General features: G+C 35.7%; 2 long non-coding RNA genes across 2 annotated transcripts; both read left to right on the forward strand.

Moving 5' to 3' along the window:
- The first annotated feature begins 1,202 nt into the window (after positions 1-1,202).
- Positions 1,203-17,484, forward strand: LOC129228156 (uncharacterized). Its single transcript, XR_008580894.1, has 4 exons — positions 1,203-1,322; positions 3,347-3,454; positions 8,777-8,890; positions 17,385-17,484. It is a non-coding gene; the product is annotated as an uncharacterized LOC129228156 (long non-coding RNA).
- Positions 17,485-28,544: 11,060 nt separating this feature from the next.
- LOC129228155 (uncharacterized) lies at positions 28,545-37,396 on the forward strand. Its single transcript, XR_008580893.1, has 3 exons — positions 28,545-28,648; positions 31,491-31,601; positions 37,183-37,396. It is a non-coding gene; the product is annotated as an uncharacterized LOC129228155 (long non-coding RNA).
- The last annotated feature ends 33,895 nt before the right edge of the window (positions 37,397-71,291 follow it).

Raw genomic sequence — 71,291 nt, forward strand, 5'->3', positions numbered from 1 at the left:
GTCGAATTTGAGATTGCTGGAAAGTCTGCAAAAAATACCACCAAGATTTTCCTTACGCTCCAAAGCTCGAAGGGCCTGAATTGACTACAAAAAGTTATAACAATTTATACGTACGTTAAAATTAATTTTCAAAAGCTCACTATTGCGAGATAACTTGCGTAAAAAACTACCATCTTGTCATGAAGTTCATGTGGTAGTTTCTATTGAGGCCCATGGGCGCCCATATGCAATATTGTAAGAGGGGGGGGGGCTCAGATATTTTAGCCATGGTTTAGCAGGATATTTCGCCCATGGAAGCAGATTTCAGGACAGATTAGAGTCATTAAAATTTGACATTTTTAATAACTTATTCATTGATGGCTGGAGAAGAAATGTTTTTACATTTTTGCAAAGAAAAAAGTATTAAAAGCAAGGAAGTTCTCATTTCTAAGGGGGGGGGGGGGCTCGAGTCCCGCCCCCCCTTACCCCCCCCCTCCATATGGGCGCCCTTGTTGAGGCCTCATTTACGACCATTTCTGAATATTAGGATATTTTTTTTACTAGATATGACACTAGACCATAGAGATGGTAGTGATGATTTTTTATGTCTTAATTAGTATATCACTTACAGGGTGTCCTGAAATAGATTGACTGTTTTTTGAAATCTTTTACAGGAAAATGGTTAATAATAATTAAAAAAAAAAAAAATCCTGCAGAAAATTTATGCAATACTGTAAAAGTTTTCGTCCCAGAGTTGCAAATTTTAGTTAAAAGTTTTTACAATAGATGGCGCAGCAGATTTTAAGTCCGTAAATCAAAGAAAGACACGAGGTTTCATCATACATTTTCGTAAAATGTTTTAAATGAAAATTTTTTTTTACAAAATCTTCAAAATGTGTACCGTCGGCTGAAATCACACGTCACAGAGAAAAAATCAGTGAATTTCAATTCTTCCGTTTCTATTTATTAGCTTACGATCTGCAGCACCATCTTTTGAAAAAAAAATTTAACTAAAATTGGAAACTCACGGGAGGGGAAACAGGGGGGGGGGGGGCAAAAGTTTGATTTTTATCATTAACCGTTTTCCTGTTATAAATTTTTATAAACCACTAGTCTATTTCAGGACGCCATGTATATGTTACACTTCGATGATACGGTTTCTTTTAGATAAATTCAATATTTTTAAGAGCGTTCGCAAAAATTTTTTTTTTTAATCTGTTCCAATTTTTTAGCCTGTAATTGCGGGGAGCAGTTTAACTGCACATTCGAAAAACGATGGTTCGCTACTTACAAGACTTGTATATGTCCGAAAGGTTATGAAGAAGTAAATGGAAAATGTGTTGGTAAGAAATCTTTTATTCAGTAAGTTACCGCCCTATAGCCAGGGCTAAGTCAAAAATACATGAAATAATATACACTCGTCTGGTCAATGCTAATTCTGTACTACTGTCTAACCACGGATTGTATGGAAAAAGGCAAACATCCGGTTTACACGCGGAAATGGAAGCATCTATTAGTTTTCAGCTTTTGCAGATGTATGTTAGCCTCTAAATTAAGCAGAGTCTCATTCAAAAGAGCGGCATACGCGCATAAAATTTTTATTTTGCCCCTCATTCAGATGGAGTCGCCTTAACTGGATGTTTGCCAACTCCATACAATCCGTGGTCAAACAGTAGCTACCAGTTTGTTTAGCACTCTTGGCTTCCTTAAGAGGTTTTCCACCTCCAATTCTGTCACTCCTATGCCGGGCAAATATGTGATAATAAGCACGAAGCCGCAGTTTTCAGCTGGAATGACTGAGCTGGCTGTATATTTCAAACGTTTTATTTTTCTGAAATATAAAAAACTCTGCATCGCAGCTAAAAAATTCCGAAACGTTGTAGGTTAGTTCCAGGAAACATTTGGGGTTTCACGATTTTCAAACAGTTTCCTGCGAAAAGCAAGTATATTTGTGAAAATGTTTCTTGAATCGCTACAAGTTTTATAGATACAGACTTCTTATTACTGATGTGCAAAAGCATTTTTAACTACTAGTGTAAAAGCATATTGATCTTCTATATTTGGTGTTCCGCCTTCATTGCTCGCACAATCTAACCAGATCGATAGAGAGGGTGAACTCATTGAGAAGAAATAAAATGGGGGAGGAAAGACTTGATTTTGAAGCAAAGCGTAATTTTAAACAATGTACTTTTTTTCTTTTTTCAACCCCTTCCCTCTCACTCCCGTGATAATACCGTGCTGGGATTTCGACCTCCATTTCTTGCTCCCGTGATATTGCCGTGCTGGGGTGTGCAATATTAACGCGACGAAACTATTAAAACCAATTCATTAATTTTGGACGGAATACATTTTATTTATCTCTTTATACACTAGATGGCAGCACCAGTCCATTTTAAATGTAATTGCAGATTAAATGTAATTGCAGAGATGAAGAAAGGAAATTTGATACTAACTTACCAGAATGTGACGTTGGCATCTGTATCTTAAGCTTTGAAATTTACCACAGAAGAAAAATTAAATTATCTTTACTTATATTACACAAGATTAATAAAATTATTTTTTAATGTTTAAAAGACGTATTTCTTAAATTTTCAATGCTTGCTTTTGCTTGCTTGTTGACTTTTCATAAAATTTTAAATTTTTTAAAATTTCAATCTGAAAAACATTGAAAATGAAAAATTGAATGCACATGTTGTTCATCATACACTTATTTTTATATCATTTCTTGAAATAAAAAATAGACACTTTTATGACCGTTTTCTTGAAAATTATCCGATCGAAAAGGAATTAATGTAGAGGGTTATTACAAATGATGGACATAAGGTCAAAAGTTTGTATTTATTTAAGTGTCAATTCCAAATAAATAATACTTACAGCAAGGGCTAGAGGAAATGTCAAAGTTTTTTACATGCTTATAAATGTTCAATGTGTCCCCTTTGTGCTGCACGGGAAACATCTAAACAATAGCTAATCTCGTCCAACACACGTGCAAGCACATCTTCTGTTACAGAATGCACAGTAGCAGTGATGCAGTTCCACAGATCGGTGAGAGATGTTGGTAAAAGCGAGATGTAGACAACTTCCTTTACGTAACCCCACAAGAAAAAGCCTAATGGGGTGAGATCAGGAGCGGGGATCACAACTCTAGCAGCTGTTTCTTCAACTACCGCCACCCAATCCCGCGCATGTACAACGGGGTAAAACTTCAACATTTCCTCTATCCCCTTGCTGTAATTATTATTCATATAGAATCAATACTTAAATAAATACAAAATTTTTGAAATTGGGTCCATCATTTGTAATAACCCTGTATTATGACATTCAGCGACACACTTATTTTCAAGTCGTTTGACAACTCTTATTGCAGATGCTTGTTCATCCAGTCCTTGCGAGAATGGAGGGACCTGCAGACTTACCGAAGATTCGTATGTGTGTGACTGTCCCAAAGAATTTACTGGAAGGCGGTGCCAAACTGGTAATAATGTGATGAAAATATTTGCTTAAGTGAACATTTTATTATTTTTCATTTAATTTCTAAAATATTGTTACAAATTCTGCTAATAGTAATTATTATTTTTTTTGTGTGATAAATTTGTCGTAATCTAGCGACATTTGGCGTTTATTAAATTATCTTTCATCTAAAATTATTGTAGTTACGTAACATGTAAATAGTTTCTTGTAATGCATATACAGCCCCCGTACATTCGATTGAAGTATACGGTCCCCCTATTTTTCATTGATAAGATTCGTGAATGAAAAAAATGAAGATATGAGAAATGTGTAGAACTTAGTAGGATTTTCTAGAGATTTCTTCGCTCGGTATAAAGCGCCGGGCGGCGTCTTGTGAATGGACTCAGTTTCAGTTAGTTTTTGCTTGTGAATCGTTGCAGCAGTACGATGGAGAGCATTTATTGCTCTGTTTTGTGAAGCCTTTCGAGCTGTATTTTTGCGTATTTGAATGTAAATACGTGTGTAACCGTTGAGTTTACGGTGTTGATTGATATTTGCTTAATTGCTGATGATTAGTTTAGCTGTTGTCTACGATCTTTCCTGTACATAGTGTAAATAAATTTCCTGTGTTTTTCTCAAGAACTGTGTCGTCCTTTCAAGAAAGTTGAAGCTGCACCGGAACCCTTAACAATATATTTGTTCATTTTAATTATTTTTGTCAGAGGGGAGAAATAAAATCCGAGTTGCTTTCTTTCATCCGGAAGACTTCATTCGGATGTGCAACCGCCGCAGGCGGACATCGATGATGGTAGAGCTTTTGCTTTTTTGATCAGTCTCAATAGGATTATGCTTAACTAGCTGCGTTGCCCGGCTTTGCCCGGTCGACCTTGAAAAAAAAACCATTGCGTCAAGTGAAGTATCTTCAATAACCAGGATTAATTGAAAGAAAAAAAGCCATCATGCAAAATTTTCTCGCCAAACAATGACGACAGATACTAAAATACTTTTAAGGAATTAAAATAAAATGCGAAAGATGGATTTTAAAGGCGTAACCATGGAAACACAAAATAAAATAAGTTCAAGAATTGAAAATGAGAAAGATGAAAATAAACAATGGATTCAAAAAGCGGTACCGTGGAAACGCAAAATAAAATGGTTAAAAATTTGAATACAGAAAAGATTTTTGAACTTCATTTAATTCGCTTGTAACTTTTTTTCTAATGGAGATAGAGGGTTTAAACTTTCGACCTAAGGTCGAGTTAGATCTGGAGTAAAAAAATCAGCTCTTTCCAATGCTGTCAAAAAGAAAATTGTAGCACAATTCCTTCACTTTTTATTGATGGATTTAATGAAGAAAGTAGTGCCTAAATTTCAGCTAAGCCTAAAACAATTCGAGCTAAAAACGTAAAAAACTCCCGCCGCAATTAAGTTAGAGCATTGGAACAAATTGCGTAGAACGCGGAAAATTCTTCCCTTTCCAACGATATATAATATTACTATTTGCAAGTAATTTTTCACCCCCATATTCGGGAACTTATGTGAAAATTGGGCCTAAACTGGAATAAAAAAAGAACTATTCATAGAATTGTTTTCGAACCGGTCTGCAAACCTTCTCAGGACTTACAGGAACAAACTGTAAAAATTCCAGCGAAATCGGGCCGGGTAGTTCTCGAGTTTTGCGAGTTCAAACAAACAGACGCTTTTTGGAGACTTCATTTTATACTATGTAGAGATTATTAAATAGCCAGCTTTCCTAATGGCTGACTTCAGATAGCGGGTTAGGCCCACGTCATCTAAATAAAGGAATTTTAATAATTAATTTCCTTATTAAGAGGCAAAGTAAGTAAAAGTGACAATAATTAAGCAAGTGTGGAAGAACTTAAAGAATGGGGTTGTTTCCTTCAGTCAAAAATAGTACTTTTAGTCACTGAAATTGATAGAATAAGCAAAGAAAATAACATGGACCCAGAAAATTATTTTTTCCCAACAGTTATGTTTTAATTAAGTTTTCAAAATGTCCGATTTTGCAAACAAGGCGTGGTCTTGATGACGTCACAAATGATGCTTTTGGCGCATTCTGTACCGCGTTTCCACGTTATGATAATCAAGAAGCGAATTAAAATTGCGCTCTACGCTTGCTATCAACCATATCGTTGCCAATACACGTGAGTAAAGATGGGAATAAAATATTTTGCTCTGTGAGTGGCAACATAAAATGGCATTTCATCACTTGTGATGTCATCGACAAGAAATGTAAATGATAAAAACGCACCGATTTCAGAATAATGAAAATTTTTTGAAAAATATTAAACTTAAGCAAATTATTTAAAAAATGGTTAGATCCTATGTTTTTAAACATGTTCTTTCAGAAAAAATTACTTTTAAAATTTTAGAAACGACCCCATTGAGAGACAACTTCAGCTGTATCAGTGAGATTTCCAATTACGGAGTAGATGAGAGGCTAGAGGCGCGCTCATTGGACGAACATTCAATCCGCCGCTAAGCCACGCCTACTAGCGAGAACAATCAAAAAGAAACTGGTAGTAGAAGTTGAGAATGAAAAAATGAACCGAAATCAGTTGAAAATAAATTTCAAATAATTTCTAAGTTCTATCAGCAATGTAAAAACGAGTTGTTTTTTGTTTTCGAAATTTTGTATTTATTTTGATGAGTTTCTTCTTTTTTTTTTCTTTTCTAATTGAAAGAGATAATAGATTTTTTTTTTTGGAGTAAAGTATAGTATCCGTACTGTTTAAAAGGTGCCACTATTTTATTTTTTAGTTTATTATTCTTTTTACGTAACTATTTTTTACGTATTACAGATGAGCGAGGCATATTTTGCTTCTTGTAATCAGCCTCAACTATTTAAAAAAAAAAAATTGTTTGGCATTATTTGCAGTAATAAATCCTTCCAAGCAGTAACGAATCCAAAGTAGCAGTTAGTTGCAGTAACGAATCCAAATGCTTAAAAAAATTGTTTGACATAATTTGCAGTAACGAATCCAAAGTAGCAGTTAGTTACAGTAACGGATCCAAATGTTTAAAAAATTTGTTTGACATAATTTGCAGTAACGAATCCTTTGTGCTTGAAATAAACGAATGATGTACCAACGTTTCAATTAGCCGAGACTGCAAAATACTAAATGAAAAATGTACAATGTTTCGATGTGCAAAAATTGCAAATTACTACAGACACGTGTTTCGGTGTTACAAGGAACACTTTTCTCAGAGCAAAAAAGTGTGAGCTTTTGGATGAAGAGTCATCCGAGGAAAGCTTCTCGGATGACAAGTATCCTCGGAGGAAAAGTATTCTAGAATGACTCTTCATCTAAAAGCTCACACTTCTTTGCATTGGAAAAGATGTTCCTTGTAACACCGAAACACGTGTCTGCTGTAATTTGGAAAACGTTGGTACATCCTTTATTTTGCAGTCTTGCTAAATTACACTGTTAAAAATTCTGGAAACTTTTATGTAAATTTTACTGTAAAATGTAGCGTTTACAGTATAGAAAAAAATTACAGCAAATTGTACCGAAGAAAATAAACGATTGCAGTGCCAATTGATGCCCCACGTGACTTACGGTACAAAGCATATAACACCGTATTTCCCTTACTCGATGCGTCCCATCTCGTAAGGTGGGCAGCAAAGCAGCTTGCCGTTTCGAAGGTCTCGAGATCAAACCTGCAGTTCTTATTCTGAGTTTTTTAACTCTCGTTTATTCTACCTTAAAATTTTACAGTAAAATAGGATTTTAAGGTAACAGTTACTGGCAACATGGATGCCAGTAACTTTTACTGTAAAATTTCAGGAACTTTTTTAACAGTGTAGAGAACATTAATTAGATACTAGAAAGTCGATGTTGATACACGGGGAAAGTAGACTCGTTTAGTTCTTGTTTAAATTTCCATTCTAATTCCGATGAAACTCATGCTGAACGTCAATTTCGTGCCATGTATTAAAAATACAATATAAAATGTGAGTTGATTTAGCAAGTTAATCTATGTTGTTGATACAGTCGAACCTGTTTATCTCGAACCAGCCTATCTCGAAAACCTCTCTATGTCGAAGTTTTTCATTTTCCCTGCACATAAAGTGTTAATTCAATGTTTTCCCCCATGTTTGTCCCGAATGAAAATTTCTGAAAACCTGTATACTTCGAATTACGACTAAAGTGTCTTTTTTGAATTCGATCCCCAACGATCTTTATTTACTGGATTTTGGAGACAAAAAGTATTTTTCTTAATATTAGCAGTCACATAATCCTACAGAATTTAAAACTTTATGTACAAGAAGCAAATTTTCCAGCAATTATATCCATTAGGAAACTGAGAGGAAGGGGGACATTGTTGATTAGTAAAATTGCTTCCAAAGTTTCTTTCGAGTCATTGCTCCAATTACTTATTTTGAGAACTTTTTTCAAAACCTCTGTATCTCGAAACCTCTATATCTCGAATTTTTCTTTTTTCCCGTAAAATTCGAGATACACAGGTTCGACTGTATTACCTGTGAGTTTTTACAGACACCATATCGTCGACTCGGAGCTACAGTAAGATATCTTAGTATTATTTCTGGGATTAGATATTGTAACGGATTCGGTGCGACTTCCAACTTTCTTGAAAGGACAACACAGTTCTTGATTAAAAATACAGGAAATTTATTTACACTATGCACAAGAAAGAGCGTCAACAACTGCTAAATTAATCATCAGCAATTAAACAAGTATCACTCAACACCGCAAACTCAACGGTTACACACGTATTTACTTCCAAATACGAAAACAACTCAGCGAAATGCCTCGCTATAAACAGAGCTAATACACTCTCAGTACAAATTCTCAATCGAAACTCACTTTTTATCCAGCGTAACGGCTTATATACACACCGAAAAGAGAGCTCTCAAATATTCCAGAAAATGCTACACCGTTCTACACTTTCATTGATAAAATCAGTGAATGAAATAAGAAAAAAAAAAGAATAGGGGGTTCGTATACTTCGGCCGAATTTAAAGGGGCTGTATATTCATTACGGGAAACTATTTACAGGTTACGTTACTACAATAATTACTATTTACAGAATTTGTAACAATATCTTACTGTTGCTCTGAGGCGACGATATGGTAAAAGCATGAGTGGATCTTGTTTGATGTTAAACGAGTTTTTGGCAGCGGTTCTCGGCCTTATTGACAAGAATTCGCTCCAAATCGCGTTGTGGCGCGATAGTGTTAACAACAACAACTACAAAAAAAAAAAAAAAAAAGTAAAAGACTTTTTCTAAAGTCATTTGTTGTGTGCTGGTTTGCATGCTAAAACACGTCAGTTGTTAATTTCAAGTTTTGTTTCCTTTTCAGAGAAGTGCAGTTCTGCCAATTGCGAGAATGGAAAGTGCGTAGCAAGTGAAAAGGACAAGACTAAATGTGTGTGTAATCCTGGATTTGCAAAGCATCCTGATGGACATTGCCAGGGTTCGTATATATATATATCGGAAAACATTTTAGGAAGGCAAAATCACGAATTACTAGCCGTCTTCGGTGACTACAGTAATGAACTAGGATATAGGGCCAAGAATGAAACATAAGAAATATTGAAGTACACTTGCACTGTAAAAAAATTCTGAAACGTTACTGAGTGTTTCCGCGTAACGTTTCGGCATTTCAATGGTTTTTATCCACTTCCTGGAAATATCAAGTATCATTGTCAAAAAGTTTCCTGAATGGCTACAAGTTGTCCAAATGCAGACTTCAGTGTTGCAAAAAATATTTTTAGCTCCCAGCTTAAAGATTAACTAAGAGTATTTATAAAGTGTATCGGCTTCCACATTCGATTACGGCTCGTCCATGCAGTTAAAAACTCCCAAAGGGAGCAAATAAGTATGGACTACGTAGCTTTGCAAGAATTACAATCAAGGGAGATACTTGCAATTCTAGCTTAGCTTTGTCCATTTTTGCAATAATGCTTTTGCAAATGGTTTGATTAATCAGGAAGGTGCCAAGCTGTTATATTATCACTAGCTAAGATTACACTGAAGTTCCGGAGACACGACTGGATTTAAATGAGAAGATTTCGGGATTTTTCTGGAAGGTTACTGAATTTTATCGGAAAACGTTTCCTGGTATTTGCAAGATATGTTACTGGCAAAAATTGGGCACATCAGCTGCCTATTTTCCAGTTCCAGGAACGTTTCTGAATCGTTTTTATAGTGTGGTTGTGGAAAGAAAATATCTGGGCCGTGGTGGCCTGGTCGGTAAGGCATCGGACTTGTGATCGGAGGGTGTCATTGATTCGATTCTAGCCGGTCGAAAATCCACTCCACTGTAAAAAAATTCCGAAATGTTACTGAGTATTTCCGTGTAACGTTTTGGGTTTTAAGTGGTTTTTATCCACTTCCTGGAAAAATCAAGTATCATTGTCAAAAAGTTTCCTGAATTGCTACAAAATGTCCGAATGCAGACTACTCTCTTGTAAAAAAAAAGCTTTGGCTCCTAGTTTAAAGATTAACTGAGCGCATTTATAAAGTGCACCCGCTCTAGCTCCACTGCGGCCCGTCCAGACTGATAAGGCATCCAAAGGGTGCAAATCCGTCTATGGACAACGTAACTTTGCAAAGAATTGCAGGCGAGTAAAATTCTTGATACTTGCAATTCTGACTTCGCTTTGGCCATGTTTGTAATACTGCTTTTGGAGCTCTCCTTGAAACGCAGGCAGGTGCGAAACTAAAAGTTCACTCTAATCTTTCAGAGATACGAATGACTTCAAACCGGAAGCTTCCTGAATATTTTAGGAAGCTTCCAGGGTAATTTCAGGAAGGTAACTGAGGTCTAGCGGAAAACGTTCCTTGTTTTTTGTAAGATATGTTACTGGAAGAAATTGGGAACACATCAGCTGCCCATTACTTTCCAGGAACATTTCTGAATCATTTTTACAGTGTCTTTTTTATTAAGGGTGACTCGGGGAAGTTAAATATGCTTGTGGTCACAAAGTCCTCCAAGTGAAACGATACCTCTGGGGGTGCCAGGCCAGAAGTTATTCGACTTCTGGTTTGGTTCTAAACTCTCGAACTGTCCATAGATGGTTCTGCCATCTATCGTGTTGTCTGAGCCAAATCGGACTTCCACCTAGAAATAGGCACTCGATTAAAAACGGAAGCCGTAACCCCTCTGCTTTAAAAATCGAGTAGCATTGCTACTGGGGTTCGGGTTCCCGAGTGGCATAAATAACAACAACAAGAAAATATCTGAAGTCGAGGAGCATATTTAATAATTGAAAATGCAAAAGTACATTTAAACCGAAAGTATTATTTACCTAAACGATATGTCTGTGCGTTGAACATAAACAAGCTGTTGGACAAAATTATAAGGTCACATTAGCCTAGCGACAAAAATAAAGCTAGCTAATAGCTTTTCGCTCCACTCCAGTCAACACAGCATCGGTAGTATGCAAATTTTCCTTCTAGTATAAAATGCTCACAATTTTCTTATAATTTTGTCCTGTAACTGTCTTGCTTCAAAACAGAAGTCAGTTACATGTAACATACATTATTACAGTTATGCATTTGTATTAGTGACAGGGGATAGTTACATCAATAAATACACGTAATAAATACATTGAACAACGTTCTATCCTAAATCTACATGCTTTTGTCCACGTTTTTGTTCATGACTTTATATTTTTGTGTAGCAATGAAGATGCTTCGATGTTTTTGCCCAATTCACTTCTTACGCCAGGAAAGCTGCCTTCGTCTGTTTCTTTAAAAAAAAAAATTTGGACTGCGATATAAAAATTATCTTTCTATACCTACATTCCTGTTCATCTATATACGAGGGATTTTTTAAATAAAGTAAAAAAAAAGAAAAAAAATAAATAAATAAATAAAAAAGATTTAAAAAAAAATTAATTTGAATTTTTGGCATCTTGAATTTAAATTATGTTTTTCGCAATCACGAGCGTGTGTGTTTGTGTTGGCGCATGTGTGTGGGTGCGTGGGTGCGTAAGTGTATGTATGCATGTGTGTGAGTGATTGTTGTGTACGTGCGTGTGCGTGTAGGTGTTCGTGTGTGTGTGCGTGTGTGTGTAGGCGTTCGTGTGTGTGTGTGTGTAGGCGTTCGTGTGTGTGTGTATGTAGGCGTTCGTGTGTGTGTAGGCGTTCGTGTGTGTGTAGGCGTTCGTGTGTGTGTGTGTGTGTGTGTGTGTGTGTGTAGGCGTTCGTGTGTGTGGGACATGGACGCCACCGCCCAGCAAAAGTGGATTTCGGGGGACAGTGCTCAGGACCAGCAGCGCCGCCGCCGGTGGACGGTGTTGCTGCAGGCCTGGTCCAAGCTGTAAAAGGCACGGACGCCAAAAACGGTCAAGTGAGAACAATAAGCAATCGTGATTGCTCAAAAAAAAAAAGTATGTTTTGAAAAAAAAAAAAAGTACTACAGATATAGTAATGAAATTCACTGCACAAAAATCTACCTCCCTTACGCTATTTTTCGGCATTGCTCCCGTGATTTTCCAAGCATTTGTCATAACGTGGTATAAGTTTTTGTATACTTATTCGTAGAAAGTGTAGCCAGTGTAATTAACCATGAGGACTCTTACATGTCTTTGGCTAGGAAATTTTTGAACATTCTCCTGACTGCGCCAACCTTGCTCGCAGCAACTTTCATTTGTTTCGGCATCTAAAGTCTTTCTGTGGCGTTCAATGGCACAAAATCAATGATGAGATCATAAAGCATGTTACCCCATGGTTGACTATACAGGCAGCAACTTTCTACGAATAGGTAAACAAAATCCAGCACCACGCTATAACAAATGCTTGGAAATCACAGAGCAACGTCGAAAAATAGCGTAAGGCTGGTAAATGTGTGTGCCATAATTTTTTTTTTCTCTATTTATACTTGTTCTTTTTACTTCCTTTTACAAAAAAAAAGAAGTATTGTATTCGTGAAAAAATTTTCACTCAAAAATCGGCCTTAATTTCCGTTTTGCTCACCCCCGAATGAATGAATGTTCAGTTTTTTTTTTTTGACCCGACCACAGGGGAATATATACCTAAAAACGTATAAGCGCCCGAAATATCAATTTTGACGATTCCTGAGCTAATTATAACAAGTTTTCTCGTGACGCCTGTATGTCACTGTTAAAAATTCAGGAAGATTTTCTGGTAATTGTTACTGTAAAATTGCATCGCCGACGCATCGCTGATTTTTACGGTAATTTATACCGGAGAAATAAGCGATCCCAGCGCCAACTGGTTGCTGTGGCCTACCGAGGAAACCGTAAAATTTTACAGTAACATTTGATTTTTACGGTAATAGTTACTGGCAACATGGATGCCAGTAACAATTACCGTAAATTTTCCGGAAATTTTTTAACAGTACGTATGTATGTGTGTATGTGCGAATGTACGTATGTATCTCGCATAACTCAAAAACGGAAGTAAAAAAATTGAAATTTGGTACGTAGACTCCTAGTGGGGTCTAGTTGTGAACCTCCCCTTTTGGATGCTTTCGGATGTTTCAAAAAGGGTGTTTTACACCTTTTAGAAAGGAAATCATTGCTAATTTCGATGCAAACTCAAGTGGTGTTATAATTTGACGGACACTTGGCGATGTATATCGCCAGGCTTTTGGTCGCCAAGTTTTTTCACTAACTTGGTTACAAATTTGGCAATTTTTTTTTTGAGCAATCACGATTGCTTATTGTTCTCATTTGACTGTTTTTGGCGTTACGCTGATTTTTCCCACTGCCACCCTCCGCACCATCACCGTCGACCGGCTCCTCACGATGCTGCTCCTATAGCGAAAGCCGTCTCCAGGTTGCATCCATGTCCTACACACACGCGCATACATACACAACTACACACACACACAAACACATACACACACATACACACATGCAAACACTTACACACACGCATACATACAGACACCCACACATACACACACACACATACACAACTACCCACACATTCATGCATGCACACAGACACAAACACATATGCCTACACACACATACACATATCCCCCACACACATTCATACACACACATACACATAACCCGTACACACAAACACACACACACATACATACATACACACACAGACAGACAGACATTTTCCAAAAATAGTCGAAATGAACTCAGCACACCTCAAAACGTTCGAATCCGTCAAAATTCGAAATTCGAAAATTTGCACGAATCCAATACTTTCTTCTATATATTAGATATAGAAGAAAGTAAAAACATCCCTCGTATCTATTTAAATTAATCCTCGTATCTATCTATCTTCGTGTACTTAATTTCTTTATATTTATCAATTTCTATCTATTTTAGAGTCCATGTGCCTCTGTATTTCTAAGATATTTACCTCAAACTGTCTACATTTATTAATCTGCATATTTTTCCGCAGCGCTACATACATGTACACTGTTAAAAACGTTACTGGTTACTTCCGTGGAACGTCTCGGGATTTCACACGTTTTTACCTATTTCCCCGTAAAAACAAGTATCACCACAAAAAAGTTTCCTGAATCGCTACAAGTTGCACGCGTGCAGACTTTTCACTGTTGTGGAAAATATTTTTAGCAAGCAGTTTAAAGATTGAATGAGCGTGTTTATTAAGTGTATCGGCCTTAGGTTGCTTACGGCCTGTCTAGGTTGACTAACTCCCAATGAGAGCGAAAATGTCAATGGATAGCTCCAGCTTTGCAAAGCAGGAATTGCAGGCAAGAGATATGCTTGGTTCTCTCTTGGCATAGCTTTGGCCGCGGTCGCTCTGAATTTTTATGGAGCTTTCTTGGTAAACTAGGAAGGTTCTAATCAATTACACTAAACCTACTTAATTTTTTCTAGAAGGTTCTAGAGATGTGACTGGCTTTAACAGGGCAGATTTCGCACGTCTTCGTAAAGTTTCAAGGTTAATTTCAGAAAGGTTGCTGACTTTTAGCGGAAAGCGTTCCTGGTTTTTCCAAGATATGTTACGGAAAGAAATTGGGCACATCAGCTGCCTATTATTTTCCAGGAACGTTTCTGAATCGTTTTTACAGTGTATATCGCAGAAGTCACAACATTGTTCAGCTATTTTCATAACTTAAACTGAATTGGGATTTTTTTTTTTTTTTTTGTAGCAGCAGCAGTTGAATTAAGTATATAGAACAATCATAAATGAAACGAGTTCGACTGATCTAGAAAAAATTCCGAACTGAAAAGACAATATCGATGTAAGTTTCGCGTCTAGAATTGTGTAACGGAGAGACTGGCGCGTGTACTGTCTGTCTTTTATGAGAAAAGCTCCTGCCGTAAAGTCCGAGCTCGTCTACACCGGCGCAGACATTTCGGCGGGCGTTTTTCTCGTGATGGACAGACAGTACAAAGCAAATGCTATTAATCGTCTTGTAGCCGGGAGTGGGTATTTCTGATAACACCCGGTTCAACCAATTGTACAATACCACCTCTGCCTTATTCCACTTTACACCTGGAAAGAAGTTAGTTGAAAATGGTTTGGCCTCCTTCAATAGGAAAATTTTCCTCATGTGGTTTGAAAATATAGTAAACTCCCGATTTCCGCGGAATTGGGTGGCACAAGTGCGGCCGATAATAGAAATCGCGGATAAACCGTAAAAAAGACTAAAATGAGGGACAAATTAGGTAAAAATTGTCTTTCCTCAAAATCATAGCTGTATTGATGCATTTCTCTATAAACAATGAAAAAATATACCCCCCCCCCAGTACAGTAAAAACGTTTTTATTTTTAAGCAATAGAACTTAACGTCAGTATAGAACACATGTATGTACACTGTAAAAACGATTCAGAAACGTTCCTGGAAAATAACGGGCAGCTGATGTGCCCAATTGCTATCAGTAACATGTCTTGCAAAAACCAGGAACGTTTTCCGCTAATATTCAGTAACCTTCCTAAAATTATCTCGGAAACCTCCTTAAAAATTCAGAAATCTTCCCGTTTGAAACCAGTTGTGTCTCTGGAACTGTAGAGTAAACTTTAGAAGGTATAATATAATTGCTTGGCCCCTTCCTGATTTTTTAAGGAAGTTCCATAAGCAGTATTGCCAACATGGCCAAGGCTAAACCAGAATTGCAAGCAGATACCGGGAATTTTTCACGCCTGCAACTCTTGCAAAGCAGCGTAGTCCATATTTCTTCGCTCCCTTTGGGAGCTTTATCAGCATGGACGGCCGTAAGTAACCTGAAGCCGATTCACTTTATAAATACGCAAAGTTAAGCTTTTAACTGGGAGCTAAAAATATTTTTTACACCAGTGAGAAGTGTGCATTCGTGCAACTTGTAGCAATTCAGGAAACTTTTTGACGATAATACTTGATTTTTCCAGGAAGTGGATAAAAACCATTGAAATCCCGCCACGTTACACGGAAATACTCAGTAACGTTTCGGAATTTTTTTTAGTGTACTGTGAAGAAAGCACAAAAAATAAATAAACAAAACAAGAACCACTGCGTTTTAATTTGCATTTTTTCGACAAAAAATATTCAGTAGTATTTGCTTTTTGCTTCGAAAATACACGTTCCTGTTTTTGATTGACTCGCGGATACAGTGCTGGCCAAATTATTAAACTAAGACTGTTTTAAAAGCAAATTCTTTATCGATTACGTAACTATAGACACATTAACGAACAGTGAAATAATTATCTAATATTTAGTATGCATTCCCTTGTTCTTGATGAGCATTTTAAGTCTTTTTGGTATACTTTTCACAAGGTTTACACCATTTCTTAACTTTTTAAAAAAGGAGGTACAAAATTGTTTATACTCACTATTTTATATACTCACATACACATACTCACTAATTACCTAAAACTAACTTTAAATATAACAGAACACACTAATAAAAAAGAACTAGTGAACTGTTTAAGCTGAGTGAGGTTATGTTTCTGGTGAGTAGATAAACAAAGAACATAAACAAAGCAGACAGTGCTGCCACCTGCAAACATTAAATTATGCTTAAATAACGTAATAATCAGTGTACAGTATGTACTGTACTTTAACAGTAAAAAATAAATAGTATTTTAGTACAAATAGTGTACAAAGAAAAAAAAAAACTCTTTAGTCTAATAATTCTGCCAGCACTTAATCCGCTCCCGTATGATTGGGAATTTACTTTACCTACAATGAGTCGCTATTATTTCAATGAAAACTTGCCTTGCTACACTAAAAAAGATTCAGAAACGTTCCTGGAAACTAATGGGAGCTGATGTGCCCAATTTCTGTCAGCAACATATCTCGCAAAAACCAGGAACGTTTTCCGCTAAAATTCAGTAACTTTCCTGAAAAATAGAAAAATATTTCCGATTAAAGGAAGTCATGCCTCTGGAACTTCAGAGTAATCTTAGGTAGGGATAATACAACAGTTCGGCACCTTCCTGATTGATTGATTGATTAAGACAGTTCCTAAAGCCGTATCGCAAACATTGCCAAAGCTAAGCCAGAATTGCAACAAGTCCCTCACTTGATCGCAATTCTTGCAAAGCTACGTAGTCCATACTTATTCGCTCCCTTTGGGAGCTTAATCAGTCTGGACGAACCGTATTCAAGCGGAAGTCGATACACCTTATAAATACTCTGACTTAATATTTAAACTGGGAGCTAAAAATATTTTTTACAACAGAGAAAAGTCTGCATTCGAACAACTTATAGCAATTCAGGAAAATTTTTACAGTGATCTTTGATATTTCCAAGAAATGGATAAAAACCATTGAAATCCCGAAACGTTACACGGAAATACTCAGTAACGTTTCGGAATTTTATTACAGTGTATTAGAGTTGACTTGCAGGAGTAAGAATGTGTTAATGCAGTTTTGTGCTAGCTATTTACTGCTAATTTTGTTAAAAAGTATATTCTTGTCGCATAACAATTCCGGATCATCGTGTCAGAAATCTAAAGCTTTTCATTTTAAGCGAAAAATCTGTAATAAATTTTAAACTTACCTCAGTTATTTTTCTCTAGCTTGTAAGTGCGGTAAAGAATTCAACTGCACTTTCGAAAACCATTGGTTTGCAATAAACAAAAGATGCATTTGTCCTAAGAATTACGTAGAAGAAAGGGGGGAAAATGTCGAGGTAAGGAGCAAATACAATTATTTATTATCTGAAATTTGTGTGATCACTCTTGATTCAATATATAGATTAAGAAGTATTTTACTTATTAACAAATATGTTTAATCCATTCATTCCAGCAAGGGTTGCGTTTTACAAATATAAATATAAAAATTAAAAAAAAAATGTGCATCACGGGACGCTCGGCAGAAATGATAGCTTTCATAGGATTAAATTATTATCATTATTTAATCCTATGAAAGTATTGCGTCCTACGCTTGCTATCAACCCATATCGTTGCCAATACAAGTGAGTAAAGATGCGAATTAAATATTTTGCTCTGTGAATGGCAACACTGAATGGAATTTCATCATTTGCGATGTCATCGGCAGAAGCGTAAAGAGTGAAAGCGCACCGATTTAAGTAATTTTTTTAAAATATTAAATTTAAACAAATTATTTGAAAAATGATCAGTTCCTATGTTTTTAAGCATGCTCTTTCAGAAAAAAAATACTTTTAAAATTTTGGAAACGACGCCATTGACTTATGGTAACTATAAGAAGCAACGAAATTTTCGCATTGTATGTTATCTAAAAATCTTGCAAAGATTGCTTCAAGTATAGTTCCGTGACTTGTAGTGGTTTCTTCTGGCTTATTAATCATTTGTAATTGTAATTTGGATTGTAGAAACGATACTAAATTTTTAGCGCGATTAGAAGCAAAATTAACTTTAAAATCTCCGTTATGATTTTTTTAACCTTGTTTTCTCCGGCATGCCGGAAAGGACCAGGAAAGGGTTGTTGAAAATCTGGTGACCCTCATATTTTGCGGCATGCCGGCAAATGCGGGGGTAATACGGTAGTTTGTTCTAACTATGTACACCTTTTCACAGTTCAAAACCCTAAATGAAGCGAGATATTTTTAGTATAACTAATCGCAAAAATGTTTTTGTTTTGAAAATAAATTTAACGATTTAACACTGTTTTAAAATGTTAATTGTAAATAAATGTTATCACCATAAACAAACCACAAGGTTAAGCTTAAATCTGAAACGATAAAATTGGCGTATTATTACGACCAGGCTAGGATCTATATTTTAAACCCCCCCCCCCGCCGGCAAAAATCACTAGGGACCCTAACCGCACACTTTTATGGATCCCCCCCCCCCCCCCAAATAACTAACTTTTTAACGGGTGATTATTTTAAAGTTAAAGTCAATTTAGATTTTATTCTGTGATGCACAAATTAAACGTTTATTATTTTTTTAATTATCGGTCGTCCCCAATCCCCGCGTTGCGTAGTCTGCAAGGAAGAAGTTCGTTTAAAATATGTACACCTTATCACAGTTCAAAACCCTAAGTGAAGCGAGATATTTTTAGTATAACTAATCGCAAAAATGTTTCTGCTTTGAAAATAAATTTAAAGATTAAATGCTGTTTTGAATATATGGGGTGTTTGCAATGTTATTGGTATTATATTGTATTATTAAATTCACCTTTCGTTAGGAGATTGCGTTATGTTGCGACAATCATCCGTCTTCTGTTAGTTTCATTACTTTTTCTACTATCACTTATCGCTTAAAGCTGAACCAAAGAGTAAAGAAACAAAGTTTCCCCGACCATGCGTGCTTCTGTCGTATGCGCGAACGAAAGAAATGCCGGACGAGAGGTGCGTCGTCACGCGCGTTATGTCACAAATCGGTTTACCCTTCCATAAGAAGTTATCACTTAAAAAAAATGCTTAAAAATATTTTTAACTTAACTTTGAAAAAAAAAAAACCTTGATGCTGCTCTTATTTAAACTTTAGTATGTGTTAAACAGGACTGCAGAGTCGGAGCCAGAATGATTTTGGAGTGAAGGAGTTGGAGTCGGAGTCGGGGTCGATGGTTTGAAGTCTCAAGAATCGAATTTCAGAGTCGATCCTTTTCCCTTAGTCCGCAACTTTGCCAGTGCTTGAGGAGTCGGAGTCGGACTGAGTTGGGTAAAGGAATTGGAGTCAGAGCCGGAGTCGATCATTTTCCCCCCGACTCCGCAGCCCTGGATTTCAAAGTTATTAGCATACAAATCGCGAGGAGTAGATTAAATGTCTTGCAGATGAGTAGAGACATTCGACAAGAGATGACATAATCTATGAAAAAAAACCTTGGCTTAATTTATAACAAAAAAAAAAAAAAAAAGTCAGGAACCTATATTTTGCAAACTTATATTCTTGTGCAAAAGTTCTTTAGTTCAGTTTCTTATAGTAGAGCAGGGGTTCGCAAACTTTTAGACCCTGCGACCCCCTTTTTAGACTAAGTATTTTGGCGACCCCTCAAAGTTTTAACTCTGTCTAAACCCTAAAGCAATAACTAAAAACTACACAAATGGTTAAGTTTTATCCTTAGAAACACAAGTAACTAGTAAAATAAAAATGAATTTTTGTCTCTTGAATTATTTTATAACTAGCGGACCGTCCCGATCCGAAAAAAAAAATCTATTTCACAAAAATATTATGCTGTAACTTCTTAGATTAAAGTTAATAGAAAGCTTCATTTTTACTTTCTTCTATATCTAATACATAGAAGAAAGTATTGGATTCGTGCAAATTTTCGAATTTCGAATTTTGACGGATTCGAACGTTTTGAGGTGTGCTGAGTCCATTTCGACTATTTTTGGAAAATGTCTGTCTGTCTGTGTGTGTGTATGTATGTGTGTGTATGTATGTGTGTGTGTATGTGTGTGTGTGTCACGTCTGTGTGTGACCAGTTTTTTGTGGCCGCGCTACAGCAAAAACTACCGCATGAAATCGAACGAAAATTGGTACACATATGTGCCCCTATGTGAACTTGTGCCCATTGGGTTTTGGCGCGAATTCCTCCAAGGGGGGTGGAGCAATGGGACGTTTTTTGAGTTACGCGTGATTGCTATTCCTCAGGAAGTAACTGGCGGAATCAAACAAAATTTGGTCCATATGTTGCCATTAACAAGAACAGGTGCTGATTCAATTTTGGTGTCAATAACTCAAACGGGGGTTGAGCTATAGAACGTTTTTCGTCGTCAATTGTGCCTGCTGTATCTCAAGAAATAATGAACGGAATGAAAGAAAAATTTATCGGCAAGTAGCCCTTAGTGGGTATAAGAGCTGATTTTATTTTGGTGTCAACAGCTAAAAAGGGGGGTAGCGCAATCGCCCGTTCTTTTTTTCCATTGTGAGTGCCCTATCTCAAAAAGTAATGATACGTTCTGGTTGAAATTTGGAATATATGTGAATCCATATGTAAACAGGCCTTGGTTCAATTTTGGCGCCAATCGCGCCAAGAGGTGCTGATTTATTTTTTATTATCATTATTTTTTAGCGAATAAAAATAGCTTTATTAATGCAACAATGAGGAAAGATAAATCGTAATAAGATTGTCGTCTGCGTATTTCTCGTGATTTTAATTGTATGGAAATGATCGGAAATATTATCTTAATGATTTAAAATTTTTAACTGTTGCCATCTTATGTTTGTTAACAAATAAAATATTTGTAATTAATTCAAGCAAGGCTTTTAAAATAACTTTCAATTTTCGCTCTTTGCTTTGCTTTTGCAATAATTCAGACATTGGGATGGTCGTCAAGTTTTTGCATGTGTAATTTCGTTTTTGTTGGGAATATTGCTTCCTCGTCAAGCATGGGGAGGGATCAGAAAAAAAAAAGAAAAATATAGAAGAAAGTTTCGTGATGGCCACAACATACTAGTTTGTTTGGTTTTCATGAGATTTGAAACAAATTGATTCATTTCATTTCCTGATAAAGAGATACCAACATATAATTCCCACTAAACAATACAATCTTCGCGTATGTAACGTTGCACTGCGTATCGTATAGTTGCACGTGTGATGATGGTGATGGCATACGAAATTTTTATTGGAAATTGTAATCACTGAAATTTGAAAAGCAAATATGCAGGATCCATGGGAATGTAAGGAATATGAGCCAACTGATCTACTGCTGATGCTGTAAGAACAATACTCTAAATCATATTATTCCTTAGTAATTTTAATTGGGGTTCGATTATATAGCATAGATTAGACAAGTTAAAGTTCCACAAAAAATGTTGGGATTTCGCCTTTAATTTTAAAACCTTTAATTTCAAAAGCATGAATAGAAGTCCGGTGGAGATTAGGGAGTTAAGGAATACATGTGGATGATACACAGCGTTGTCGGAAAAAACTATTGCCATCTCTCACATTCACGTGTAATATTTTTGACGAAGAGTCTTGGTTACAGGATAAACATTGAGGATCAAATCATTTAGAGAGATTTTCTTAACTCATATACTTCGATAAGATATCATGTTCGAGATATTTTCCCGTTGATTACTTGTAATAAAAGACTCTAGTAATACTTACCACCATCTCTTAAACTAATTCTTATAGTTGTTCTTAAGATTCAGAGATTGTAAAGGGATTCTAAAAGGAGACGACTTTAATCAGGATTCAAGTATATCTGCCCGCGTTCCACTACAGGAAGAGTTTGATAAAAGTCACCGTTAAACATGAAGGTGACACCCATGGTTGCCAGATTAAAGAATAGTAAATACGGGACAGGCTTCTAGGACTGAAGGGGGGGGGGGAGGGAGGATCTTTTTGAGGTGAGAGTAATTACTGGATATGGTGTATTTTTAAGGGGTGCTTTCCGACGTAGAACATCTCTTCGTGATAAATCTGAAAAATTCAATCGTAACAAAACCTTAAACCTTGCAAAATGTCGCCGATCAAAGTATAAAAAAATAAAATAATAGTTTAAAAAACTAAAAAAACACGCTTTCGTAGCAAAATGAACTAAAAAGTGAAAAATAATCTTTGGATGATAGTAGTTGACCAATCACTTAATTTTAATGGAATACAAAAAAGCGTGGGGTGCTGTCTATTTACATTTTTGCTTGGACAACAAATGGAAGAAATTCAAAACAACTGATAAGAAACCCCCACGCTTTTTTGTATTACATTAAAATTAAGCGATTGGTCAACTACTATCATCCAAAGATTATTTTTCACTTTTTAGTTCATTTTGCTACGAAAGCGTGTTTTTTTAGTTTTTTAAACTATTATTTTATTTTTCTGCTTTTTAGTCTTATGTTGGAGAATTATCAGGTGACGAAATTATTTATAAAACGAGTGCGACGTAATATCTTAAAGTTAAGACAAGGGCACCCCGATGGGAAACTACTGTGAGTCAACGACGTATGTTTGCAGAAATCATATTTATATTAATTTGAAAATTTGAGATGCATTTGAATAAAAGTTTTGTTCAACAATGGTCTGATCAGCAATGAATTTCCAATTGAAGGCTCACCTAAATTTTGGCATGAAATCAGTTAAAAACAATTATATTTCATGTTCTAATTACCTTGGAACATTGGAACAAATTTTGTCTGATGCAGAAAAATTGAAGGTTTTTGCAGATATTTTTAAATAATTTTAGCGAGCATTTTTTGATGTATTTTTTTTAATTTATCCTTTTTCACACTGTTGGACTTATGCCAAAATATTGATCAAAATTGGAGGAAACTAACAATTAAAAGGGTTAATTAATTAATTTGATTCTAGAATATTGCATTGTCATCGGGTCTGAGATCGCGTGCCAAATTTCAAAAGAATCCGATCGCAGGAAGTGGGCGAAATTTGAGTTGCAAGATTCCGTTACAAGATACATACATACATACATACATACATACATACATACAGGTGAAGCTAATAAAAGCGTGTTAAAAATCGTTTTCATTGCGATTGACGATGCATCAGCAGAGATATATTTCTAACATTAGTCTATGAGCAAAGAGGAAGCAATCATTCAGCTTCTCATGGTTCTTCCAAAAAAAAAAAAACAAATTTCAACGATAATAATTTTTGCGTTTGCTGCCACATGATTTTTTTATTGCTCTTTATTTCACAATTTTTTGTTTTACTTTATTTTTTCCCCTTAAAAAAGTCTCGTTTTGTAAAATATTGTGATCCGTTAGAATACGGGACTTTAGCCGTCCCGTATGGAAGTTCCCCGGGACGCGGGACAATTTTTCAAAATACGGGACTGTCCTTTGAAATCCGGGACGTCTGGCAACCCTGGTGACACCTCTCATAATTTTGTTTGAACATTTTAGAGTTCTATCTGCGCCTTCCATAGCTAAACGGTGACTCTTCGAAAATTTGTCCTACATTATGAGACGTCCTCTTGAGGAAGTTCTCCCCATTGCTAGGTTTTTCTTTTGGAACATAAGGAGTCTTTCTGGAGGAGATATTCAAAGTATTTTAACTGTGGAATAGTCAGTTTTTGAACCACTAAGTAAAGTTCCGGCACTTCCGTAAAAAACCATCGCAAAAGCCAGTCTGCCTGTTGATCAATTTTTGCATAGTGTTGAATTAATTAAGTTTTCCAGTTCCACTTGGAATGCCAAAAAACATTAATTTGCATTCCTGGTTTTTATGGAATAATCTTGTTTTTATAGAATTGTTTTCGTTGATTTTCTGCGGCGGTGGTAAACTAAAGTCTCCTATTTAGTTTCCGCTTAGTTGACAAATTTTGCCTTTTTATAAAAAATTGCAATATGTTGTCACAGAGATCCTTTTTAAATGTTTGCTATAAATCAATACTATCTAAAAGTTGTCATTAAAGTTAAAATAATTATAAATCATTCTCTGAATTTAGGAGCGAGTCAGAAAGTTACTTGTGTGAAATAAGGTTAGTTTCCAAGGTTTGTCGTCCTCTATAAGACTGAGTTCTATGCACGCTAATTGATAGGTTGGCAGGACCTTTGACTGTGAAGAGACCGAGTTTTTGTCAGTTGGCGGGTGAATTTCAACCTCTTTTATTCGTTTTCTCCGGAAAACTTGCTTTTTTCACATGCCCTACTTTTTTTTTTGGCAATTTCTTTGTGATATTTTCTGTAATAGATTTGTGAGCTATATTATTTAATTATACCGTTTTAAATGTTCATAAATACGGTCATCATGAAGAATATTTCTCCAAATAATTTTTATTTATTTTTTCCTCTTTGTCAATTCCTTTCCTATCGTATGTTCTTTGTTCGTAATTGTTTTAACTCTCAACTTTGAATATACGTTACTTATTTGCAGTTACTCTTTCAGATGAGAATTTTCTAAACTAAATGTATTATATGACTTCCTTAGCAGATGTTTTTCATTTCGATTTTAATATTAATAAAAAAACAACCCTAAAGGATAGCCCGAAATGCATGCAAAATTACAACTTTTAGTAACACAGATTAATATCGTCTATCTGCACTATTTTAACTCAGAAACTAATTTGCCCAAAGCGAATCTCAGTTATAAATCATTCAAATAAATTTTGAAGCATAAACATTCGGTGACTCTAAAATATTTGCAATGTGCAAGGGTAATCGAATGCTATGCACTTCATTCTCAGCAGCTTCTAATGCATGCAAAACTATAGGCGTTTTTCCGTCCCTCAGCATTCAGCTCAAAGACAACCTTCAATCAGTAGGGTATTGCGAATGCAATACATTCCGCGAATGTTTTTACGTTTACAAGAATAAAACAGTACGAAACATAAACTGGTAGCGAAAACAAACTATTGGTTAAAGAAATTAGAATAAATACATATATGCATAATTTATAGTCTATGTCACTCAGTAAGAATGCACCTTTTATATAGTGAAAGATTTTTTCAAATAGTTGCTATGGTTCCGGAGATTAAAACGAACATATAAATATACAAAGATTCGCTCTCTCTTTATAATATTAGTATGGATGTAGATATAGATAAGAAACAGTATCAAACCTTGCTGATTTTATAATCTTGCTGTAGTTTTATGTCAGTTATTGACCTTGCGCTCCTTCATTGCGATGATTCTATTCATGAAAACATATTGTTTTTTAAACCCCTGCCCAATTTTTCAACAGGTGAAAGTCTTTACAGGGTGTTCGTTGAAGTAACTGAACCTTTTGAAATTTATTGGAAGAAGTGCGCTTAAACTTGTAGTGATGGAGCAAAGGCCCTTACGGGAAAGAATAGTGGCTTGATTACCAGCTTGAAATCATTTTTAATACCGAATGCAAGCTGGGTCTTTAAACCTTTCCTCCACATTAATTTTCCTTAAACTTTTCTTCCACATCCCGCGACGCACCGTTTGAGAAACCCTCACTGTAAAAAAAAAAAAAAAAATGTGTAACCTTACTTCGTAAAATCGGTGGCAGCTTACTGTCTGACCACGGATTGTATGGAAAGACAAACATCCGTTTTACAGCCGGAAATGGACGAATCTACAATTTTTTACCGATGTCAGCTTTTGCAGAAGCAGAGTCTCATTCAAATGAGCGGAATACACGCATCAAATTTTTACTTTTCCCCCTTATTCACTTAGATTTGTCTTATTTGAACGTTTGAAAATTCCATACAATCCGTAGTTGGACAGTAACTATAAATCTTACTCTTTTCTGTGGATAAAAGGATTACAGGAAAAACTAGTTACCTTTGAAGCCATTGGACAATGAATCAAGTAGAGGCCCTATCTGGACATTTGAAAATTCCATGCAATCCGTGGTTGGACAGTAGCTGCCTCCATAGCAGTGGAGTAACTTTACTGATAAAACTGATGCAAAATATGAGCGTTACATCCGTAACGTTGTTCAACAAACAGACGTTGTTTCATACCAGTGGTGCCCAAGCTCCGGCCCGCAGGTCATACGAGGCCCACGAAGCGGATTTGTGGGTCACGCGTAGGGCGTGATTTTGCAACAAAACCACTTTCTGCAACTGCCCAAAACAACTAATAAACCGTCTTCTATAGTCCCGGCAACAGCCTCCGCTGAGTCCCAGCCACGTCAAATCACTTCTAGATTTAATCGTCCCCAAACGTTTTACTTTTTCTTCCATTATTTTGCTTTCCTAGACACAGGCAACTTTTCAAATGTTACAAATTTGTATTACAAATATAAAGCCAAATATTCAGAAATTGGTTTCTTGAAAACAGATGCTATTTACTCAGTAATAAAATAACTGCCATCAAGTAATGATGGCGGGGTCGTGGTAGCCCGATCGGTAGAGTGTCAGATTCGGGGCCGGGGGGTCCTGGGTTCGAACCTCGATGGTCGAAGACCCACCGTCGTCATTAAAGGGGACTGGGCGACGTTAAATATGCTCGTGGTCTCAATGTCCTCCAAGTGAAACGATACCTCTGGGGGTGCTAGCACCAGGTAGCTATTAGCTCCTGAACTAGTTCTAAATTCTCATTAACTGTTCGATCCGGTGATGGTGCTGCCATCTATCGGTATATAAAATAATGGAGGCAAGGCACTTAGTATGCAGTCCTCGACATAAATACAGTTGTAGTCAGTTTGACTCTGAATAGGAATAGGAATAGGAAGTGATGATGGCAGTAATTCTCGTTTTAAATTCGTTAATTCGTGTTATTTTAATATACTGCAATGGTATAATACTGACAGTACCCATCCTTCTTCGAGCAAAGGACTCCAGTCGTAGTTGTATTATAACTACTGTTATTTCGTAAAGCAGTTTGTTAACAAAAACAGCCCTGTCTTCTACCATCGACATGCTTTATAACCCCCCAAACATTGCAATATGATACTGACTTGCATCGCTATACTCGTAGAACATATTCTGCCGCAGAAATTGCCGTAACTGAACTATATAAGCTAGGTGTCCTCAAACTGATTTCCGTGCACCTTGGGGGGGGGGGGGGGGGGGTACCGTGGGAAAACGCAAGGGGTACCGCGAAGGGTCCACGGTACCCATATGTATGTTAGGTGGGAGTGCCAAATAAGACGTAGAGCAAAAAAGCCATCCCCCTATTTTTTGATTTAGCGTAATAAAATTCGCTATATCGTGTCCTCATCGTTATCATAAAGCCTGACTGATGATTAAGCCTTTTCAACTAGCAGTTTTTTATTACCAGGCAACAATGTAGCAGCAAAAGTTATTACAGAAGAGAAATGTCAAAACTATCTTATCTTATTTTACGGTATTTTTTTTTTCTGCGTGGTTCACTGTGGTTTACTAGCATAGAAGTTATTTGTTGTTCTTGAAGCCTAATTTATGTAGTTGAATAATTTAAAGAGAAAAATGTTTTTGTGTACAGTCATTTTTCCCCTGTGATTTGATAACCTAGAAAAGTAGATTGTAGCATAATCTGATTAATACGTAAAAGCTGGTGCCAATTCAGTCATAAATAAGCGTGATATTTGGTTATGAACATTGGGACGGCCTTATTTATCGCATTTATCTTAAACTAAAGCCACTATATAAGGGGAGCTGACGTATCCGAAATTTTGGTTCCATAATTGCAGGGGCACAAAATTAGTTTTTATAAAAAAAGAAAAAAAACTTCGGTGCAGAAAACTGGTGTCCAACCTTTTGCTGAGTTGCCTGATTGATGTTTGATTATTTTATTCTATAAATGAAAAAGATTTAATTAATACAAGTTAGAAAACAAATTAGGTGTGGAAATGACATTCATTAAAGTAAACATTTTCCAAAACATTTTTGTTGAATTTAGGAAACAAGTTATCTTTCTAGATTGACCTTTAGTGACATTTGACTCAACTGAACATCAATTGTTTTGCGACATAGAAATCAGCGAATGTTAAAACGTATTTATAACTACTTTAAACAGGGTTGGATTCAAAACCGTCTTGGAAACAAAATGTCGGATAAGCCGACCTGTCCTTTTATAGGGGTTCTATCTTAAACAATGGAAATGGAATGGGGTGCACGAGAAAATTCTAATTCTTCAAAGGGTGCCGTGAGTCGAAAAAGTTTGAGAACCCATGATATAAAAGCCATAGTCCCTAACTTTTTCAATTCTCTGCACCCTTTGAAGATCGTGCATTTTGTCATTGCACCTTGGCCTATCGTTGCTATATATTATGTTAATTGATCCCATGGACATTTTTCAGCACCCTTCTGTGCACCTGTGGATCCCATTTAGGGAAACGTGGTATAAGCGAAAAAAGGAGGGAAAAAAAAATAATGTGGCATAAAATATTTACTGTGTTGTACAAGAATAATTGCAAAAAAAAAAAAAAAAACCTCAGCACTGGTTTTATATTTCAGAGAGATGCAACTGCGAAAATGGAAAATGTGTTAAGTCAGGAGAAGAATATAAATGTATATGCAACCCTGATCATGGAATGTACTCGACTGGAGTTTGCAAAGGTATTGTCTAAATGTGTATGAAATACATCAAAACCTTCAAAATATTTATCTGAACTTCCTGTTGAAATTATCAGGTTCTTTTATACGTATAAAACACAGTGTGGTTGAAATTTTTAAGTAAGGTAAGGTTGAACACATAATAAAAAATATCAAGATCACTGAAAAAATACTGTAGTACATTGATTGCAGTAACATTGACAGCATTACTTCAGAAATAGCTGTATCGTTATTGGAAACCATTAAGTCCAGTTTGCAATAGATTTTCCAGTAGTACTGCTTTTTTTTGTGTGTGTTCACGAAGTGTTTTAAACTGTTGTTTCGACGAAGAGCTACAAGTTTTGTAAATTATGAATAACTGTTTGGGTAAACTGAATAACCACTCGGTCGTGCGAAGGTAAAGTGCAGCAACTGGAAATTTTCGTTTTTTGAGCAATCACGATAGATTATTGTTCTTATTTAACTGTTTTGGCGTGCTATCATTTTATTTTCACGCCAGCACCACCGTCGCGTCGATCGGCCTCACGATGCTGCTCCTCTTGCGAAAACCGTCTCCAGGTTACGTCCATATCCTACACACACACGCATACACACACATACACACACTCATGCCTGCGCACAGACCCAAACACACGCTCCTACACACACACACACACTCATACCTGCACACAGACACAAACACATATGCCTACATACACACACACCACCGCCTACACACAAGCGTACGCACACAGCACTGCATACACAACACGCACACACACACACACACACACACACACGAACCCACACACACGCACATTCATACACACACACACGCTCGTGATTGCGAAAAACATAATTTGAATTCAAGATACCAAAAATTCAAATAAATATTTTTATATTTTTTTTCATTTTTTCATCTATTGTTTGTGAGCTCTAATATGCAAGCTTGCTTATTTGGTTCACGCTGAAAATAAAGTACGAAACATGGCCCCACTTAATTCTTATAGGCCGTGACAATTGCTGAAACTCATGGCATCAAAGAGGGCGCTACACGGAACCCATGTTTCCATTACGTTGCCATTGATTAGTGGATGCAGGGGTTTCGTTCAGCGGCTCTTGCGGTCAAAATGGGGAACGTCCAATCAAAAATAAACAAACTTTGAAATTTTGACAATGATTGGTGGACGCATGAGTTTATCATAGTTGCATCGGTTTAACACAGAAAAGTTATAAATTGTTATGGCCCGTTAGGCGTCAGCGCCATCAAGTGGGGCCATGCACGAAAATAGGCGTCAAATTCCAAAATTTCTCTATCGTGAGTATAGAATCCAAAACGCATTTCTTTAAATAGCTCAAAGACCTATTTCTGCAGACACAGCGCTTTACCTTTCCATGGCAGCACATCTTAATCAAATAATGCTTTCAAAACAATAAAATTGTAGTTGTTAGCATGTTTTAAACTTTACAATAGTGTTTATACTGACTCATGTTGTCTGACTTGTTGCTCAACCAGTAATACTCTAGTCAAAATAAATGAACGCACTGTAGTCAAAGTAAACGATTTTAAGTTCGAATCTCTGCGCTGCAGATGGCGCTTCTTTCACAGTAATTTCAAGCATTTCAATTACTGTCTGTCCTTTACGAGAAAAGCTCCCGCCGGAAAGTCTGAGAACGTGTACTGCCATAGAAACGGACTGCGTTCATTTTCAGCAAGGGTTATCAGGAGGGTTTTTTGGCGCCATCTCGCCACTTGTCTTCTCGCCTTTGTGCAGTCGTACGAATTTTTCCAAGATAAATTTTCCCTTGGAAAAATGAGACGCACCTCGTTGCTATAGCAATACACAGGTGCAGGCGGCGGGAGCTTCTCTCGTGATGGAAAACAGCAAGTGTTATTATTTTTTTTTAATCTGTTTAAGTTATACTTCCCTTTTAGTTATTCATCATTGAAATGAAAGAAAATCCGAAAGGTTTTAAAGATTGCTTAAGAGTTTCTCTGCGTAATAAACGGCTAATTAACGGTCTTAGTCAAGATTTATTTTATACAAACATAATCAATACATTTCCATTTTAAATGATCAACAAATCAGTAATCTAAATGATTTATCACTAATGAATTTATGCTCATTTTTCATTTTCGCGTTCTCCAAATCTTCTCTCATTACAATTAATTCGTTCAAGTTGAGCAGAGTAAATTTTGTAAATTTCATTCTTAGTTGCCTTATAAATATCAATGTACAATTACTGGTGAATCATCCAGTTACCATAATTGATTAGTATAAAATAATATAGCAATGACGAAACGATTACAAAGCTGTCTTTAAAACGGCAAGACAAAAGTTTCAATGACTAAAGTTTCGGGGTTTTTACAGCGGCGACCCAAAAAACAACTAATGACTTTTTTTTTTAAATTAATTTTAACTCAATGGTATTAGAGATATATTTAACAAACAAAGCACAATCCTGAATCGTTACAATCAGAGCAACATGAATAACGGTTCTGCACTGAAACAAGACATATTTATTTGACATCGAATAAAATAGCGGTTAACTCCTGATTTGGACAATGTATTACATTATAGGGAACGGAAGTTTTACCTGATAACTTAAAGTCTGAGATGATATTTCGACAGTTATTTGTATCAAAGAAATGCAGTAATTTTGTGCAAAAAATGCAATTAACCACCTAGTAATAATTTTCCGTATCATTTCGGTTTCTAGTTTCTTAATTTCATGAAGTATTAAAGTCTTTTAGTAAATATAATAGTCGTAAAATTAATGGAAAGTCGTAGGCAATATAAAGTCGTATTTTTTCTTCCGTTGTTATTTTAATATTGTAGGTATAATTTGATATTTTCGTTAATAGCTTGTAACTGCGGAAAAAACTTCACCTGCACTTTTGATAGAGGAATATTTTGGGATACAACATACTGCATGTGTCGTGAAGGCTACTCAATGGTCAATAAAGAATGCCTAAGTGAGTAATATGTTCTCTTTTTCTTCATATCTTATATCTTTAAACGAGCAATTCTTGTGGGTATATATATATATATATATATATATTTCTTATTTCAGAAACGGCTCTAACAATTTGGATGAAATTTTGGATTTAATTGTAGTTTTGCATTCTAAGTTCATCTACATCAGTGTTTTTTCTGTAAAAACGCGATTTTTTTACAAAAAAGTTTTTTAATATAAAGTCAAATTGAGTTAAGCCTTGAAGTAAACTGTGAGTTGACGCATCAGGCAGACGATTTGCAACCATAACAATGAAAATTTGTCTCTTCTCGCTTTAAAATTTTAAACTTGCTTAGGGTTGCCAGGCTTGGCTGATATTGGCCACTTTGGCTAATTTCAAACACACTTGGCTGAAAACAAATCCAAAAGCATTATGTAAGTCGATGTAAGGCTTTTTTTCTTTTTTAAGTGAAACTATTGCTTGACCATCCTATTTTATTTTATTTTATTTATTTATTTTCTTTTTACACTTCAAATAGTTTAATATGTTTTTTAAATCACGCAGCTAAATTTTATTGCGAAGAAGTGTATGTCTTGAGATTGTTTATGTTTTGTTAAGACAGTTGTTATCATTTATTGGAATGGTTTGTGGATCATCGGTTTTGATGGATATCATGCTGTATGTAGCATTTTCTGGCGTAAAAACTAAAAGTACTTATTCAAAAGGAAAATCTCGATTGGGATAAAATTGTGAAACGCATCATAGTATGAAAGGAAGTATTCGGTTAAAAACCGATTTCACCATAGCAAAACTAAGGTCAAAATATTTTAATTACTGACAAGAAAATTGTATAGTGGAAACAAACGTAACAGATAGTTTAAAGCAAAATGTTGATTTAATTACATTCAGAATCTTCTTTGTTTGGTACTTTAGTGTTATAAGAAGGTCGAGTACATAATATTTCGTTAACGTGAAGCTTTTCAAGTATATTTGGAAAAGTATTGATCCTTAAAAAAACACAATTTGACAAAAAATAATTCTTTTAAAGCCGAGCGAGGCTCGGTCGTCCAAGTACTAATTTATTTAAGTTCAAAATTAATATTTTGTAGCCTGTGCTGGTTTAAAGCATGTTAAGCTGTTTATTTATAGTTAAAAGTATAAGTTTAGTTTTCATGAAGAAATGGAAAGAAAACAAAATATCTACTCTGTTTTTCCTGCCATTTAAAAGCATTAAAAAGTAATTAAAACCTATTACTTTAGAGATAACAATGTTTAGGATGAAAAATTCGGGATGTAGAGCATATGTGTGGCATATGGAGCAATTTATTACCATTTTAATTCGTGCCACGCAAAAAACAAGTCACATATTCACTGTAAAAACATTCAGAAACGTTCCTGGAAAATAGAGGGCAGTTAATGTGCCCAATTTCTGCCAGTAACACATCTTGAAAAAAAAAAATCAGGAACGTTTTCCATGAAAAGTCAGTAGCCTCCCAGAAATTACCCTTTAATCTTTCTAAATAATTCAAAAATCTCCCCGGCTAAAGAGAGTTATATTTCTGTAACCTGCATTGAATTAAGTAGGTTTTAAGTAATAGCTTGGCGCTATTTTGATTTGCCAGGAAAGCTCCACTAGCATTCAGTCAAACATGACGAAAGCTAAGACTGAATTGCAAGTACATGCCAAACACATCACTTGCCTGCATTTCCTGCGAAGACCCAGAATCCAGGGAGTTATGCCCCCTCATTGGGAGCTTCGTCATCCTGGACGAACCACAAGCGAACTAAAGCCGGTAAAGTTAATAAAAAACACATAGTTCATCTTTAAACTGGCAGCTGGACAGGCCATAAGCAAACTGAAGCCGGTGAAATTGATAAAAACGCTTAGTTCATTTTATAACTGGCGGATAAAAATACTTTTTACAATCGTGAGAATTCTGCATTCGTGTAGAAATTCTGGAAACTCTGACAAAGTTACTGAATTTTCACAGGAAATTAGAGAAAACATATGCAATCTCAAAACCTTCTTCGGAATTATCCAGTGACTTTCGGAATGTTTTTACAGTGTTTAAATCTGCAAAATTTTTAAATCTTACTAAGTAAATCTTTAAATATATATGTATCACATTACCCTAATTTCATGCTTTTATTACAATATTTTGCTTCAAAAACCCATAGTTATTTTATGAACACTCTGCACTGTAATTTCTATATATAAATGCAACAAGGCTTGCGAACCACAAATTATTTCCACAGTTTGATAATACAGTCGAGAAGTACTGATGGATTTCTAATCCGTACTCAGCCCATGCCAAAAAAGATCACGTGGCCAGTATGCATCAAGGCTGCGCAGTCGGAGTCTTGAAGTTGGTGTGGAAATGATTTTAGGGTGAAAGAGTCGGATTCGGGAGTCGAATGCTTCACATTCCGAGAGTCGAAGTACACTGTAAAAACGATTCAGAAACGTTCCTGGAAAATAATGGGCAGCTGATGTGCCCAACTTCTTCCGGTAACATTTCTTACAAAAACCAGGAACGTTTTCCGCTAAAATTCAGTAACCGCACTGAAATTATCCTGGAAGCTTCCTAAAACATTCAGAACTCTTACCGCTTAAAGCCAGTCGTATCTCAGGAATCTTAGAGTAAACTTGGGTGGGCATACCATAATAGATTGGCACCATACTGCGTTTCGAAGAAAGCTCCAAAAGCAGTATTACAAACATGGCCACAACTAAGACAGAATTGCAAGTAAGTATCAAGAATTTTACTCGCCAGCAATTCTTGCAAAGCTGCGTTGTCCATAGAGTGATTTGCGCCCTTTGGCCGCCTTATCAGTCTGGACGGGCCGCAATTGAACTGTAGCGGATACACTTTATAAATACACTCAGTAAATCTTTGAACTGGGAGCGAAACATATTTTTTGCAACGGTGAGAAGTCTGCATTCGTGCGACTTGTAGCAATTCGGGAAACTTTTTGACAAGGATACTTGATTTTTCCAGGAAGTGGATAGAAACCATAGAAATTCCGCAACGTTACACGGAAATATTCAGTAACGTTTCAGAATTTTTTTACAGTGTAGGAGTCGGCCATTTTCTTTCAAAGTTTGCAATTGCAACTCTGCCAATGCTTGTGGAGTCATAGTCATAGTAGATTACTTTCAAAGTCCCGAAGTAGCAGTCGGAGTCGGGCGTATCCCTGATATTTCCAATAAGATTTGCATTTAATTTGCATGAAACTCTCTTTGAACATACCACTTCAGAAATTCAGATTTAAAGCAACTAATTTCTATAATATACGCTGTATGACCAAAGTAATTTCTCAAGAAATACGAGACAAATTGTTTTGCAACTCTGCCACATAAAAGGCATGCTTCAACTACCATTTTCCAGTTAAAAAAAAAAAAAAAAAAAAAAATCCTCCATGCACTTAGGGCACCAGCAACAAATTGGAGGAAAAAAAGTTTTTGAAAATCCTTCGTCGTAATCAACTGGGTACATGCTATTAATTTCAGAAAAACATTAACAAGCCATTTAGAATTTATATTTATATTTTCGTGGAAGTATCACGCATACTCACAAAAATGTAAGCATTTCTTGAAAAAATACAAATTTTTTTTAAATGTTTTTGGCTCATAAAATGCAACATTTTAAAAAATTTCAAAATACCTGACAACAAAACATAACAATAAAAAAATTTTAACTAAAATATTGAAAATTTGATAAAATAGGAACGTTTAAAGCAATTACTTTTTCACTGCGCATGCGCAAAAGATAGCATTTTTCAACCTTTATAATTTAAATCCCAAATAGATTCTTCAACTCATAACGAAATTCTAGTTCAGTATCTTAAATATTTAGAAAGATATCAACGATTAAAGAGCCAAATTTCAATCTTTCTTGGATAGGCGACGAATCGTAAGAGGTCGTTCACAAATTTGCAACACCTCGTTAAATGCGATTAGTGAAAAAAATGATATTTTGCGAATGATCCCTCACCATTTTTCGCTTCTCCAAGAGTTTTTGAAATTCGGCTCATCAGATCGCCGATATCTATCCCAATATTTAAGATATTGAACTGGAATTTTATTATGAGTTGGGAGCATACTTGGGCTTTAAACTATGAAGGTCATAAATCGCTATCTTTCGCGCATGCGCTGTGAAAAATTAATTGCTTCAGTCGTAGATCTTTAGTATTTCAGTTTTTTTAATGTTTCTTTTTTTATTATGTCAAATATTCCAAAAGTTTGGTAAGGAGTGATGGAAGACTCTGCTTCCACGGAAATATGAAAGTTTATTTTACATAGGTCGTTAGCCAATTTCTGAAATTTAACTTATTCCCAGCTATTTACTGAAAAAAAGATCAAAAGCCTTTTTTTTTTTTTGTTTCCTCAATTTGTTTCTGGTCCTCTAAATGCTTCTTCTTCTTCTTGCTTATCTCTCTGTTCTGAATCAGATCAGATCCATGAGGTTGTTCGCCTTAATCAACTTCAAGACAGTAGCAGGTCTCTTCAGTAGATCCTCGCGTACCAAACCAACACAAAAAATCAGATGTTGTGCAGTGGGCCTCTTCAGTATGACGTTTGGTGCAAATTGGAAAGTCCTATTACCATGGGAAAATCTGAGGGTTTTTAGATGACCTGTGCTCAGGCGAGCCAAAGCAGTTTGATCTCTCCTGTCACCCTCAAATCCAAGGGAAGCTTAAGGACCTTCGCAAAAATACCAAATACTCTAAATGCATGGGGGATTTACTTTTTATTGGAAAACGACATTTGGAGCATATTTTTTATGTGCCAAAAATTACAGACTAATTGTTGGTCTCTTATTTATCAAGAAATCCGTAAAAATGAGAATTTTTCAAAGTGTCCCATAGTGTTTTTTGAAGTGGACCATAGTTCACGTAAAAACGTACATTTTGTCCTGCACGTGATAGCTGATGTATTTCATTAAAAGTTAGAATTATTTTTGAATTAATTTATCAAAGTCTTTTGCTTAAAGAATCACAATCTATGTGAGACTTCTTCGGCAAGAAATTTGTTAACATATTTTGTTGTTATCTTTAAAATTATTATTTTTAAAGAAATAATATTAGCTGTCATGTATGGGACAAAATGGCAACGTTTCAGTGGATTGGTTCAATACTTTTGATGATTCTAGTGTACATCTTTCACATGCTTAAAACCATTAAAAGATGTACTTTGTCGAAAGTTACCGCCCTAAAGCAAGGGCTAAGGCAGAAATATGTACTTAAAATACACCGCCAACTCAGTTATTCCGTCCGAGGACTGCAGTTTCCTGCTGTTTAGCACTCATTAGCCCGGAATAGGAATTACATGAGCTGGAGGCGAAAAATATCTTAAGAGAGCCAAACAAACTGGTAGCTAATGCAGAATTAGCAAACCAGATGAGCGACCGCCAGCAATGGTGCAGTTCAACTCAAAGATTGATGGCTAAAAAGCACGACACTGCAGTCCTCGGATGGAATAACTGAGCTGGCGGTGTATTTTAAGCATTAAAAAAATGTATTAAAATCTGTTTATATTTATATAGTTTAGCTGTGTAGTATTTGTAAAAAGATGCTTCATTGAAACAAACTTTTGCAGGGAACAAGATACTGTGAAAAGAAGTTGAAAATGGAAGACGAAGTCATACGCGTTTTAAAAATTATCAATATTTTGAGAATATAAAATAGCGAAAACTCTGTAAAGTGTCCTAATGTTAAATCCATAAGTAAAACAATTATTCTTCGTCTTTACTTAAGACGGTAAATATAATAAAAGAAATTGCTGTGAAATTTCAGAAAATTTGGTGTGAAATAAATGCATTTAAATATTTTAAAAATAAAAATAAGTAACAACAAATTATTTTGTGTTTTAATACATTACCCACTTTAGTTCGAGCTTTGAGTATTTCCTTTCGTTTTTAAAGCAAGGGGTGCCCACCCACATGGGGGGGGGGGCATTTCACAGACTGTACCATTGAAATTTTTAGGAAGGAGGTGTTATGACAGGTATTCTTCTCATTTTAGGGGGGCTCTTGCTTTTGGGGTGGGGGTGTTTTCGCGATATTTAGGGGGGTGCGCCCTTGTTTGAAGCAATTTTAACACAATGTATCAAATTCAGATTATTTACGCATGAAAATGAGTTCATAAACATGTAAGGCTCTTGTACCTTTGTACCTTTTTTGTTTGAAACATACGCAAACAATTATAATGGAAGTATTAATCAATGTACCGTAATTGTACTTTTACATTCAGATTATTTTAAAGTTGATTATTTAATGTGCAAAAGTTACAATTGTAATATCGGAAAATCTTCCACACATTGTTTTTAAGGAAATTAGAAACATTTTAAATGAAAAAATATTTGTGAGAAATTCTCGTAGCTATTTAAGCAGCTTATGGCGTGTTACTTATCGGACGAGTTGGTTAAAAAGCATTTTAGTAACGTTTTCCTCTGCTAGAGAGCAGCACTAGTTTTTGGCATGGAACCCTCCCTGTCTTGAACAGTAGGGTGGGCGGAAAAAACTCATTTTTTTTTATTTCGAAGTCGTAATAGCGTGGGAAAATTGCTAGATATGAAGGCAAAAGTAGGAAAAAAAAAATTATGGAAATCGATTGACATCTTCCGATCGCACAAGGGCCCTAAATTTTGATAAAATTAAAAAAAAAAAAAACATCATTTTTGCGATTTTTAAAAAAAATATATTAATTAGATGTTTTCTTAATGTAATAGTTTGTGACGTCTTTAAACAGAACTTCAAAACATAGTGTTTAAATTTGGTTTCGACCAGTTAATATCTTTCGGTCGCGCATAAGCCCCAAAATTTCCAAAAATCATGAAAAAGTTACATTTTTATGGGTTTTTGGTATTTGATGAATTATCAGTATTTAAATGTAATAGGCGAAGTATTTTTTCAGTCGAACTGAAAATCAGATAGAAAAAAAATTGTCCGCTTCAGTCAACGTTTTCCAGTAGCGCAAAGCCTTAGATACTATCTCGGCTTACCGAACGACACCAAGACTTACGTAAAATGTAGAAATTGTCCTGATAAAGCACTTTCTCCTAAGAAGTATTTTCAACTGCCCAGCAATACTGGCACTTCTCCAGAACATTTGAGTTTACCCATTTGATGGAGACCTCTACACTGGGAATATCGTACCGCTGGTTAGAGCAATCGTCAAAACCTACGGATCCATATGACTTCTTGTCAGAGTTGCCAGATTGGGGGAAATTTCCTCATTTTGGGGAAATCTGGTGCTCTCTGGGGAAATTTTGGGGAAATGGGTTTTGAGGGGAATTCTTCGGCGAAAAATGTTTTCCTTGGAGAAAACTTGGGGGGAAAAAACCTTGGGAAAAAAGTTTTTTTTTCGTATTTAAATTCGCTTCAAGAAGTAGTGGGAACATTGTATCAAACAGCATTGGGTTAGCTTTGCTCAACTTTATGGAATTCGCATTTCGCATTATGTGAAATATTATGCTATGGAATTCGCATTGATGTTCTGCGTGAGTAACTAGTTGATACGTGAAACAGGTAAAAATTAGTGTGATGAAGAGTGTTCTTGGATAAATATATACAAAAATCATAGTTTAAATGTATACAGAAGCAGGTAGTGAATGGGAGTAGAAAAAAAATATTTGGTTGTTTCTTATCTCTCTATTTCTTTTCAAAAAATCACTAATTCTTTGCCAAATTTCATGAAAATCAGCCGAATGATCTTGGCGCTATATGCGCGTTAGAGATCCTGACAGACAGAAAGAGATCCGGACAGAAAGATATCCAGACACAGAGACTTTCAGCTTTATTCTTAGTAAAGATAAAGAAAGAGAAAGATAAAGATAAAGAACACACACACACAAAAAAAAGCGAAAATGTGAAGAAAAAAACAGTTGGGGAATTTTATAAGAAAATTTGGCTAATTGGGGAATAAAAAAAAAATTCAAGAGACAAAAATATAAGAGGAAGTTGATTCATTTTATGAAAATATTAGTGGGAAAATAATTTTTGCATCTGGGGAATTTCGGTAGAAAACATTGCTTTTTGGGGAAAAGTTGGAAGGGAATTGGGGAAATCTGGATTTGACCATCTGGCAACACTGCTTCTTGTTGGACAAGACACCAACACTTAAGTGTTTAAAGATTTTAATTAAAAAAAAAAAATTCCTTGGAGGTCACCAGAACCCTAACGTCACCAGTAGACAGCTTAAAATTTTAGGTCTTCAATTTCGATACATTTCCGGGGAAGAATCCCAGTCCCCGAACACATCTTCTCCATCTCCACACTTTAAAGATGGCATACATTTACCTTATAAGACTTCGGAATATTTTCTATGAATAGAAAAACCCTCTTACCGTAACATGGCTAAAGGTAGAGTAAAAATTCGTTATTATGCTAAATTTAAGACTTAATTTAGAAAAAAAATCCGAGGGCAGTCCCCCGAATTTTTCTCTGATGTCACCAAAGGAAGCTTAAAACTGAATTTTCACGTCTTCTTCAGTTCAAAAATATTTACGGAAAAAGAAATTTCGAAACCCCTTCATTCTTCGTGAGGTCATCCGAAGATACAGTAATTTATTAACGTTTTCAAAATTTCAACTTAGCAAAATTGTCCGGAGGGAGCTCCCAAACCCCTTGTTCTGAATTTGCATTTTTAAAGCTCCATTTTTGTCTTTTCTTTTTTTCGGAAAACTATAGAGTTTCGCTCTTTTCTTGTTAGAATGTAAGTACTTTCGCAGAAATAAAACAGTGAAGCCCTGCGTTTTTTTTTTTTTTTTTCATTCTTTGTACAACATTTCATTTAACAGCCAGACAGTTCAAAAACAAACAGGTTCGTGAAAAACGGTAAACAATTTCAGAAGTTATTTTATTTCAATAAAAAGTCTAAATAAAACAAGGGACAAATATTAATGGAAAAATATTTTCAACAGTAAAATTAAGTTCAATCCTCCAATATTGGAACTATCTCTTGTCTGCTATTAGATTGTATTTTTTTTTTGTTAAACATTGTTGTTATCATTATTACATAACTGATAATACCAAGATCTGAATTGCAAGGTCAAGTGGTAGCTTCTCCTTTGATATGAGTGATGCAGTAGATAACATAATTTTTTTTTTTTGTATTTTTATCGTTTTATAAATATAAAAACGAAAAAAAGAAATTTCTGAAATTTATCTTTTACCGCAATTAGCTTGTGAGCCGGTACTCTGTATGCACGTAATGTTAAATTGCTAAATTTTATGAACTTTTTGTCAAAAGGTTATAATAATAGAAACTTACAATTTTCGCAGTGATTTTCAGAACTATCTCAGAGTTTCCTGAAATTTTGAGGCAATTTTATTTATTTCAAAATTTATTAAATTTTGATTGAGAGTCATTCTCAAATGGAAAAAAATGGCCGTTTTTGACCATAAAAACATTTGTTTGGGAAAAAGTTTGAATCCTAAAGCAAAACTTTCAGTTTAGCATAATTACGAACACCTAAGTAAAATGTGGAAAACATTTAAAAGTAATATGTCAAGTAGTTTTCTATAAGAAGAAGCATAAGTTTTTTAAAACTTACGCTTTGAAAAAATCGCGTTTGAAACTAATATTGTAAGTACATTTTAATACATTCCAGCTATATTAATATTTGAATTAAATTGTTTTGCATCTGCATTGAAACATGAATTTGGTGCCGATTGATGCTTGGACGGATACAAGCGATGGGGGCCTTTGTCCCTCCCTTGAGAAACCCTGCACCAGCAATTTTTCCGAATTGAAGTCTTAAAACGAAATGGTGTGCCATTCTTAATGTGTCGTTAAGAAAAGGAATCGGGTTCGAATCTAGGACAGTTTTCAGAATTGAAGATTCAAAACATCAATTTTGAGCGATCTTTGGTGATTTTAGGAGGAGTTTGGAGGACTTCCCCCGGGCATTTTTCAAAATTTAAGTTTTAAAGACGAGATTTTAGACAGCTAGGGTTACGAGAAGGAATGGATTCAGACTTTCCTCTGGTAATTTTTTGGAATTGAAATACCAAAAAGCGCAATTTTAGACGTCCGTCAATAATAATAGGGAGAGTAGGTTTCGAAACATTTCTTTAGAATTATTACGAAATTGAATTTCTAAAACGCAATTTTAGAATGTCTCTATCATCAGAAAAGAAAAAGAATAGGTTGGAGGATCTCCATTGCGAAATCTCAATATTTTAGTTGCTTTAAATAAAAATGATATGGTAACTCCCCTCCTGCAAGCAGGTGTAAGTCAGATGTATCGCAAGGTTCAAGGTTTAAAAAAAATGAGCTGATGTGTGCATCACATGATTTCCTTTTACTCCAATTTAATGTCATTTCCCCATTATTGGCAATTTTAATGTGATTCAATTCTTTACTCTCTAAATATCACCAACAGTGGCCAAATTGAAACCAAATTTAAAATTTATAAAAAAAAGAAAAAACATCGCCAAATTTGTCGCCAAGTTGGTGACAAAACTTGACGACAGGTGATATATCGCCGAGTGTCCGACAAATTATAACACCACTTGAGTTTAAATCGGAATTAACAATGATTTCCCTCCAAAAAGGGGCAAAACACCCCCTTAGGAACATCCTAATGCAATCAAAAGGGAAGGTGCACAACTAGGCCCCACTAGGAGTCTTCGTACCAAATTTCAACTTTTTAGGACATTCTGTTTTTGATTTATGCGAGATACATACACACATACGCACATACATACGTACATACAGGCGTCGCGAGAAAATTCGTTGTAATTAACTCGGGGGTCGTCAAAATGGATATTTCGGGTGTCTGTAGGTTCCTAGGCATATATCCACGTGTGGTCGGGTCAAAAAAAAAACTCAACATTCGTTCGGTGTTAAGAAAAATGGAAATTAAGGCCGATTTTTTAGTGAAAATTTTTTTGCGAATACAATACTTCCTTTTTTGTAAAACGAAGTAAAAAAAAAAAGAACTATCGCCACTACCTTGAAAAATTTATGGATCCGCCCTTGACTAGAAGGCATTTGATTTTAATATTTGGAATACATAAAAACTGAAAAATAATTTTTTAAAGGTTTTAGGGTACCAACTCTCCTTAATATGATTAATTCTAATGCTTTGTCCTGTTTGCACTGTTACTTTGTACTGATTTCTCAACACTCCTCCTATTCAATATCTCAGCAAAAACTTGTGACAGAAAAAAAAACATTATATCAAGTATTTCCTCAATATCCTGCTGGTGACAATTAAACCGCTATTTTGTGCAATTCTGCTTTTTGAATCTCCGAATAAATCCTAACTGACCTAGCTCTGAGATCACAAGTGCCGTTTAAGTTGACTGATAAAAGAGCGATCTCTAGTCACGTGTTGTCACGAGACGTGATAAAAGCCAATAACATCCTCGAAAAAGGGATTGAAATAGCGGTGTTACTCACATTTTATCAATTTCTTAAAAGCTTCGAGACATAACCATCTCTAATAGTTTTCACCTATTTTTTTTTTTTTTTTTTTTGGTAGATATAATGTGAGTAGAATTTTCAAACTAAAGATTACGACTCAACGCTGACAATGGGGGAGGGAGTGACTTTTTATGTATTTATTTATTTATTTTTAGAGGTCACTATGTCACCGAATTGAGGATTTTTAAATCTCACATGAAAAATAATTTTGAAATTGTCTCCCTCTCTGGCGATGTATACATGTTATGAAATTTTAAACTAAGAGCATAGTTACAAAATGAAAAGCATTCAGATGAACCAGTGGCGCACACAGGAATTTTGCAACAGGAGGGTTCAGAGTTAAAACTCCCATTTTGATACCATATCCCAATATGCCGTCAAACATATTCACTTGATTTTATCGATTCTTCAGAACAAAAGACAGTAACAAATAAATTATTAAATAAATAATTAGCACTAATTAATAATAAAATATTAATAAAAGATAATTAAATTACCAGAAAGCAAAAGAAGTTTATGCATTTATTTTTCTCATTATTTTAAAATAAAAGCAGAGAAGCAAGTTCAAGTATAAGAAGCACCAAATCTGAAGACCAAGAAAAAATTTAATTTTAATCTGTAATTAAAAATCTAAAAACATGATTATTTCACTGTATTCACTTACGTTTACCAGTCTGCCTCTAAAGTCGTACAAAATATCTTTGGATAAAAGCTATGCTAGTTTTCTAGCTTATTTTTCAATTTTACTTGTATCTTCCTCAGTGTGAGATGGTGACACTGCTTGAATTCAACAGTGCAGGAACACACATTAAACGTTCATAATACATCCTTATATATTATTTCTGTAGCCTGTTTTTGGTTTCTACGCCAGATTTTCCTCAATTCTTGATCGATTTCTTTGATTTACACCTTATTTTAAAGCTTATGGTGCTGGCTACTGACGAAAAATAGACCCACGGTCTAAAAATTGTTTTTTTCAGCCGAAAAACCTGTTTTAAAGAACCAGAATGAGGTTTTCAGTTAAACTTATAACTTTAACTTGCACTATGACCGACAGAGCTGAATAGCTTGATCGGCAGAGCGTTCTCCTCGTAACCTGGAGAATGAGTGTTCGGGCCCACGTCCGGACAATCTGCAACAAAAAATTAGAGAAATATCGCGCATTGCATGAACACGTAATTAAGTGAATAACAAATATGGGGGGAATAGAATAAATGAGAAGGAAACGCTTCTTGCTGTTATGAAAACTTGATGTGACTTCGTGCTAAATTACTTCGGAGTTGTACGTTTTTTTTTTCTTTTTTAAAGCATTGGCTCTTGTAAGAAAATTAAAGCATAATTTAAGCGAATATATAAGTATCAGGTTTAAGATTTCAGACTACAATGGAATTGTTTTTTGTTCACAAAAAATTAATAAATCGTATATTGAAATATATATTCTTCTAATGAGTTTTTGACTCTTTGTACAAATAAAAAAATTACTACCTCAATTTGAAAGGTAAAATATATACTTTTTTTCTTTTTGCAAAAAAAAAAAAAATAGCTTATCACATTTTTAACTGACTTCAAAAAGGTGGCGGTTATCAGTTCATACCGTATGTATCTTTTTTTTTTTTTTTGTTTGCCCACTCACAGCGTCTCACCTAGTGAACCGATTTTAATGATTCTTTTTTTAATGGATAGGGGATGGCTCAACTTAGGTTCCATTACTTCGTTTGACCATATTTGTTCTTTAGAAAAAAAGTTATAAGCAAAAAACAGTAAATTTCCCGCATTTTCCCTATTAAATGATTAAATATAAAACCCATTGTTACAAAAGTTTGGTGCCATACAACAGTGATATTAATAGTAATTGTAATGATAATTTTGAGTAAAGGCTTCTCTGAAGTTTCTTCATCAAGTTTCTTCAGTGTCATTGCTCAATAGTGGGGGTAAACCTAACGTGGAAGCGAGGTAATACAGTGATTAGGATCTGCTTAGCCTTCACAATGCTACCAGGTTACGTGTGCCTCAACTATAGTAGTATTTTTATCGTTATCATCTATGTCAATAGCGGAAGATCGTGGCTAAGTAAGGAAATACAAGATTGCATTACAAGCATCTTGTATGCTGTGAAATGTAAATTCGTTTAGGAAAACGTATTATTTAAATGGTTATAATTAAATTAACACGCAAATGAATTCCAGAAAGGAGCAAAGATAAGTCTTTAGTGCCAATTGTTTAAAGTTTAAGACGTGTTTATAGTTTTTTTTTTTTTTTTTTAGTATGGGGCATTTTTATGAAAAAAATAAGGTGAAGTTTTGTGATGGTAACTTCTTACTATTTCTGAAATACATTTACACTAAAAAGAATAAAATAAAAAAATTTTGAAAAAAAAAAAAAAAAAAAAAATAGAACCGACTGTAAAAGTGCTCTAAAAAGTGAAAAATAATTTTATTCTTTAAACACTATCGATAATACTTTTAAACATAATTTTTGAAGTTGGCGCAAAAACGATGGATAAAATCATTCACAGCCATAATTCAACTACAACTATAAAAAATTAACCAGGCCCAGTATCTTCACTACCACTTACATTATGCATTGATGACAGCATATTTGAGTAACGATATGAATGTTTCGTTCCTAATTTTTGATTTTCTGAAAAAAAAATATGACCGAAGCATGTTACACTGGATTTTACTTTTTGTTTTTGCGCCAACTTCAAAAATTATGTTTAAAAGTATTATCGATGGTGTTTAAAGAATGAAATTATTTTTCACTTTTTAGAGCGCTTTTAAAGTTGGTTCTTTTTTTTTTCAAATTTTTTTTTACTACATTCGAAAAGCTACGCTTAAAATAGAGCATAGTTTAATTTATTTTGTATTTTAACCGTGCTGTTAAATGATGAACACGTGCTGCCATCTAAGTAATAACGGTTCAAGCAGCCTGCGGTAACAAATTGTAAAAATTTTCAAAAATAAAAACATTTCTCTTCAATATCTTATCTTATATATTATTTATTCCCTTCTCATTTTAAAACTTATCAGGCTGGCTAATGACGAAAAATAGACTTACGGTCGAAAAATCAAGTTTTCGAAAACGCACCTTGCTGTTTGAAAACCTTGATACAGCCTGTAGTTCTTATGCATTTTGTTTTTTTTTTTGCAAAGTTCTAATGAAATTTTCCAATTTTTTAATTTTTTACGTCGCTTTCGACAAAAAAAGGAAAAAAAAAAGCCTGTGTGTGTGTGTTCATATTTTAATAAAGCTTAAAAGCACTGGAATTAGTTGTTTGGTTAAATTGATAAGTTTTTTTTCGGTAGAGCGTTCGGCTATTAACTATTTGAACTTCGGGCAAGCTTGGGCTGTCCGACATAATATCAAATGTATATTAGTATCACGCATTACATGTACTCATAACATACACACGTAATAAAATAAATGCAGTGGGAATGCTACTTAGTGTTTCTACTCCTTTATGCAAGCTACAGTTATCATTCAGATAAGTTGACTGTTAATCGAAGGGTGTTCTTCCTTTTTTTTAAGCTCTGACTACATCCAGATCACTCAGCATAATATAAGCATAAACAAGTATTAGATTTACCTATAGGAAATCCTTATTGAGCAGAAAATTATTTTCATTGTATGCTGAAATGTAGATGTTTCTAATAGCAGTGTTCAACCTTTTGTACAAATGAAAAAATACTACGCCAAATGAAAACTACGAGTTTCACCCAGTAAACCATTAATTTTTTATTCGCGCAAATACGATATAAAGCATTAAAATTATTATCAACTTCATTAGCAAAAAGTCATTTTCTACTCCTCTGCTTTCTGCTGAAAAAAAAAATACATTTTGTGTACGTTCGAAAAATTACACTTAAAAAACGGACTCAGTTCAACTGGTTTTGGTTTTGAATTTTAAGTGTTCGATTAAAAGAGAAACATGTGCGGGCATTTAAGTCGTAACGGTTAAAGCAATCTTCTATGTGAAATAGTTCAATATTCAAAGATAAAAACACTTATTTTCAATCTAAATTATTACTTCTCTAGAATGCTTATTTCAATCGCTGCGTGAGATCTTCGTCATTCTTTAATCAAATTCCATGCTTTACGAATAATTTTAAATCGTATCATGCTGGTTAATGACAAAATATAGAAACATGATCGTATTATTATTTTTTTTTTTGGCAAAAAGCTTTTTGCTGTTTTTTACCACGCATTCCTTCAATGAATAGTTTTCGAAAAGGAAGGCGGAATTGCTAGGTTTGTTGGGGTGTCGGGCTGTTAATCAGAATGGCGCCAATTCGAATCCGTGCCAATAAATATCTCTTTAATGTTTCTTTTTTTTCCTGTCAGATGCTCACATGGGCAGGACTGTATTTGCCACAACCTGTTTTTTCACACGCACAAATATTGCTTTTTCACGAGTCACTACTCCGCCACTTTTAATGATAATGTTTGCATTGAAAATATGTACGGCCAAAGGGTGAGCGATGATCAAATTATCACAGCGTTGTATTTTACGAGGTTTTGTTACTGATGTCTTTAAATTACATGCCTTCTCTTCTGCGCTTACTTTTTTTCGGTTCTTCTTCATGATGTTCTTCCTTTGAAATTTTTAAAAAGCGAAATGCCTTATGAAACGATTCGAAGCATAGTGCGGAGTTCCGCACGGGTCGACTAGTAGTACTCCTTATTCAGTAAATTATATTCAGTAAATTACCGCCCATTAGCCAGGGCTAAAGCAGAAATACATGAAATACACCGCTTGCCCAGTCATTTCCAGCCGAATACTGCAGTTTCGTGCTTATCAGCACTTATCAGCCCGGCATGGGAAAGTGACTGAACTGGAGATGGAAAACCTCTTAAGGAAGCCAAGAGTGCGAAACAGGTATAGTACTCCTTAGTTGTTAAGTACGTTTTTAGCCTTCTCAAAGTCGAGAAAGATCTCTCGATTGTGCAATTCGTTACACAAAAAGTGCACATTTAAAAAAATCTTTTAAAAATAGCATTTTATTTTTTCATTTATTAGAACTGAAATTATTGTTATCTTTGTTTGGAAATATTTTGCGTAGAAAATAAATAGAATCAGAATTAATCGAAAAAAAAATTAAGAGCTATGGGAGGGGTCCGGACCCGCTGGACCCCTCCCTTGTGTGCGCCACTGAGATGAACCTATAAAGAACTTAAGAAGTAACTCAATGTGCCATCAGTAACTGAAGCTAACAGCAAATAATTGCAAACAAGTAAGTCTCATATGTACTGTTGGAAGCAATTTCCATTAGCAAATTTTTATTGCCTCTCAAAAAACTAAATATTGCTTGAAGTAATGCGAGAAGTTTAATTAGCCTCAAAGAAGATAATTTAGTATTAAATACGAATGCTATAAAAATATTGACTTTTTTTTTTTTTTTACACTCGATGTACAAACATTCCGAAACGTTCCTGAGTATTTCCGTGTAACGTTTCGGGATTTCAATGGTTTTTATTCATTTCCTGGAAATATCAAGTATCACTGTCAAAAAAGTTTCCTGAATTGCTACAAGTTGCACGAATGAAGACTTTTCTCAGTTGTAAAAAATATGTTTAGCTCCTAGTTTAAAGATTAACTGAGAGTATTTATAAAGTGCATCGGCTTCAGTTCGTTCACAGCTCGTCCAGTCTGATTAAGCTCCCGAAGGCATTGAGCAAGTCTTTGGACTATGTAGCTCTCCAAGGATTGCAATCAAGTGAGATGCTTGATACTTTCTTGCAATTCTGACTCAGCTATAGCCATGTTTTCAATACGTACTGCTTTTGGAACTGCCTTGATACATCAGGAAGGTGCCAAGCTGTTGTATTATCCCTACCTAAGATTACTCTGAAGTTAAAGAGATACGACTGGCATTAAACGGGAAGATTTCTGGATTTTTCAGGATAACTTCAGGAAGGTAAATTTTGGCGGAAAACGTTCCTGGTTTTTGTGAGATATGTTACTGGCAGAAATTGGGCACACATCAGCTGCCTATTATTTTCTGGGAACGGTTTTTAATCGGTTTTACGGTGTTTCCCTCATTTGTGGAACTTTAACAACAAAGCGGGACCTAAGCGGTACTTAGAAGGAAAAGCGGGACATTTTAGCAGGGCATTCGATCAGCGGGACTGTGAGAATAAAAAAAAAAAAAAAAAATAATAATTAATTTGAATTTTGTCATCTTGAATTCAAATTATGTTTTTCGCAATCATGAGTGTGTGCTTGTATGTGTGTGTGGGGGGGGGGATATGTGTATGTGTGTGTGTGTGTGTGTTTGTGTCTGTGTGCAGTCATGAGTGTGTGGGTAGTTGTGTGTATGAGTGTTTGTGTGCGTGGGGGTGGGGTATGTGTGTGTGTGTGTGTGTGTGTAAGCATATGTGTTTGTGTCTGTGTGCAGGCATGAATGTGTGGGCAGTTGTCTGTATGTGTAGGTGTCTGTATGCATGCGTGTGTGTATGTGTTTGTGTATGTGTGTAGGGGTATGTGTGTGTATGGTGGTGTTTGTGTATGTGTGTGTATGTGTTTGTGTGTAGGGGTATTTGTATGTGTGTGTAGGCATGTGTGTTTGTGTCTGTGTGCTGGCATAAGTGTGTGGGTAGTTGTGTGTATGAATGTGGGGGGGGGGGGGTATGTGTATGTGTGTGTGGCATATGTGTTTGTGCCTGTGTGCTGGCATAAGTGTGTGGGTAATTGTGTTTATGTGTGTGTGTATGTTTTCGTGTGTGTATGTGTAGGTGTCTGTATGTATGCGTGTGTGTATGTGTATGTGTGTGAAGGTGCATGTGTGAGTAGGTGTGTGTGTGTATGTGTTTGTGTGTGTGTAGGTGTGTGTGTATGTGTGCGTGTGTAGTTGTGTATGTATGCGCGTGTTTGTAGGACACAGATGCAACCTGGAGACGGCTTTCGCTATAGGAGCAGCATCTGAGGACCCGGTCGACGGTGATGCTGCAGAGGGTGGCGGTGGGAAAATAAAAACAAAGGACATCAAAACAGTCAAATGAAAGCAATAAGCAATCGTGATTGCTCAAAAAAAGCAGGACCCTCCCGCCAAAATTGAGACTTCTGGTCCCTTTATTTTAGCGATTTTCAACCTTTTTAGGGCTATTATCCATAAATTGAATAACATACACTGTAAAAAAAATTCCGAAACGTTACTGAGTATTTTAATGTAACGTTTCGGGATTTCAATGATTTTTATCCACTTCTTTAAAATATCAAGTATCATTGTCAAAAAGTTTCCTGAATTGCTACAATTTGTCCGAATACAGATACCTCTCTGTTGTAAAACATAATTTTAGCCTCCAGTTTAAAGATTAACTGAGAGTATTTACAAGGGTGTATCGGCTTCAGCTCAACTACGGTGCTCATGCTGATTAAAGTCCCAAAGGGAGCGAATAAGAATGGACCACGTAGCTTTGCAAGAATTGCAATCAAGTGAGATGCTTGACACTTACTTGCAATTCTGGCTAAGCTTTGGCCATGCTTGCAATACCGCTTTTGGAAAACGTCTTGATAAATCAGGAAGGTGCCAAGCTGTTATATTATCCCTACCTAAGATTACTCAAGTTCCAGAGTCACGACTGGCTTTAAACGGGAAGTTTTTAGAAATTTTCTGGAAGGTTACTGAATTTTAGCGGGAAACGTTCCTGGTTTTTGCGAGATATGTTACTGTTAGAAATTTGGCCCATCAGCTGATTATTATTTTCCAGGAACGTTTCTGAATCGTTTTTACAGTGTATTAACAATTACCTCCTAAACAGTTTTGTTTAAGAACGAAAATAGATATACTGCAACTTTTTCCTCTAAAACGCGTAACAAAATAAATGTTCTTATTGTTTTCAACTTTTTTAAAAAATTATTATTATTATTTCTTATGCATTTTTTACTTAAACCAAGAATTAGTTATTGAGACTGCTGATGATGCTTAATTATTTTAACTCGTTTTGTATTTGGAATAGTTTCTGCTAATGAACGTCATAGGTCGAGCTCTACGTCTGCTACTTTTTCTATCAATCGCTAATGATTACCGATCAGATAGTTAGATTTGATTTACATAATTATTTAATATTTTTGATTTGTGACCGATGAATGACCCACTATTTTATTGATGTTTAATGTTTACCCTTGGAAAATCACATTTTTACCCTTTGGGGGTAATTTCTACTTGCTTGCTGAACTACTGCTTTATGGAGATAACAATGAAATCAAAATATTTCCGTATTTATGCCATTCCACGGAAAAACTGAGATGTTCTCTCTCACACGACGGCTCATATATTTTATTCAAAATAATATATATATATATATATATATATATATATATATATATATATATATATATATATATATATATATTTAATAGCAATATAAAATTAAACAAGAAAGAACGAAAATTTGAAAAAAATCCCAAAATACCATGGGGCCTCATCAGGGGGTTAACCCTTGGGGAGTAACCCCCTGAAGTTGCTCCAGGGTATTTTGGGATTTTTTCAAATTTTCGTTCCTTCAAATTTTTTGTTCTCTCGTCTACCAGTATCATAGTTGCCGATAGCGCCTATTGAACTGGATTGTGATGTTCAATTTGAATGAATTGTCTAGTTTACAAATACAGTATACGATAGTGTTTCTTATATATATATATATATATATATATATATATATATATATATATATATATATATATATATATAAATTTGTTACAGCACATACAGCACAGACGTAAGTGCGATTTCTTAAGCAAAAAGTTTTCTTCAAAGCATCATTTTTTTATAAATTATATATATCATGTGCAGGACAAAATGGTGGTTTTTATTTATTTTATTATAATTATTTATTTATTTATTTATTTTTCGGGTTGACCGTTTGAAATTATTAACACGTACCCCGTCCTCGTATTGGATTAAATCTGTTGAAGTCATAGTCATGGGAACCGATTACTATGTCTACAGTTGAAGTAATACGTATGTATCATGCTATTACTGGACACTAACTGCTGAAAATGTTTTTCAAAACTGCATGAGAAATCCGCGTTCGTACAACTTGTAGCAATTCAGGAAACATTTTTGCAAAGATATTTAATCTATGATTTTTACAGGAAGCTGAGGGAAATCCGTCAAATCAAGGAACTATGACCGTAAGTTATTTGTGACGTTTTGGATTTTTATAAGAGTGGCATTGTGCTGTAAATGTGTGTGTAAGTGTGCATGTGGGGGGGGGGGGCACTGAAACGTGGGTGACTCATTCCCGAAATATTCGTTTTTTTTTTAAATTGTTTAAATAATACGAACGTAATGTAGATAGGTTTCAAACCACCTATTTTATTTGGTGAGTCGCACCAAATATTAATTTTTCAACTACAGCACTGTATAGGGAGCTTAAACGAAACTTGCTTCTTTGAACCCAAAGATAAGTTATGAGTTGTAAATTGTTTGACTCCAAGTATTGGTAGGAATTGATTATTGTTTGTAGTTAAAAAATTAAATGTTTTCCATATTTTCAAAAATCATAGTTAGGCAGTAGTTTAGGCTACGATTTGAGCTCCACTCTAAAGTACATTAAACCCTTTTTTTCATTTCCACGTTTTATTATTCATGAATCCAAAATGCTTTTCCTCCATTACGCCTAAAGAAATGTTGAGAAATGTAAATTGTTCGACTTTAGGAATTTTTAGGAGTAGTTTATTGTTTGACCTATTTTTGTTTTGTTATTAATCGTTTTGCATTAATTCATGGCTTTCTTTTCAACACAAGTAGTCTGATCATATTTTTGTATTAATTTATTCTACGATTTGAATTCCATTTTTAAGTACTTTAGGTGCTTTCATTTTTCATACCAGCTTTAATAGTTCGAAGGAAAAGTATTTGTTGTCTTTGTTCACAAGCAACGAAATGCGTTTAGAAAACCTTAAAAGAAGCATCGCTTCTTTAGAGCTCTTTTGTTATCGGTAGGGTTAAAGAAGTTGCAAAACATCGCTATATTTAGAACAAAAAGCCACAAAGGAATTCCCCAAAAAAACCTAAAAATCGCTGCAGGCAATTCCTCTAATTTGTCACTTATCTTGAAAACTTTTAGCCAATCAAGAAGAATAAGTGGGTCACCAAAATATCGCCACCGGACCCGACCACCAATAACCGGTAGATATCTGATAGATAACCCCAAAATTGTCTCCACTTTCAACTTGAGAAAACATTTTTCAAAATGCTCCAATGACCTACACATTTCTTCAACAATCGGTCCTCCCTTGTTAGAGCCTCAGTAGAGGGGAGGGGGTACAAGCAACTTTACGCACGTTCAGCCGACGAACTACCCCAACGGCTGAGACGGGAGGGAAGAAGAAACTAAAGAAAAAAAAAGAAAGAAAACATAATAACAGAGCGGCTAGCGAACGCAACCTCCAGCCGAGCAGCGGGCAGGGAAGCAACAAGCGAGAATAAATCAAAGGGGAAAGTTTCGCCAAAGCGAACGGAACCATTTCTTATCATCTTGAACCATTTCATTAGAACTGTTTATATATATATACCTTTATCTTAGCCTTCTATAATTTTCGTGTTTTCGAGTTATATTCTTCGTGTTCTAATAAAGGAAACGTGTTATTGTTGTCAAATATTCTCAACATACACATACCTGGAGCTGCTGTGGCCACTATTTTGAACTCAAGTGAGTTTCGAATATTTTTGTTTTTAAAAATAATAAGTGCAAAAAATATTTGTTTGAACTTGAGAAAATTGTGATACATTTTGTATGTTTTAACAGCATGAAAATTCTAATATTTTCATGAATTGCTTTTTGCTTTAAAACAATATTTTTATTACCTTGAAAATAATATATTACTTAAAATGTCTTGTATTTGTTACCCTGAAACAGATTTTGAGCGCTCAGAAAGTAAAAATAATGATAGATTATTTTGAAGTAAATCTGTTTTTTTCAACTAGAGACTTATTGGTTAACTTTATGTGAACATTCGTTCGTATTGAGAATGTGATCTCCATTTTGTGTGCCGATAGAAATTTTCTTATATTAATTTGTTTAGAAGTTGCTACACACCTAACGTCAGTAACATAGGCCTTTCCTTTTAATACACTAAAAAAAAATCCAAAACGTTACTGATTGTTTCCGTGTAACGTTTCGGGATTTCGCTGTTTTTTATTCACTTCCTGTGAAGCTCAAGTATCATTGTCAAAAATTTTCCCGAATCGCTGGAATTTGCTCAAATGCAGACTTCTCACTGTCGTGAAAAATATTTTTATCTCCCAGTTTAAAAATTGACTGGTCGTATTTATTAGATGCATCGGCTTGGCATCGTTAGTGGCCAGTTCTGACTGATGAAGCTCCTAATGGGAGCGTATAAGTAAGTGTCTGGAATCCCTAGCCTTAGAAGAATAACCGACAGGGCATCTCATGGTCAATCTCGGATTTTTAGCAATTCCTCCTACCATCTGCTATTTCATTCAAATTTAGGGTACTTGAAGACTTTTAGATGCTGATTATGAAAAAGTAAATGATATTGGGAATGATGAAGGTACTGGAAAGTTACATACCTTTTTTTTTTTTTTTTTGCGAAGATGATTTTTCTGCCGCCATTTCAGCTGGCACAAAGACAGGTTTAAATGGCTATAAATCATTAACAAATTATCACGGAACTTCATTTTTAAATAGCTTTGCTCAGCATGATGTAAACTTGAATTTAAACTAGGTTTAACTTGTATAACTCTTTTACATTTTCTTTGCGGGGGTTTGCTTTCAATATTTTGTCTCAAGAACGGAGTCATTAGTACGGCTATAGAAGTCGTAAATCGAGCCGTAAAAGGTCAAAAAGGTTCAGACAAAATTATGAGAACTGTAAAATAACTTTCGTATTTGACTTTGACACTTTCTGTGATATCCTAGAGGAACGCGTGCAGATATACTTCAACAGGGACTGATTCAGGGGAGGGTCAAAGGGTCAGCTGACCTAACGTGGCATAAATTTTATTATGATTGTTACTAAACTTCAATTTTCAGATCTGAAAAAATAGTACATGAAATCAATGTTAACCTTTTTTTGCTTGGTTTTATCTGCAAGGTATTTTTCCTCAGCATGTCATATTTCAAAGGATTTGACTGAGTTCGGTTACTGGACTATTGCTCTTTCGAGATTTTCGTTCATTTTTAAAAGAAAAATACATTCAAAGTTAACGAAAATGTGTCCAGCATGTTTACCTAAAGAAGTATGACTTATTGAAAATTTAAGGCAACTTGCGCCAAGATTTATGTCGCAAGTTGCACAAAATTTAAGGAAGGAGTGGAAAGCAATTTGAAATGATAAGAAATTTGATCTCATTTGGAGGGGGGAGGGGGCTCCATAGTATATGAAGAGGTCTGCCATCCTCCTTGCCCCCCCCCCCCCCAACTGATACTTTTTTATGTTGGAAGTAAAACGCTGGCCATTGAAACTTGACCCACCTTACAAAAATTTCTGGATCCACCCCTGTACTTCAAGTCGGTTTCATGTAGTCTTCTTTTAAGAGCCCTTTACTATCTCTGTATCTTAAGAGCAACTACAAAAGCCCGTTTAGGAGATGGCACTGTAAAAACGATTCAGAAACGGGGGGTTCCTGGCAAATAATGGGCAGCTGATGTGCTCAATTTCTTCCAGTAACATATCTTGGAAAAATCAGGAACGTTTTCCGCTAAAAGTCAGTAACCTTTCTGAAATTACCCTTGAAACTTTATGAAGACGTGCGAAATCTGCACTGTCAAAGACAGTCATGTCTCTAGAACCTTCTAGAAAAATTAAGTACGTTTAGTGTAATTGATTAGGACCTTCCAAATTTACCAAGTAGGCTCCATAAGAATCAGAGCGACCACGGCCAAAGCTATGCAAGAAGGAACCAAGCATATTGCTTGCCTGCAATGCCTGCCTTGCGAAGCTGTAGCTATCCATTGACATTTTCCCTCTCATTAGGAGCTTAGTCAATTTGGACAGGCCGATATACTTAATAAACACGCTCATTCAATCTTTAAACTGGTTGCTAAAAATATTTTCCACAACAGTGAAAAGTCGGCACGTGTGTAACTTGCAGCGATTCAGAAAACTTTTTTGCGATGATACTTGTTTTTACGGGGAAATAGGTGAAAACGTGTGAAATCCCGAGACGTTCCACGGAAATAACCAGTAACGTTTCGGAATTTTTTTACAGTTTAATATCAGGAAGTTTACTGAGTTTTAGCAAAAAAAAAAGTTCCTGGTTTTTGCAAGATATGTTGCTGGTAGAAATCAGTGGGTGTTAAGCATTTTAAGAGTCGTTTATTGCGCGTAAGTAACGGGAAAATGTCTGGAAAAGGATATCTTATCAAAATAGATGAATTGCAAAATTATCTCTAAATGGTTTGATCATCAATGTTTATCCTGAAACCGAGAGAGAGAGGGCTATAGTTTTTGCCAACAACGCTGTGCATCCTCTGAGTGAATTCCTTGATTCCCTTAACTCCCCGGGACTTATCTTCATCTTTTCGAGGTCGCTCATATAGGAGGCAAGGGGGGGGGGGGGCTCAAGTCCCCTTAGAATTTAGAACTTCTTTGCTTTTAATGCATATTTCTTTGCAAAGATGTAGAAACATTTCTTCTTCTGCGTTAATGAACAAATTATTAAAAATGTCGAATTTTAATAACTCTCATCTGCACTGAAATCAGTTTCCTTGGTGAAAATATCCTGCCAAACCATGGAGAAAATATTTGAGAGCCCCCCTTACAGTTTTGCATATGGGCGTCCTTGCATCTTATTAAAATTAAGGCGATAGTCCTGCAGTTTTATTGTGCTACTTTAAATTGCTTAATCTATGCAATGGAATTGGAGCCCAATTAAATTAAATAGAGAATAATATGAGTCAGACTGCTGTTCTTACAGCACCTGCAGCGGATCAGCTCATATTTATTGCATCCCCCAAGTCCATGTATATTTCCTTTTCCAATTTAAGTGATTACAAAATCCAATGAAAATTTCTTACCCCATCACCATCATCAAATTAATCTGAAGCTCAAACGTACAACTATTCGATTCGTAGTACAACGTTACATACGGGCAGATTGTATTGTTCAGTGGGAATTATGTGTTGGTCTCTCTTGATCAGGAAATGAGGTAAATCAATTTTTCTCAAACATCATAAAAACGAAACAAAAAATGTTGCTTACTATGAAATTACATTTTAAAAAGTACTTGCATAATATTTATTAGAGACGTACCGAGTAGCACTTTGGCCGAGTATCCGAGTACCGAGTACTCGGCCTTTCACTACTCGGCCGAGTACCGAGTTACCGAGAAGTGAGTTACCGAGTACCAATTATGTTTTAAGAAGAACCACCAACACATACGTAGTACATTTTGAACTTATTGGAATAGTAGTATAGACCTTCATGTCCATATAATAGTTTTTAAAACAAAATTCCAGCTGAAATTTAATTATGCATTATTTTAAAAATATTTGTGTCAAAAATATTAGAAAAAAGTTTGTTTTAAAATTAAAAGTAAACAAATAGATAAAAGGTATGATTAATCAAGTTGGAATTTAAACAAATTATACCAATCTGTTCTAGTTCTAGTCCGCCTAACATAAATAATTTTAAAAAGCAAATACAGGAACACTGCAGACACGTGCTTCTGCGTTACAAGGAACATCTTTTTCAGGGCATAAAACGTCAGTTAATGAACGTTAAGACACTCGACAAAAAAAAAATCCAACTTTTGTCGGATGTCTTTAAATCCATGAGCTCACATTTTATGCATTGAAAAAGGCGTTCCTCGTAATGCCAAAATACGTGTCTGCAGTGTTTGCTGCACATTTGTGCTTTTGACGTTGTTTTGTTTGCTTTTATTTTTATATTCCTTATAAATCATTTTTGTTTGTAGCAAATATCCATTTAATGATATAAAAATTCCATATTTTCTATATTTACATTTTTTGCCCAATTTTTTATAAATGATATTTATTAACTTCGGGGATATTAAAATATAGATATATTCCATTGAAGCAATATAAACTTCATTATTCTCAAAATTTAACCTTGGCTTGTAAATTTAAATTGTTATTGATTGCAGTATATTATATACCTGTGTTTATTATTAATTGTAATATCTGACTTGAACAATATTCAATTTTTTGCAACTACTCGGTATTGGCCGAGTATCTGATCAAAATTTGGCCGAGTACCGAGTACTCAGTAAATTGGCCGAGTACCGAATAGTTACCGAGTACTCGTACGTCTCTAATATTTATTTAAGATAGATAGTAGGGATGTGTCGTTCATTAACGAACGGGTCAAAAAGAACGTATACTTAAAATGAACAGATCCGTTTGTTCATTTAAAAAATGAACGACCGTTCTTTGAACGGTGAGCAGTTTCTTTGGAACATTACATTGACAAGGCCGTATCCAGAAATTCTTTTCGGGAGGGGCCCAGATTAGTACATTGCCCTAACACACACACATATAGTATATATAGACACACCAAACGCATACAAATGTTAACATAGAAGACTTTTTGTCTCGATTTTTAATGATTCCACTGTTTAGACTGTTGTTATTTTAATTTCTTATTCACCTTGTAGTGGTAAGGATAACAGGAGAGTGTCCCTTTAAGTCGGATGTAGAACATCCATAATTTCAGGGGGTCCGGGGGTCTTCCCCCGAGAAATTTTTGAAAAAAAAAAAAAAATCTGTATTTTAAGGCCTTACATTAGGTAATTGAGACTACAAAAATATGAAAAAAAATATGCAAACAAAGTCTTTTAAAAGTTATACATTCTTTTGCAAATCAGTCAAACAAAATAAAAATTGCTTGCTCAACAAATCGTGGAACTAAATGGACAGAGAGGAAAAACGACAGAGGAGAAAAGAGAAGCACCCCGCCATCTGCTCATATCGGCTTTTAGTGAAGTTTGTTTTTGATCACTCCCCCTACCCCCATTTTTTTTTTTCGTAAATGCCCTACAGTATGAACATTGTACAAAACAGTTTAAAAGAAATGGTGTAGACATTCAGAAAATAAGAACGGAAGAGTAATATTCTAGCCATTTGGACAATTCATACTTTATTTTCTTGATAAGCTCCAAAATTGAAGAACTTTTCAAGGAATTTCAAAAACTTAAATAATTTTCAAAGACTCTCGAACAGTTGAAATTGAAGCTCTTTATTTACACTTTTCAGCAGTTGATTGCAAAGTCTTACAAAATGATTATAACTTTGTAGGACACACCCGTTTTAAGTTAAAAATAAATGCAGCGAAATATTTCTCGAAACAAACTTTTTTCAATCACAAGTAGTGCAGAAAATGAAAGAGAGTAGACTAAGTGTTATTTTTTTCTTATACTTAAGGTATTAACAGTATGCAGTAGAAGTAAGAAAAAAAACACAAGCAATAACAAAAAACTTCCATGATACTGAATTCGGCATTAAATAAATGCAAGACAAGAAACATATCAGTCACAAAAATGATCTTGAAAATTATGCTACAAAAACGCGCGAATCGTGATTTTTGCATTTTTTACTCAGGATGTATCGAGGAGCTGAATTTGGCACATCTTGGTAACAAGATACTCGCATAATCGGAAACTAGGGGCCCAGCCTTTGGGGAGTCCCCGGCTCGAAATCAGTATTGTGTACGTTTTATAAGAGTTTTAGGGGGAGGTGGGCAGGGTCGTTCACAGAGGGGAGAAGGGACACCTGTTGGCACGGACCCGAGCTTAAATGGGGCCCAATATTTTTTAACCTAGGGTTGAAAATATGGGTAAACAATATGGAGGGGGCCCAAAAAACGCATTTGTGACAGCCCCAAAATTTCTGTGCACGCCCCTGGAGGAGGAAGTGCACAGAAGTCAGTTCGGTAGACTGAAAAGTCTACCGAACTGACAAAGGGCCTACCTTGACCCTGGACTGCCCTGAATTGAATTGGGAAAGAGAGCAGGAAGTCCTAATTAAAGGTCTAAATTTCTAGTATGCCTTGCAGCTAATGAGAACTAGAACTTCTTTTTCTGTATTTCTTCAAAATATTATAAATTTTGAATAGTAGCAAAATTAAGAATAAAAAAAAATTGTTATTTTCCTTTTCTGACATTAGGAATTTAAAAAAAAGAAAAAAAAACCCTTCTTCTGTTTTACGGTACAAAACATTTCGGGTTTCGGGGGGGGGGGGGGCGGGCCCGTCAGGCCTTCCCTCTAGATACGGCCTTGTACATTGATGCACACTTGTGATAAAATCGCTTTTTTGTTTTTTAAATTACATTAATCTTCAAATTTTTAACTATGAATCAATCTCAAATTTCTTTTTTCTCAGTGCAGTACAATATATTCATTCGAATCTTTTTACCTTCTGCTTTATTCAAAAATTTTCTTTGATCTATGTGTTCGAGTTTAATCTTCCAATGTATTCATTAGTAATGTTTACTGTACTTTGTTTGGGCTACTAACTAAAATGTTTGTACAGTACAGTCCAATACCTGTCCCACGCATCTGTTAAAATCTTTCTCACGCTTACAGTCGTCAAAATTATTTAAAAAAAATATCTTTTATCACTTTTCGGGCAATCCTTTGGTCTTCTATAATATCCCTATCAACTACCATTTATATTGATTTGGCTTTATTTTTAACTTGTCTGGTGGCTTCTAAGTCGTTTATTTTACATTCAATATCCAGAGATTTTTAATAAGGATTATTACTTTAATTTTTTCCCTTTTAAAAAGTGTTGCGTTTTTCTATTATTATCGGTAATGTGGAATAATTTCGAAGTTCCCTAGCATTTAAGCTGAGACTTTTTTTTTTATTTTTTATAATTAAGCTATCCGGTGCTCCGACTGAGCTACCGATATATTTGTTGTTATTTTATTGTTATTATTATTATTTTTTTTTTTCGTTTTACATGGTCTACTGTATAATGAAAGGATAATGATATTATTATATGTATATTAGGGTGTCCGAAAAAAAAAGGTAGGTTTTTCAAGTCACACACACTCTAATATTTTTCCGTTTAGGTCAAAACAATTGCAAAAAAAGTTTCATTCAATTCGAACGGCAACCCGTTCCGACTTGCACCTAAAAGTGTAAACCAGTCCTATGTACTTTTCTCCGCACACACCCCACCTCTTAGCCGTAGGCCTTAGGTTCCACCGCCCGGGGGGTCCGCGTAGCGGGCCCCCCGCACGGCTGGGTGCGGCGGTCGATAGTCGTATCATGCTACGGACGTGCTTGATGCTTATTGCGCCGGGGAAGGTCTCCGTGCTGGGCGTCAGCCCAGCTGGGAGTTTACCCCTTGATGTGTAGGTCTTGCTCACCGTGAGATCCAGTCCTATGTACTAGGTACTAGGCCGCATTAAAAAAAAAAAAAAAAAAAAAAATGAAAGTTCGAAATTTTATGCTGATAAAACGTTGCTCCTATAGCCCCACACCTACCACAATAATATTTTTTCAAACTAAGAAGTATTTAAGTGTCCAGCAGGAGGCTTAAAATTTTTATTTGTCTTTAAAAAATGATTTTTTTAAATTATCTTTCAAAAAATTCATATATACATTTAAGTAAAATATGAAGTTCAAAAATTATTAGTGGACACATTTTCAAATCAACATTTGCAAATGAATAATAAAAAAAAATATGTTTAAAATGAAAAAAAAAAAAAACTTAAAATTGAAAAAACCCATATTTTGAGTACCGCGTGGAAGACAAATAATGCAAGATAGCAAAAATTTCTATTTAACGCTAATTATTGACCTTACTGTTTATATCTTTCAGCTTGATAACTTCTTAAAATCTACCCCACATTTTTTAAAAAAATACATAGAAAAAATCAATTTTTTGAAGAAAATTACAAATTTTAGGCCTACTGCTAAACATCTCAATATTTTTTTTATTTGGATAAATATTTTGTGGTACACGTGGGACTATCGGGGAAACGTTTTATCAACATGAAGTTTCGAATTTCGAAAAATTTGTTTTTCGATTCGTTCTGTTACACTATGCTGGTTTACACTTTTAGGAATAAGTCGGCACGGGTTGCCGTTGTTCAAATTATATGAAACTTTTTTTTGCAATTATTTCGGCCTAAAAGGACAAATGTAAGAGAGTGTGCGACTTGAAAAATCGACTTTCTTTTTTTTTTTTTTTTTGACACCAAATATATATATATATATATACCGTGCTGTAGCTGGTAAAAATTAACAACTTAATTTTTTGACATGCTGAAATGCAACCTGCTATTTTTGGAATGGAAGACATATCTTACCATTCGGTAACTGAGAAATATCTAGCAAAATTAACTATACATGAAATACACCGGCAGCTCAGTCATTTCCAGCCGAGGACTGCCCTATGCCGGGCAGATAAGTGCTAATAAGCACGAAACTGTAGTCCTCGGTTGGAAATGACTGAGCTGGCGGTGTATTTCATGTATTTCTGCTTTAGCCCTGGCTAACGGGCGGTAATTTACTGAAAATGAACTATAATTGCTTTATGTATGTACCCGAATAAAGTTTTATTGATTCATTTTTCATAGGCACATTTTCTTACTTTTAGTTAATTTTCCTTCAAAGAATATTATTGATATAATAAAACATTTCAAATATACGTGAGTATGTTGTGCAGAGAGATCACCTACAACTTTTTTAAATGTACGAAGTCGTTCAAATAAAGGAGTTTAATGAACGGATCAAAAGAATGAACGATCTTCTGATGATCGGATCGTAAAAAAGAATGACACTGCCCACCTTCAATTGATGCTTTTTTAACCAGAACAAGGTCGGGACGGATTGTTATTTTTCTTTATACAAATGTGTACAAGAAGTTACAACTGCTTATTATTCATCTGAGAAAAATGTTTTTAAATTTTATTTAAAAACCGAAAGCGAATACTAATTCCCTCACTGGTTTGTCTACCTCATATGAGTAAGAATCTGAAAAGATAGGCTAAAAATTACGGGAGATTTTAATTTTTAAAAACACGGATTAATCATCTGGCTACAATAGGTGATGGCGAGAATTGTGGACTACTTCTGAATGAAGTTGTAATTTTATCGCTTACCGCTTGAACCCCTAGGCAACCCACTCGAAACGGGAGCCGACTCATTCGCCATTTTGGTTCCAAATTAGTTCGTCTTGCGCTCTGCAAGGTATTAGGAGCAAACAGAGGGAAAGAGGGAGAAAGCATTATTATATGTACAGTAACCACGTTGCAGAAAACTGTTTGCTAAGCTATAGATGCGTTTTTTGAGCAATCACGATTGCTTATTGTTCTCAATTGACTGTTTTTGGCGTTCCTATGATTTTATTTTCCCACCAGCACCCTCCGCAGCATCACCGTGGACCGGCTCCTCACGATGCTGCACCTCTAGCGAAAACCGTCTCCAGGTTTCGTCAATATCCTACACTTACACGCATACATACACGCACCTACACATATACATATATACACCTACACACATGCATACACCTACACGCATACACACACAAACACACACACCTACACACTCATATACACACAACTACCCACACACTCATGCCCGCACACAGACACAAATACATTTGCCTACACATACATACACATACTCCCCCCCCCCACACACACCTACACACATTCACACAACTACCCACACACTCATGCCTGCACACAGACACAAACACACATGCCTACACACATACACATACCCCCTACACACAAACACACATACCCCCCACACACAAACACACATGCCTACTAATACACACACACACTCGTGATTACGAAAAACATAATTTAATTCAAGATGACGAAATTCAAATTAATTTTATTTTATTTATTTATTTATTTATTTATTTTATTTTTTTTATTTTTTGACTATTTTACTGTTTTAATGAGGAAGATATGGAAACATCTCCCGATAAACTGTTATTGAATTTGAGAAAAAGTGTTCCTTCTAGATTTACTTAAAGGGACGTTTTACTCAACTTATCATCCATTATTTTACGACATTGCAACTATTGTAATTTCCAAATACTTGAAACAAGACTGCTTCCAAAACTGTTTTGGGACCAAAATGTTGGATAGGTCGGCTTGCTCTCTAAAGGGGTTCTACGCTTAACTCTAACCATATTCAAGAGCGGTTACCGGAAGCTGTTAATACGTTCTAAAAGCGAAGAGCCTCGAGATAACGAAAATAATTGTAACAATTATAAACAGTGGTGGCTCGTGCCTTGAAAAAGTGAGGGGGCCAGATCATAAGTGCACAAGCTCTCCCTCCCCCGGTTTTTGAATTTTTTTTAAAATATTTTTTTTAATATTTAAACTTTCTTGAAACAATTATGTGTTAAATAAATAAAATTAAATTAATTTTAAACACAGGACAAGCTATAAAGTACTTAAACTACTATCTAAATTACGAAAGATATTAATCTCATGTTTCTGTCCATGATTGTCGGCAGGATGGTGCTCTTTCACCCCCGGACTTTCAAACACAAAATGTGATTAATCAGATAGGGAAAAGCTACAAAATACACCACGAAAATTTTTATCCTCACGTTTCTATCCAGTATGCTTTCCTGAGCTGCAGTACGCCTCGGTCTAGAGAAAAAGGGAAAACAGGCAGGCCCCGGGACAAATGTCCCCCTTCCCCTCCCACAGGATCCATTTTTTTTTAAATGTCAAGCACATACGCACTAAAGGGGGGGGGATAAATAAATATAAATTATTGTCTGAAAAAGTGAGCGGGCCCGGGCCCCCTCCCACGAGTCGCCACTGATTTTAAAGCTAGTAATTGAAGGGAATGCTCAACAAAAACTGTTTCACATAAAATACACCGCCAGCTCAGTTATTCCATCCGAGGACTGCAGTTTCGTGCTTTTTAGCACCGAACTCGGAATAGGAATTACATGAGATGGAGACGAAAAATCTCTTAAGGGAACCAAGACAGCCAAACAAACTGGTAGCTAATGCAGAATTATTAAACCAGATGAGCGACCGCAGCAATGGTACGGTTCAACTCAAAGATTGATGGCAAAGCTAAGGTATTTTGTAGTAAGTTACCGCCCTAAAGCCAGGGCCCTAAGGCAGAAATACATAAAATACACCGCCAGCTCAGTTATTCCATCCGAGGACTGCAGTTTCGTGCTTTTTAGCACTGAACTCGGAATAGGAATTACATGAGATGGAGACGAAAAATCTCTTAAGGGAACCAAGAGAGCCAAACAAACTGGTAGCTAATGCAGAATTAGCAAACCAGATGAGCGACCGCGGCAATGGTACGGTTCAACTCAAAGATTGATGGCAAAGCTAAGGGTATTTTGTATTAAGTTACCGCCCTAAAGCCAGGGCCCTAAGGCAGAAATACATAAAATACTCCGCCAGCTCAGTTATTCCATCCGAGGACTGCAGTTTCGTGCTTTTTAGCACTGAACTCGGAATAGGAATTACATGAGATGGAGACGAAAAATCTCTTAAGGGAACCAAGAGAGCAAAACAAACTGGTAGCTAATGCAGAATTAGCAAACCAGATGAGCGACCGCAGCAATGGTACGGTTCAACTCAAAGATTGATGGCAAAGCTAAGGTATTTTGTAGTAAGTTACCGCCCTAAAGCCAGGGCCCTAAGGCAGAAATACATAAAATACACCGCCAGCTCAGTTATTCCATCCGAGGACTGCAGTTTCGTGCTTTTTAGCACTGAACTCGGAATAGGAATTACATGAGATGGAGACGAAAAATCTCTTAAGGGAACCAAGAGAGCCAAACAAACTGGTAGCTAATGCAGAATTAGCAAACCAGATGAGCGACCGCAGCAATGGTACGGTTCAACTCAAAGATTGATGGCAAAGCTAAGGTATTTTGTAGTAAGTTACCGCCCTAAAGCCAGGGCCCTAAGGCAGAAATACATAAAATACACTAAAATACACCGCCAGCTCAGTTATTCCATCCGAGGACTGCAGTTTCGTGCTTTTTAGCACTGAACTCGGAATAGGAATTACATGAGATGGAGACGAAAAATCTCTTAAGAGAACCAAGAGAGCCAAACAAACTGGTAGCTAATGCAGAATTAGCAAACCAGATGAGCGACCGCAGCAATGGTACGGTTCAACTCAAAGATTGATGGCAAAGATAAGGTATTTTGTAGTAAGTTACTGCCCTAAAGCCAGGGCCCTAAGGCAGAAATACATAAAATACACCGCCAGCTTAGTTATTCCATCCGAGGACTGCAGTTTCGCGCTTTTTAGCACTGAACTCGGAATAGGAATTACATGAGATGGAGACGAAAAATCTCTTAAGGGAACCAAGAGAGCCAAACAAACTGGTAGCTAATGCAGAATTAGCAAACCAGATGAGCGACCGCAGCAATGGTGCGGTTCAACTCAAAGATTGATGGTAAAGCTAAGGTATTTTGTAGTAAGTTACCGCCCTAAAGCCAGGGCCCTAACGCAGAAATACATAAAATACACCGCCAGCTCAGTTATTCCATCCGAGGACTGCAGTTTCGTGCTTTTTAGCACTGAACTCGGAATAGGAATTACATGAGATGGAGACGAAAAATCTCTTAAGGGAACCAAGAGAGCCAAACAAACTGGTAGCTAATGCAGAATTAGCAAACCAGATGAGCGACCGCAGCAATGGTACGGTTCAACTCAAAGATTGATGGCAAAGCTAAGGTATTTTGTAGTAAGTTACCGCCCTAAAGCCAGGGCCCGAAGGCAGAAATACATAAAATACACTAAAATACACCGCCAGCTCAGTTATTCCATCCGAGGACTGCAGTTTCGTGCTTTTTAGCACTGAACTCGGAATAGGAATTACATGAGATGGAGACGAAAAATCTCTTAAGAGAACCAAGAGAGCCAAACAAACTGGTAGCTAATGCAGAATTAGCAAACCAGATGAGCGACCGCAGCAATGGTACGGTTCAACTCAAAGATTGATGGCAAAGATAAGGTATTTTGTAGTAAGTTACTGCCCTAAAGCCAGGGCCCTAAGGCAGAAATACATAAAATACACCGCCAGCTTAGTTATTCCATCCGAGGACTGCAGTTTCGCGCTTTTTAGCACTGAACTCGGAATAGGAATTACATGAGATGGAGACGAAAAATCTCTTAAGGGAACCAAGAGAGCCAAACAAACTGGTAGCTAATGCAGAATTAGCAAACCAGATGAGCGACCGCAGCAATGGTACGGTTCAACTCAAAGATTGATGGCAAAGCTAAGGTATTTTGTAGTAAGTTACCGCCCTAAAGCCAGGGCCCTAAGGCAGAAATACATAAAATACACCGCCAGCTCAGTTATTCCATCCGAGGACTGCAGTTTCGTGCTTTTTAGCACTGAACTCGGAATAGGAATTACATGAGATGGAGACGAAAAATCTCTTAAGGGAACCAAGAGAGCCAAACAAACTGGTAGCTAATGCAGAATTAGCAAACCAGATGAGCGACCGCGGCAATGGTACGGTTCAACTCAAAGATTGATGGCAAAGCTAAGGGTATTTTGTATTAAGTTACCGCCCTAAAGCCAGGGCCCTAAGGCAGAAATACATAAAATACTCCGCCAGCTCAGTTATTCCATCCGAGGACTGCAGTTTCGTGCTTTTTAGCACTAAACTCGGAATAGGAATTACATGAGATGGAGACGAAAAATCTCTTAACACTAGAAAGACGGAAGCGGTCATTTTGACCGCAAACAATTTTCAAATGCTCCTATTTGCTGCGTTTAATTTTCAAACTCTTTTTCCTTCATTGACTTTTCCTAATTATTTATTAAGATCTTACAACAGTAGTTTTTTCTTCTTTAGGATTATTATTATAGTCGCCATAAATGTTTATACCTAGAAAGACTGACTACGGTCATTTTGACCGCTAGTGAACCTTTCTTTATGTATCCGTTTTCTTCTTTTCTCTTATCAGTTGTGTGTACTATGGACTATTGTTAATTGTCAGGGTGAATAATGTTCTTTTGAGCTTGAGTAGTATCTGCTGGTCAGGTTCAATTCTTTGAACATTTAGGAAAATACGAAACACCTGCTGGTTTCATAGTTTCAGTTTTCTGCTATCTGCACAGAGGGGAAAGTTGAGAAAGGTAAATTTGAAAAGCATGTAACTGGACACGTGAAACTACTTTCGGTCTAAAAAGAAGTAAATATAAACAATTAAATTCCAAAAATGTTTGCTGGAATTCTTTTGTGCACCAAAACATGTGCTTTGCTTGAAGCATTGACGTTTATTTTCTTCGATGATAATGAAGTTCTCAGTCACATAATTATCTTCATAATGTAGAAAAGAACCGTTGACAAGCAAAACTTAGAGGAACATTAATTCCTGAAACTGTTGCAGATTTATCTAAAACAGATTATGGTTTGAATGAACAGTGTGACTTATCTAAAGGGAAATATATTCCTAGCGATGAGAATAGTTCGCATTCATGAGATTATTGCGAATACTTTTCGGCGCCTAGATTTGCATAAAAGGGTTGTTCTTCTGAGTTAGAATCAGAAGAAACCTCGCTACTAAAAACTGATGCTCAAACTATAAAAAGCAGTGAAAGAGAAAGGGAAAAGGGTCCGACACCGAAAGAAAAGGGGAAATTTTCAAAAAACAGAACTCCTATTTCTCTAATTTCCTCCAAGTCACCTCCACTGATCAATTTTGCGGAATATACATAAGTATATACCTCAGGAGAAAGATTAAAATAGTGTGAAATTAAACTAGGCGGAAATAAATTTACGAGCATTTCTTCTGATTGCCAAAAAAAAAACTGCTAATGGCTAATATACAAGTGACCTGATAACATAAGCATTTTGAAATACTGTAAAAGATAGTAATGTACGGTATCTTGCGATTTAGATATTTTTAAAACCAAACACATGCATGGTTGAGTATAGTACTTGTTAGTTATTACATGCTAAGAAAATTTCCTCTTTTTTGTACAAACTTGCTCGTTCTCAATTCCAATTGTGTAAAGCATGTGTATTTCACTTGATCGAACATAAAATTTAAAAAAAAGCTATCTGAGACTTATTTGCAGACTATATTACGATTAAATTGTTAAATTAAACTCTGACATGTTGAAACAAATCTTTTCTATGGTTAAAAATCTCGAAAGGCGGAAATTTCCGATATTTTAAGTATGGCGGTCAAAATGACCGCTGCTAGTCTTTCTAGGTATACGCAAAACGCCGTCTTTCTAGTGTTAAGGGAACCAAGAGAGCCAAACAAACTGGTAGCTAATGCAGAATTAGCAAACCAGATGAGCGACCGCAGCAATGGTACGGTTCAACTCAAAGATTGATGGTAAAGCTAAGGTATTTTGTAGTAAGTTACCGCCCTAAAGCCAGGGCCCTAACGCAGAAATACATAAAATACACCGCCAGCTCAGTTATTCCATCCGAGGACTGCAGTTTCGTGCTTTTTAGCACTGAACTCGGAATAGGAATTACATGAGATGGAGACGAAAAATCTCTTAAGGGAACCAAGAGAGCCAAACAAACTGGTAGCTAATGCAGAATTAGCAAACCAGATGAGCGACCGCAGCAATGGTACGGTTCAACTCAAAGATTGATGGCAAAGCTAAGGTATTTTGTAGTAAGTTACCGCCCTAAAGCCAGGGCCCTAAGGCAGAAATACATAAAATACACCGCCAGCTCAGTTGTTCCATCCGAGGACTGCAGTTTCGTGCTTTTTAGCACTGAACTCGGAATAGGAATTACATGAGATGGAGACGAAAAATCTCTTAAGGGAACCAAGAGAGCCAAACAAACTGGTAGCTAATGCAGAATTAGCAAACCAGATGAGCGACCGCAGCAATGGTACGGTTCAACTCAAAGATTGATGGCAAAGCTAAGGTATTTTGTAGTAAGTTGCCGCCTTAAAGCCAGGGCCCTAAAGCAGAAATACATAAAATACTCCGCCAGCTCAGTTATTCCATCCGAGGACTGCAGTTTCGTGCTTTTTAGCACTGAACTCGGAATAGGAATTACATGAGATGGAGACGAAGAATCTCTTAAGGGAACCAAGAGAGCCAAACAAACTGGTAGCTAATGCAGAATTAGCAAACCAGATGAGCGACCGCAGCAATGGTACGGTTCAACTCAAAGATTGATGGCAAAGCTAAGGTATTTTGTAGTAAGTTGCCGCCTTAAAGCCAGGGCCCTAAGGCAGAAATACATAAAATACACCGCCAGCTCAGTTATTCCATCCGAGGACTGCAGTTTCGTGCTTTTTAGCACTGAACTCGGAATAGGAATTACATGAGATGGAGACGAAGAATCTCTTAAGGGAACCAAGAGAGCCAAACAAACTGGTAGCTAATGCAGAATTAGCAAACCAGATGAGCGACCGCAGCAATGGTACGGTTCAACTCAAAGATTGATGGCAAAGCTAAGGTATTTTGTAGTAAGTTACCGCCCTAAAGCCAGGGCCCTAAGGCAGAAATACATAAAATACACCGCCAGCTCAGTTATTCCATCCGAGGACTGCAGTTTCGTGCTTTTTAGCACTGAACTCGGAATAGGAATTACATGAGATGGAGACGAAAAATCTCTTAAGGGAACCAAGAGAGCCAAACAAACTGGTAGCTAATGCAGAATTAGCAAACCAGATGAGCGACCGCAGCAATGGTACGGTTCAACTCAAAGATTGATGGCAAAGCTAAGGTATTTTGTAGTAAGTTACCGCCCTAAAGCCAGGGCCCTAACGCAGAAATACATAAAATACACCGCCAGCTCAGTTATTCCATCCGAGGACTGCAGTTTTGTGCTTAAAAGCACTCATCAGCCCGGAATAGGAATCACATGAGCTGGAGGCGAAAAATCTCTTAAGTGTTTTGACGAGACGAGCGGAGTGACTAAACATTAATATTTTCTTTTTTGATATATTAGAAGACGTCATAACGTTTTCACCAATATTACTTCTTTCTTATTGCGGGAATTATTCCAATATAATAAGTTGCCAACCACTCGAACCATGTTCAAGAGCGGTAACTTGATCAAGAATCAACGAATTATTCCGAGTGCCATTGTGAAATGAAAGTTTCAATATATTTCAAATTGAGGAAATCATAAAACTGGTAGTTTGAGCCAAATGTTTTAACAAAGATTTTCGACGAGAACTGTGGGTGGCTAAACACAATATTTTCATTTCGATAGTGAAACCTCTCTGAGCGGCCACCCCTCCGTTCTGTTAAAACTTGGCCTCTCAGAGGGGGAGGCCGCTCTTAAGGATTTTGATTATTGAACTCAAACTTCAACACTTCAAAATTATTTTTTTAAGAAAATGCTTTATCCCATAACTTCTATTTTTTAGGAAAAAAGGATT

This window comes from Uloborus diversus, chromosome 8 (genome assembly GCF_026930045.1).
Source record: "Uloborus diversus isolate 005 chromosome 8, Udiv.v.3.1, whole genome shotgun sequence".
In the NCBI taxonomy this organism is placed as follows: Eukaryota; Metazoa; Arthropoda; class Arachnida; order Araneae; family Uloboridae; genus Uloborus; species Uloborus diversus.